The 71768-nt window shown below is 36.7% G+C and overlaps 5 protein-coding genes across 10 annotated transcripts; 3 read left to right on the top strand and 2 right to left on the bottom strand.

Annotated features, from left to right (window-relative positions):
• Positions 1–437: 437 nt before the first annotated feature.
• On the bottom strand, positions 438–5198 carry LOC131010931 (uncharacterized). Its single transcript, XM_057938640.1, has 10 exons — positions 4702–5198; positions 3618–3904; positions 3377–3515; positions 3024–3145; positions 2560–2763; positions 2312–2371; positions 1939–2077; positions 1330–1448; positions 967–1185; positions 438–764 (listed from the first exon to the last, which is right to left on the bottom strand). Exons 1-10 carry the CDS (start codon positions 4868–4870, stop codon positions 570–572), a joined length of 1653 nt encoding a protein of 550 aa, XP_057794623.1. The 5' UTR covers positions 4871–5198; the 3' UTR covers positions 438–569.
• Positions 5199–5217: 19 nt separating this feature from the next.
• LOC131010930 (sulfate transporter 1.3) lies at positions 5218–9962 on the bottom strand. Of its 3 annotated transcripts, none has more exons than XM_057938637.1 (14): positions 9192–9962; positions 8228–8548; positions 8102–8150; positions 7807–8014; positions 7553–7727; positions 7408–7473; positions 7216–7329; positions 7010–7126; positions 6805–6931; positions 6450–6736; positions 6177–6367; positions 6020–6105; positions 5626–5702; positions 5218–5546 (listed from the first exon to the last, which is right to left on the bottom strand). In XM_057938637.1, exons 2-14 carry the CDS (start codon positions 8534–8536, stop codon positions 5403–5405), a joined length of 1950 nt encoding a protein of 649 aa, XP_057794620.1. In that variant the 5' UTR covers positions 8537–8548; positions 9192–9962; the 3' UTR covers positions 5218–5402. The 3 variants fall into 3 exon arrangements, with proteins under 3 accessions (XP_057794620.1, XP_057794621.1, XP_057794622.1); XM_057938638.1 differs by having other exon boundaries at positions 9245–9962; XM_057938639.1 differs by having other exon boundaries at positions 9347–9962.
• A 560-nt stretch (positions 9963–10522) lies between these two features.
• On the top strand, positions 10523–15083 carry LOC131010932 (uncharacterized). Of its 4 annotated transcripts, XM_057938641.1 has the most exons (8): positions 10523–10724; positions 10815–10874; positions 12322–12669; positions 12781–13015; positions 13345–13474; positions 13548–13862; positions 13956–14063; positions 14502–15083. In XM_057938641.1, exons 4-8 carry the CDS (start codon positions 12783–12785, stop codon positions 14871–14873), a joined length of 1158 nt encoding a protein of 385 aa, XP_057794624.1. In that variant the 5' UTR covers positions 10523–10724; positions 10815–10874; positions 12322–12669; positions 12781–12782; the 3' UTR covers positions 14874–15083. The 4 variants fall into 4 exon arrangements, with proteins under 4 accessions (XP_057794624.1, XP_057794627.1, XP_057794626.1 ...); XM_057938644.1 differs by lacking the exon at positions 12322–12669 and having other exon boundaries at positions 10534–10724; positions 12818–13015; XM_057938643.1 differs by lacking the exon at positions 12322–12669 and having other exon boundaries at positions 10534–10724; positions 12796–13015.
• Positions 15084–18921: 3838 nt separating this feature from the next.
• Positions 18922–36698, top strand: LOC131010929 (low affinity sulfate transporter 3). The gene is made up of 11 exons (XM_057938636.1): positions 18922–19378; positions 19485–19533; positions 19620–20002; positions 20457–20522; positions 20619–20870; positions 21515–21641; positions 21716–22002; positions 34182–34375; positions 35071–35153; positions 35827–35903; positions 36343–36698. The coding sequence occupies exons 1-11, from the start codon at positions 19064–19066 to the stop codon at positions 36490–36492; spliced, it is 1983 nt and encodes a 660-aa protein (XP_057794619.1). The 5' UTR covers positions 18922–19063; the 3' UTR covers positions 36493–36698.
• Positions 36699–62954: 26256 nt separating this feature from the next.
• LOC131010925 (uncharacterized) lies at positions 62955–65805 on the top strand. The gene is made up of 3 exons (XM_057938634.1): positions 62955–63292; positions 64537–64672; positions 65460–65805. The coding sequence occupies exons 1-2, from the start codon at positions 63188–63190 to the stop codon at positions 64669–64671; spliced, it is 240 nt and encodes a 79-aa protein (XP_057794617.1). The 5' UTR covers positions 62955–63187; the 3' UTR covers position 64672; positions 65460–65805.
• The last annotated feature ends 5963 nt before the right edge of the window (positions 65806–71768 follow it).

Below are 71768 nucleotides of genomic sequence, written 5' to 3'. Positions count from 1 at the left end.
TGAGTCATCTAACGTTCTGCTATCGGGGAGGTATACCGGGGCACCGGATATTTCGACCTATCTCTTGTACGGCTACTACTTACACTAGCAACGAGTTCGGGCAACAGATATCGGCTCTTAAAACTACGAGTGCAGATGCAGATCAGTTGAAGAAGGCATACCGGAAACTGGCCCTCCGTTATCATCCCGACGTGTGTGATCCGTCCATGAGGGAAGAATCCACACGCATGTTCATTGAGCTGCAGAAGACGTACGTGAACCTACTAGATCAACAATCTCAGGAAACGGTTAGTTCCGACAAGAGAGATAAATGGGAAGGCCAGCTCTCCCAACTGAGGAGACGATCATGTAACAGAGACGGGAGCTGGGGATGTCGGATGAGGGCAAAGCAACACGCCCCGTGAAATCAAACTTCTCCGGTGTCTTGCACACCCAAATTCATTCATTGTTTCAATTCTTTTCTTGCATAATATCGTAAACAAGATTCCATTTTTCTTCGTTTCAGTACTCACAGCAGCGCGTTGTTCTCCGATTCTTTCTTTTTCTAGATTAAGAAACAAAAAACTCGACTATTTACCAATGCAGAATTTGCCGAAAATGTTTGACAAAACCTCTTCCGAGATGTCTTCGCCACTTATCTGTGCAAGAGCCATGGCTGCTTCTCTCAGATCAATCGTCCAAAAATCGAGAGGGATCTCTTCCTCAATCGACGACTGCAACCTCACGAACGCCTCCCTGGCCAGAAGGAGCTGCTCACATTGCCTCTGTACGACCAGAAAAATTCGAGATTAACATAACGACGAGACGAGAACTAGGTCACATCGGCCCTAGTAGTTATTTATCTTCCATCCCCCCCCCCCCCAAGAATCGAGTCCAACTAAATAATCAGGAATACGAAAAATGAGGATGAAACTTCGGTTCAAATAAAAACTAAGAACGTGAAAGAGTTTATCGAAGAAAGCCAACCTGGTTTACCGTCCATTTGCGACCCCCAGCCGGGATTTTATTCAGACCGACTAGCTCTACTATTGCAGATTCCAAATCCGAGATCCCTTTACCAGTCACAGCGCAGGTGAAGACATGCTTGTTGAAAGATCTCGGGAGAGTGTCGACCCACGCACAAGATGAAGCACAGTCGATTTTGTTGACCACAAGAATAACTGGAGAAGTTGATAAAGTTGCAATCTGTGTTTACGAGGGGAAAAGAAACACTAAGCATAGATGAAGTATGAAGGATTATTAGTGTATCTCCGATGCTACTTCAAGAAACACTATCGACACACCAAATCGAGAGAGTTAAGCAGAGCTTATAAAAAAAGTTCACAATACCTTATTGCTATGAATTCTCTCAAGAAGTCTGTCATCGTCCGAAGTCCACCCGTCAGCCGCACTTGCGGTCAAAACAATGACATCAGCACCCATTGCAACTGCTTCGGACCTCTCGACACCTTAAAGAAACAGAGTATGGAACAAGTGAATCTATTGGAATGTCTGAAGATATTAAATAAAATAGCATTGAGAAAGATCGATATAGCAAAATTTGAAATACTTCGATATTCAAGGGATCCTTATGCGGGAAAACAGAACGACATCGTTGAGAATATGACTGATTAACTAAAAGTATAAAAGGTTAATTGCCTTTGCCTATAGATACACGACGTATACCCAAATTTTAGTTTTTAACCAACACTATTTTCTTGGTAAAAAAATACATGAACATTTGATTTTTTGAAATTCAGCCCAGAAATCTAATTCAGGCCAAATTTCAAAAAATTGAAAGTTCACGTATGTTTTGACAAAGAAAATAGTGCAGGTCAAAAACCAAAATTTCAACCTAGTATAAATAATATCACAACTTTTTACCATAATCAAGGTGAAAAGATATTACAAGTGAAATGAAATTTGACAACTTTTATCAAAAGAAATCCGTCGACTTACCGATTTTTTCCACCACATCGTCAGTGTCCCTTATACCAGCTGTATCAAGAAGTGTGACGGGAATCCCGCTAACAGTAACATTGGCTTCCACTACATCACGTGTTGTGCCTGCAATATTGGTAACAATTGCTCGTTCGCTCTGCATGCTAAAATTTATTTACCGTTACACAATCAGTCATAGCACAGAAATGGACATAAAAGGAACGAAGTCTAGTGCATTCATAGTGTTTTATCAATTTCTATCAAGGAAAAGAAGATAAGACTTTGCATTACTCGGATGACATTATCACGATATGGAAATATCAGTAAAGCATAGTACAAACAGATACAGCGACAATGATTCAGTGCTAGTAAATAAGCCTCTGAATCATACCTTGCTCCATGCATTAAGAAGGCTAGATTTTCCAACATTTGGTCGGCCAACAATAGCAATCTGAACAGAGATCAGTGAGGTTACAGCATGTATTCAGCGAAAATAAAAAGCACGAAGCAAATACCATGAATAGATGACATATAATAAGACAAGTACTATACAAGAGAACTATTTTCACGAAAAACTCAGGAACAATTTCCGTTTACGTGAAAATAAAAACTATCCCCATTACTATTTCCAGAAAATACCTGAACTCCTGACTGCAGAAGCTTGTCGTAATTGGCAGTTTCCAAAGCACTATCTACTTCTTGCAGCATCTTATGTATCTTATCCGTAACTAGGTTAATGTCGAGGGGTGGCATCTCATCATCAAAATCTAGACGGGCTTCAATCTCTGTAAGTAACTCAATGCATTGAGCTCTTAATGATTTCACCATGTAAGAGAAGCCTCCCTGTAACAAGAGATGAAAATTCAAGGGAGTTCGCATGATGCCAAACAGTGACGAGCCTTACTTGAACAAAGAAGATCCTAAATCACTAATTCAACCAAATTTAATTCAGCTAAAGAGAAGCCTCCCTGTAACAGGAGATGAAAATTCAAGGTTGTTCGCATAATGCCAAACCGAGACGAGCCTTACTTGAACGAAGAAGATCCCAAATCACTAATTCAACCAAATTTACTAGAGGGATCCAATGAGATATAAAATGTTACCTGTAATCCTGCCAATGCAGCATCTGCTGCAGCCATCGACTTAGATGTTACAAGTTTTCCCACGTTCTCAGCTTGAGAAAGATCGAGACGGCCATTTAGAAAAGCCCGGAGAGTGAATTCACCTGAGATATTGAAGGACAAATATCAACTCCATTCATGATATCAAGAAGCAAATCGTTCAAAAATCTACGAGGGTGATTTCCACAAATTCAAGTCGATTACAAGGAAATTCCAAAGAAGTGACATGACTGACTCGGTCCAATTGCAACCAAACCAATTAATTATGTATCCTATAGTGGTGGATCATAAATTAGTTGAGATTTTTTTAAAGATGAAATGAAGAAGGAATTGACCTGGTTCTGCAAGCCTCGCTCCAGCATCTAGGCAAGCCCTTAACACTCGGCGCAAACACACTTCACTACCATGACACTGAAGCTCAATAACATCCTCGCGAGTGTAAGATTTTGGGGCCAACATGGGAACTACCAAAACCTAGTGGAAGAAAGTCAAACACAATCATATCATTACAATGAAGGGTAATCCACGTGCACACACACCTTCAATATATAGATATATGTGTATATAGAGTTATACCTCATCAATGAGGTTTCCATGTGAATCCAGAACCTCACCATACTCTACAACATGGCTATTAGGCCACCAACGAGCACCTTTTCTCCTCTTTCTCGACATCGGTCTAAAAACTTCCCCAGCTATAGAGACTGCTGAAGGACCAGACAACCGGACAATCCCCACCGCACCAGGTGGCCCACCCAATGAAGTCACGATTGCTGCAATTGTGCTTGAACGTGGAACTGGCTCTGCACAGCTCACTTCTCCATCCCCCAACCTATCATCTTTGCTCAGTACTAATGTATTCTCTGTGATAAAAAAATAAAAATAATAATAATTTGTCAATGACTTTAGAAACAACAAAAACTAGTTGTTCTTCAAGTTCTTATGGCATCTCTGATTTCTGAGAGAAGTTCACAGATAAGGCATATACCAATATATTATTATCAACAAACCAAATATTTTAGTAAGCATAAGTTCTCATTTTTATTGCCTCGCCTACCAAAAAATTTTCAGCAAGAAGTAACATATCCAGAGCTCCCAGAGTGTCGTGTTACTCGAGATCAAACTGGCCTGAGATTGAGATTGAATTAGTTTGAGACTATCGGGATTAATTTTGTCATAGGGGGAGGCCAAGACTTATAAGGCATGACTAATCCTACCTCTATCGAACAACATATAGACTAAGGGATGTTTAATCCCAGACCGAACACCCCCGATTCCCAATTGTAGATCAATGAACTTGTTTCCCAGAAATTAAAGATAAGCTATCAATTAATCTTTTTCTTTTTTTCCTCTTCATCAAGTTCCTTTTAACAAAATTACAATCCCATAAGGTATTGCCAAAACATGAAGCAAAAAAATTCGCTGTGGCATTACAAGATTCAATCTTTTTACTCTATTCAAAATCAAGTATACATACATCATCTAAAAGGTGAAACAGACAATTTTTTCTAACTGGGTTTTTGTCAATAATCAGATATAAAGCAAAAAAACAAACATATTAATCGTCGATAAAACCGAGTTGGCATGTAAAGATTCAATCTTTTTCACTCCCTTCAATCAAGTATGCAGCATGGGACGATTTTAATGAGCTGAGAGTTACCTTTAGCGGCGGCGAGTGGGCGAAGAGTAGCGGATTTGTGAGAGGTGGAGAAGAAAGGAGAGAGATTTCTGTGAAATGGGGGCGAGAATTTGGGCAAGACTGAACGCTGGAGAGAAGTGCAGCGTTGCAATTGAGAGAAAACATGGCGAAATGAAGATTGCAGAGCCATCGTTTCTGCGCCGTTTTTCTCTCTGCCTAATATTTAGTAGATATAATAATTTTTTTTTATTATTTGTAGCTGATAGATATTTTTCTAAGTCGTGAGACATCACTCCCGAAACAATGAATGAGTTTGAATCTTGATTGATTACATACTCCATTTGTTAGTTTATGGTCATTCTTCATTATTTGAGTATTTCTAATTTACACAACTCGTGTTGCAAAGTAACACTATATTTCAGTGTGCTGTTGTGTATTTATTTAAAAATAATAATTTTAGAGACTGATACGCAATTAGTCTAGTACTATTGTACCTCACTTTTCATGCACTACAAATCATTCATTCAAAGTGATAATTAGACACCTCAAATTACTTCATCATAAAATATCAACGGAGTAGAATTTGTCAATCTTTTCGGAAGCGACAAAAACATGTTAATCTTTCAAGTTAAATTAGCGCCGCAAGTAAAAAATGGAAGAAAAAATATCATTAGTTTGTTAGCAAGTAGGTAGGCATATTGGAGGCTTGGATGTGTGCGTGTCTAGACTTCCTCAGTAAACTTGGATGAACATGTCTGAACTGCATCAGCCACTGTCAGAAAAATCCTATCCTCGCCTATCAAATTCGCCACGTTGGATGCATGCAATTTATCCATCACCACTGGACCAGGATTCGCAAGAACAAGCTGCACTCATCACACCACAAATTTATCACTCATTCACAAAAAATCACTCCTGCATTCTTCTTTTTTAAAAACAAATTACCTCAACTGATCTCTTCTGCAGGCTTCTGTGCAGGTCTTCCAGGGCGTGGATCCCGCTCGTGTCCATGTCGGTAACCGCTGCACCACCCGAAATTTAAACATAATACTCCCTTCGTCCCACTTATAATGGCATAATTTCCTTTTCAGTTTACTCATTTATACATTTTAAAAATAGAAATAATTAGTCATTAACTCTCCTTAATTCACATTTTCAACTTACTTTACCTCATAAACTTATTTTACAAATCATCCTTACAACTCATCCACATTTACTTTATATTATACACAAATTTTTCTTCATCGTAAAGAAAAAAAATATATGTCATTATAAGTACGACAGATGAAGTATATATCGATCAACTCCAATGAAGAATTTTTTTTAAGAGTAAACTTACGCGACATTTCTACAATCAAAAATTGGATTTTGGGGAGGCCGGCGGCGTTGAGAAGCTCATCCTCGTCCGTTAGCCACCTAAGTAGCCTGTGGAAGTGGAGAATAAATACGCGACGGAGTATTGAAAACTACTAAATTGAAAGAAGAAAAGTAGTTACCTTTCTCTTATATAGTTAGAATTTGAGAAGTAAATAGCCGAATCAACTCTTATAATGAGAACTCCTGCAACCTTAGTTGCCTCTGGATACTGCTGAATATTCCTATACACATTTGTGCCTGGGATTTTTCCAAGTAGGGCTGTTCTTGGCCTTGTCACCTGCAGCAGCAGCTTCGCAAACGAAATCGACACCTAACAACACCACCACGTCATTAGGATTTTTCAAACCTCAGACTTTTGGCCACAAAAAACGACACGTTTTCCCAATTTTTACCGCGATGAGGAGGCCGATCTCCACGGAGACGAACACGACGCCGAGAAAGGCTCCCATGCAGGCAACAAAGTCGAACCTGTCGATCTTCCAGATCAAGATGGCGGCATCATAGTCGATGAGGCCAATGACCGCGGAGATGATGATGGAGGAGAGGATAGCGTTTGGCGTGTACTCGAAGAGAGGGGTGAGGAAGAGCAGCGTGAGGAGCACGACGATGGACATCACTATGTTCGACACCGCAGTCTGGCATCCCGCCATGAAGTTCACCGCCGACCGGGAAAACGAACCTGCCAAAAACCACAACAAATGTCAAGCAGAGCCAAGGGGTATATATTCGACGTTACTACGTCGTTACCTGTAGCGACGTAGCAAGACGTCATCGAACCGGCTATGTTCATTGCTCCGAGAGCAACCATTTCTTTGTTCCCATCTATCTGATAATCTTTCATGGCAGCAAAAGTTCTTCCAATGGCAACAGCTTCCTAACAAATCAAAAACCTCTAAATTTCTCGTTATTCAAAAACATTTCAAACACAAAAGGAAAAGGAAAAAGAACTTACTGTCAAAGCAACCATGCCAGCAACTATCCCAATCCTAACACCTTTCAAGGCATAATCCTTACTGAAGTATATCTCATCAACAGATGGCCTATTTATGCCTCTCTCTATATGCTTCACCTGTTTTTCCACACAACACCAAACGCGTCTCTCTCTGTCTCTGTCAACACAACAGAATACAGACAAGCAAAGTGAAAAGAGGGCCTTACAATCTGCACACCCTTCTCCTCCGCGTGGCTAACGTAGACAATCAAGGTGGAGAGGATCACGGAGATGAGCGGAGAAATTGCAGCTATCCAGAAGAGCTTCTTGTGCTTCTTTCCCTGCAGAAAACGCCGTGCATCACAAATCACTAGCTCTCGTAGATAAGCAAGAGATCGAGTGTGAATTAAAGATCTTACAATGTACTTGGCTAGTAGAAGAAACACCAGAAAACTTGCTCCAATGAGAATAGTTGGCACATTCCACTGCATACACAATTCACATAAGCAATTCTACTTCACCAAGAGTGAGATAGGAAGAGACAGTGAGAGAGAGAGAGCTCACTCCATGAGGGGCTGAACTCAAGATAGAGTGCACAACAGAAATGATATCTGTACTCTTAGTAAACTTTTTTATGCCTAAAAACCCCTTGAGCTGTTGTAATGCAATAGTTATAGCAGCACCACCCATGAATCCAACTATAGCAGCATGTGAGAGGAAGTCTATCAAGAATCCCAATCTGTACACACACCATTCAACTGCTAGATATATCGATGCATTGATTTTTTTGAGTTGGGAAATCATGGAAAATATGTTACCTAAGAATGCCAAGAGTAGCTTGTGTGATCCCAGCAAAGAAAGTCGCGGTGAAAGCCAGCCTACGGTACACATCAGGGTTGGCAACGGGATCAACCTCGTCCTGCAGCAGAGTCCCCAGCAGCAGGGACACCACAGCAACAGGCCCAATGGCTATATCCCTCGAGCTCCCCATCAACGCGTAGATCAGAGGTGGGACTAAGCTTGAATCTGCATAACCATCAAAGTTAGTGATCATGTAAATCTTGAAGAAAAATGCTACCAGAAAACGCGCAAAATTTTACTAATGCCACTCACATAAGCCATACTGTGGAGCCAGATTTGCAAGCTTGGCATAGCCAATGTCCTGTTGTTGTTGCAATTAGTAACAAAAACAGGACTAAAACGACTGAAAAAACAACGCGTTTATGAGTTGTTGCATACTTGAGGGATGCAGAGGCTGGCAATGGTGAGTCCTGCCACTAAATCCCCTTTGAATTTAGTGAGATTGTAGCTTCTGCCCCACGAGAGGATGGGGAAGACGGCCTCGACTCCTAGGAGAAACTTGCGCGTTCTTGATTGATCCTTGAATGAGCGGAGAGGATCATCTGCGAAGAATGTCTCCTTCAGAGTTGCAGAGAACTCCTTCCATAGCTTCTGCTTTGGAGGAATGCCAACTTTGTATGGCAGCACCGGATGGCGCGAAGATGTCGACTCTGTAGGCTCCATTTCTTCTTCCCTAGGATCTCCCATCAAGATTGCAGACTAACCAATACAGACGAAGCAATTACATCATTCATCAATGTAGAATCCATGGCCTAATATAATGTTTGCAACAGATGAATTACATGAGAATCACACAACAACAAAAGTGCAACAATTTGCCCCATTTTAGATAGCTCAGAAGCCCACTTGTTTCAGTCACTCTTCGATTCTTGCAACACAGCTTCTTTTAACACTTCATATATGTAGTTTGTTGGTCCTTTTGAACTCTAATTAAAACAAATACGAGTAAAATCCATCTTTTATGTGAAAAGGTATAATTAACCTCCTAGGACATAAACCCTCACTGATCTTCCACTGCAAGAATTCTGAATATGAATCTCTAGAAACATCCTAGAATTAGGTTGAATTATTCCTACTAAATCACAAAATGTACAAATTAAGTGTAGAGATAATGAGCAGGATGCTTAAACAGGCAAATTCAACAACTTATTTTACCCATTAAAATCAGCATGTGATCAATGATGGGATACAAAGAATAATCAACAGTGATCGAATTAAGGGAAAACCATAAAACATGCACACACTTTTATCAATATAAAACTTTCAAGAATCAACAAGTAATCCATCTTTTTACTATACGTCACTATCACAATTTATAAATAAATAATCCAAGAATTCTCACCTACAAAATGTTTAAACACCATACAAAGTGAATGAAGGGCATTTAGAACCCACCTACAGCATAAAGGCCAAAGGGCCACTAAATAAATACTCCATTTTCAAAGGGCCATTCTGCAACACAAAATTCTCAATAAACACTTCAAAACTAGTAGCCACCTTGCCTTTTTCTGGCTTTTAGCTCTCACCCAGCAATAGTGCTCTGATAAATCAAGCCCGAAAAAGTAATCAAGATTCAGACATCAACAGCAAAAAATTACGGGCCACAACAATTTGGAGAGATACGTGGAAAATTGTTTCAAAGATCAAATCTTTCTGGTTTATTTGAACAAGAACTTGTCTGGAAAGATGAAAAGTCGACGCAATGCAACAAACCCTCTTGGTTTCTAATCAAATTTCTCTAAAGATTTCAGCTTTTTGCATAACAGTGGAAGGAAAATTCAAGATTTTGGGGATTCAAATAGTGTTGGAAAGCAGCAATGTTTCTGTGTCAAAACGTTGAAAAGGAAGTGAGGAAATTGTTCAACTGCAATTTGTTATGGTATAATCGGAGCCATCCGAGGTTGAAGGAATGCCTGTTGTGGACATCTAACATATTATGGAATCAAATAATAATGTTTTCAATTAATTACAATTTGCATGCATGTAGATGGAAAATGGCATAGAATTATGACTTGAAATGCTCCTGTTCTTCGTTTCGTGTCTGTATTAATTTGTATGAGGACGGAATATTGTATTGAATTCCTGAATTTGAGAAAATCTACGTATTTAATTATGTTTGTACCAACCCCTCAAAAAAAAAAATTATGTTTGTACCAAGTCAATAGTCTTCGTGTGATATATATATTTATACAGGATTTATCGAGGTGAATAATCATAAAATAAATTGATTGACACTCACGACTTCATACCGTATGACTATAAATGAACATAATTACTCGCAAGCTATTCGAGATTCAATTCCAAAAATTAAAGATCGTTCGAAGCTCGATTCGTAAACGAGTTGAACTCGAGCCTGATTTCGAACTTGATAGTTTTATCGAGCCACTACAAAAAAACGCTGAATTTAGCTACGGAATTAGCTACGGATTTATTTCCGTAGCTATTCTGTGACGGAATCGCTACGGATTCGTGACGGATATATTTTATTAAATTTCCCAACGGATTTGACAACGGATTTCCGTAGCAATTCTTTCGCTACGGATATAATCCGTCACTAAAGTTTAAAAAAAATAGTAATTTTATTAAAAATTCTTAGCTACGGAATAACCGTAGCTAAAGCCGTAGCTAAACTGAAATTTTATCCTTAGCTACGGATTCTATCCGTAGCAAAATCAGTGTGACTTACTAGCTACGGAATTTCCGTAGCAAAATTGGATTTTCAAATCTAACGTTCAAGTTTTTTCCCCCAATTAAAACCTAGTTTTTTCTCACTATTCCAGCCGCGACTGGTCTTCCATTTCTCCCACCGCCGTCCTCTCACCGGCGTCGCCACCGTCCTTGCTCGGACGCTCATCGTCGCAGCCGCCGTCGATTGGTAAGTTCTCTTCGATTTGAGGGGGTTCTCTTCTGGTTATGGGATGTTAATAACTAAGCTTTGTTATTTGATATTATACTCCCAATTTAGGGATTGCACTGCCCTCGCCCAGCCCTACCCCGTCGCTCGACTCCATAGCTGCAACAATTGGTAAGCTTCGTTATCAATTGAGAGTAAAGAATCTAATTCTGTCTTTTAGGTTAGATATTCGACCTATAATTTTCCGAATGATGATCTTTGTGTGGGAGCTGAATGCTTGCACCTTACATATTTGGAATACAATTTGGTATGATTTGTGTGGAAGAAAATTTGACTGCTTCTGTCTTACTTGAATCTTTCGTTCTTTAGCTTAATAGAGGAAGTCGGAGACTGTTTGAATTACACCCATTTTTGGTGCCTTAAGTTAATCTGATGATGCAGAATTCATGCTGTAATATTCTTTTTAGAGAATCAAAAAGTTTTGGTGGTTGTCTGTGATTTATTGGTTGCACGAGTAGTTCCCCTTGAAACTATGACTAGTATGCATTTTGATGGTGGAATATTTACCTTCTTCTATAAGTAGCATTTATTCTACGCCTTGTAGCTGTAATAAGCTTTTGTTGGCAGTAGATACAGGTTTCACAACTCTGCTTTTCAACATGTTTCCAAGTTTTTCCCGATGCCCTGTTTCAACTAACAAATGTTGCTTCTTTTATGTGCTTTTAAACTATTATACTCCATTCCAAATAGGTTTACTAAATTTTGCAATATGTGCTTTTAAACTATTAACTCTGTGCACTGCACATAACATATGAAAAGTTTTGCATAAGATTAGTTAGGCGTGTAATGTAATCTAGTGTTTTCCCTTAGCTTGCGTATGCTTGAGTGTATATATCTTAAACTAAATGTCGAAGATGGGTTAGAAATCTTTGCTTACATAATTAGATGCATATTTGCATAGAAATTCTATTATATGAATTACCAGAAATCTCAGTGCAGATCTTGATCTTTAATTAACAAGAAAATTTAAAAATATAATTGTGAAGATAAGATAAGGTAGTTTTAATTGTTGCAGCAGTTGTTGACATATGATCAGATCAAGTGTCCTTGATGTCTTGCTACCCCAATTTTATATGCACTTATATATGCATACATATATATGCACACATTTTGAATTGAGAGGAAGGTGCAGATACAATTATCATTATTTTAAATGTGTCTCAAACATTTTGTTGGCATGATCATTGAAAACTCTGGTTGAAGAGCATGTAGAAACTTCTATACAGATGATTTTAGACAGCTTATTGAATGGGACTATCTATCTGCACTTTTAGGAAAATATTTTAGATATAAATTCAAATTGTTTTCAATAAATCCAGGAATCATAAGTTAAATTATTTATGGGGCCTGGTTAGGCAAATTTTCTGATTGTGAATGTAACATGCATATATATTATTACACCAAAAAGAGGCCACTTGCAGCAGCTGCTGGGGCTTTTCCAGCAATTAAACAGCAGTCATAATGGGCTGTGACACAAGCCACCACAAAGACTTAATCTCCAAAGTTTCTGGATATTTATGGACACCTTCCGTAGAATAATAAACTCTTTTCTTGTAAGGTGAGTTCGGATTTGCCTCTGAATGCGCTTGACTGCATGAGCCAGAACTTCTGCTCTTCTAGCATCTAATTCAGCCATCTGCCCTGCTCTCAGAAACACCTTGCTTTTCCCAATTTGAGGTGCAAGAAATGACAATTTGAAGTCCCATATGGAGCATCTACTTCAACATTGGATCCACCGTTTCAAGAGGATGAATTGGTACTTTCTATAAACACTGCCGTAGATGATGACATGACACCAATTCATCCACTTGGTGGTATGATAGAAATCGATGAGGCCGAAGATGATACCGATGAAGATATAATCTTGTCGGATAAGGAAAATGATGATGATCATGATAATGTCGAGGTTTATTTATACTTTCAAAAAACTCCTACGAGTTTATTTATTCTATTTTCAATATTAATTGGTGATACTTTTATATCATTTTTATTAATTATCTTATTGTTTTGCATTCAGATATGACCATCATAGGACGTTCCATTAGGCGTGGCAGTGCGGGTGCTACGCGTGGTGGTGGTAGCAGTAGTACTAGTGTTGCACGTGGTGGGGCTAGTAGCGCATCCTCAGCACACCCAGCATCATCAGATGTCCATGTGGAGGAGGACTCCGTCGAGGATGTAGAATTTTCCAACTCTCATACGTCAGATATAGTGGTTGATGGGAAGATCGCGATGCCAATATCACGTACTGGGTATGTTGTATTTTTAATTCGTTGTTATATTATGATATAAGTGTTATTTAATGTCAATTATCACGTAGTGGGTATGCCATTTTTGAAGGTTCTTGTACTATTAATCTGCTACAATATGAGTTTTGCATCTGCCTTTAAATCGATATGATTTTTGTAGATGATATATCTTCTTGTTGCCACATTGGTTTTTTCTTTTTATGAATATTCTCTAGGCAGTTTTGATATTTTTGGACGAAGATAGCCAAAATCATGGAAAATGGTGTTGAGCAGTTGTTGATGCTAGTTCTAGGCTTCGATCTCATGAATTAATTAAATTGTTTATTTTGTAGGGTGGTAGGATCACACAAGAAGATGTCTAGTGTGATTACCACATCTTTCAAGAAAGTGAAGAATCCAAATGGCTTTAATTGGAAATTAACTCCCAACAACATCAAAAAATTGTACTTTGATGAATTCAAAGTAAGTGTTATATATTGATTTATGTTATTTTACATTTATCTTTAATAAATATTAATGAGTAATTTTTCTATAGAAAGTGTACACATGGCCTGAAAAGTTTGAGAATCAAGTCTACAAAAAATGGTCTCAAAGGGCAGCCATGAGGTATAGCGACTTCGTGCACAACATGAAGTTAAAGAGGGATGATGCAGTTGAGGGAGGAGGTATGCCTGGATACATTGACGAGGATGCATGGAAGGACCTTTGTGAATATTGGGATACCGAAAGTGTCAAAGCAAAGTCGGAAAAGGCAAGACAATGCAGGTTATCTGAACCTGATGGACCGGGCACCGGGATTGTCAAACATAAGGGTGGGTCAAAATCTGTTGAGGATATCGCTCAAGAGTTGGTGAGTACCTAAAGTTATTATTATTATTATTATTATTATTATTATTATTATTATTATTATTATATAAATGTTTATTTATATCTTCATAAACAGGCTGCAGCGAAGGGAGTCCCAGTGTCGAGTGTGATATATGACTCTTTTCTAGCTTTACACGTGAAGAAGGATGGGACTTACACCGATAAGAAGTCTGAAAGAATCGATGTAAGTTATTTAAAATTCTTTAATATGAAATTAATAGCATTACAAACTTGTTTAATCTCACCATTCATTATCTTAAATTCTAAGACTTCAAGCATTAGTAGATAGGTTGCAAGTCTTTAACATCAATAGATGGAGTTATTCATCTTTCTTGGAGCTTAGTCTTTGCATTTCTATTTTTAAATTATGGATTCTGATAGTTTGTTATAAGAAATATTAGAATAGGGATGAAATTATACTAATAGGAAATAGATCAAGACATGTATTTCTTTAGTTTTTTTTTTCACTTTATTTATACATCTAAAGGAAACTAATGGAAATTAGCAATACTTCAATCATTTGAGTGTAGCTTATGAAATTTGTTGGTTGTAGATTGGTTGAAACAAGTATATGTCTTTAATAGTGTATATTATGTTTTATATAACATTTTTTATCAATTAGGTGGAGGTACAAGAAATTGCTACAGAGATGGGCCAATCTAATCCTGATACGCCCGTGGATATGAACAAGATTTATCTAGATGTCTTGGGAGGCGGTTTAGATAAAAAGCAAAGATTGTTCGGCACAGGTAGTCTCGCATTGACCTTGAAGACCAATATATCGGGAGAGAGTAGTACTTCAGCTATGTCCGACATTGACAAAGAGCAGTATGCCACTCGCCTAGGAGATGTAGAGGAGCAGCTTCAAGAGGAGCGAGAAAGGACATCTCGATTAGAAGAACAGGTTAAAGTTGCGATGGAGATTATCAAGCAGTTGCAAGGGCAATCAAGCAGTGCCACTAGCCATCCAGATCCACCATCACATGTTCCATGATTATACATGTGTTTTGATTTTGATATCGACTATCTCTAGGTGTTTGATTTTAAAATACTTGTTAGATATGTGATTTTTAAACTATTTTGGTTTGTGACTACTATTTCTAGGTGTTTGGTTTTGAAATACTTGTTAGACATGTGATTTCTAAACTATCTTGGTTTATGACTATTTTGGTTTATGACTTTGATATTGACTATTTTGGGATAATGAGTGTGTTGGATGTTGAAATAATATTAATTGTTGTTAGTTCTGCTAGAAATCGAGTATATAATAGGTTGTATTACGGTAAACAAAAATTAAAATAAAAATTACAAAATTTTAGCAACTTAGCTACGGAATTTTCCGTAGCTAAATCCAAATAGCTGGTGAAGAAACTCTTGTCGCCGGATTCGGATTAGCTACGGATATTTCCGTAGCCATTTAGCTACGGATTTTTCCGTAGCTAAGTCCGTTGGTGACCGCTAGACGACGATTATGGCGACACACTCCGGCGAGGGATTTTCCGTAGCTAAATCCGTAGCTAACATTAGCGAGGGATCGGATTTCCGTAGCTAAAAATTTAGCGACGAGCGATATACCTACGGACGATATCCGTTCCCGATCCGTAGGTAAAACTGTTTAGCTACGGAATTAGTGTTTTTAGCTACGGAAATTTCCGTAGCTATTTTGCGCGAATTTTGTAGTGAGCCAAGCTCGAGCCTGATAGCACTCAGCTCGCTAAACTCGCGAACATGTTCGGATTCGATTGTTCGCGAACATGTTTGCGAGCCTGTTCACAAACCTTCAGTCGAGCTAGTACACGAGCTTTAAACGAGACGAACTCGAACTCGAATTTGAGTAACATATTAATCAAGAATTTTTTTTTTAATTTTTGATAAATTAACAATTAAATAAATAAAATTTAATGATCGCATTACGATGGACTCGAACCCAATACTTTTAACTCATTAACTACTCTATCATTAGGCCAACTCTCACACACAAATATTAGATCTTTTACTTTTTTAGGCCTTAGTCTAGTAATTTAATTTTTATTATATCTTTTACTTTTTTAGGCCTTGGTCTAGTAATTTAATTTTTACGAGTTTAGTCTGGTTAGTTAGTTTAGGTAGTTTATATATAGAAGAATTATTTATGTACACGTAAAAGAATTTATACAAGTAGCTAATGAAGCATAGCTCAAATAATAAAATTGAGGCACCAAAAATTTTCATTTATGAAAAATTTTGGATTTAATTTTGTCTGCGTGCAAATATAATAGAAAAAGAATTTATACAAGTAAAATGTAATGTGCACTATCTCCTGAAACGATAAGGTATTGCTAATTACTCTGAACTTTTATTCAAGATTATTCATATATACCCGTTCAATCTAATTGAATTAATGACTGGATTTAGTTCTTGATTAATTCGTATTTAAGGGATTGTTCTCGATAAAATAATATTTGATCATTTTAAAATATAAATGAAGAATTACTTTCAATTTTTAAATTGTGAAGGTATACAATAAATTGATCGAATGAATTTATGGTTTATGACTCGAATCAGAGGAGGGCGAAAATTCTATTTTTTTTAATCGATCATTTTTCATAGTGAAATCATCATGTTTCACATAGAATTCATCACATATTCACAGTTCGCAATTTATATTTTAAAAATAAGTTATATATATATAGGGGTTGGATAAAATAAAATTTTATTTTAAAATATAAAGTAAAAATCATTAATTTTCTTCTTTTTGAACATAAGATATATAGTATCATTCGAATTCCATAAGAGATAAAAAAAAATTAATTTTTAAAATCCATCGCTTTTCATAACAAATTTATTGTATCACGTATAGAATCATCGTAATTTCACAATTTGTAACTTTTATTTAATATGAATTTATATTGTAACTCTAATCTGACTTCAAAATGAATGAAAGTGTACATGAAAAGAAAGAATGAAAGAAAGTGATTATACATATGACATCGCTATTTATGAAGTAAAATTGTTGGATCTCACAATCACAAGAGAGAGATATGTTTGGAAGCCCCATACATAGACTTCCAAGGCTAGTGGATGAAAAAGAGTAGAGCACTAAGTAAAGCAAGAAGCAAAAGCCACAGATATTAATCCCATCAAAATGTCATGTTTCCTTCACAAAATACTGGACCATTAAATAACATGAGCATGCATACGCAGTCCACGCGCGCACTATGTCGACTATGTTAGGTGTGTTCTGCAATAGGATCGGGGCAGCCCCCTCCAATTCTTATATATATATAGAAGAAAAAAAAAAAAAAAAAGATTCGGCGAGTGTACTATATTGTATTGGGTAAAATTCGTCAACTTGACTCAAGCCCAATTAACCTTCCAAGCTGGACTAATGAGCTAAACAGCCCGATCAATCCAGCCCGACAAACTTCGAACCAACTTGGATCAATAACGGGACTGACCCAATTACTTGAGAAAACTTGTTCGCCCAGCCTGATAAGTCAAGTTATACTTATCTCAAGATCAACCTGGACCGACTCAGGATGACTACCCCACTTCAAAATCAACTTGTCTCTACAGTCCGGTTGGATAATTCGCACTTGGCCCAAGCCCATCAAGTTAGTTCGCCAACCTGGCATGACCCTAAAAAGTCCAATTGGTCCAACAGATTGGTCCATCTAGCATGGAAAGCTATAGACCGACTTGAGTCCACAACCAAGTTGAATATATCGCATACGGCCCAATGGTTATTGTTAACCTAGAAGGACAAAGTTACAAGGCCCAGCCGTAAAACCCTAAAACACGTCTCCCACCAAGCTGACGCGGTCAGACGGGTAAATCTTTGTGATCCCGTCCAAATTGCAACAACCTGGGAGATAAGGGCCTTGACGAGGCCAGACTGTAGAAACCCTAGCGGTTGGATGTCCACTATATAAACAGCCCGACTAGGTCATCAAAGGGGGACGAAATTCTACTGGCTCTCTACTCCTTGAATTCTCTCTACTCCGCCGCCAGGCTGAATACTCTTCCAAGTCGGATACGGCCAACTTGGCCTATCTCCGTCTCCCACATTCCATTATCACAACACACCGTCACCGTTTCCACCCTCCGACGCCGCCTCCAGCCTGGAATAACCACGCATTCCAGCCTGTCTTTCTCTCTCATTTAATTTCATTTGTAATTCTGCTTTGCTATTCCGTTACTGACTTGAGCGTCGGAGGTTCTACGGTCGACACCCCCACCCGGTGCTCAACCTAGGGCTCTTACGTGTTCTCGTGTTGACAGGTTGCTAGTGCCCAATCTATCCGGACGTGCAGACGTCAACTTCAATTGTAGATTTTAGCCTCTACATATATTTCGTGAGGGAATAATAATAATTAATATGGATAAGTCAATAATATTCATGAATAGTTTTTTTGTGATGCACAAATAATCATTAAAATTTAAGTTCGAAATTTGGAGGAGACGAATTTTCACAAATTAATTGAATTATGGTTATTTGTGCATTACAACCAGCTTATTCATGGATTTATACTAATTAACTTATTTTATATTTTAAAAGATGTTTTTATTTTAGCTCACCCATGTATATATATAGAGAGTGAAAGGATCCATTGAAAAAATAAATACTTTTACGAAATTGAGAAAGCATGAATAGATCAATAATTGTTATGAATCCTGAATGGCTGAAATTTTCAATATAGTAAATAGATACGTATGTTCATCAATTATATTAATTTATTCGTACAATTTTATTAATTTATTTATTATTCGTATTTCTCACTAAATATAAAATTTTCAATAAATCCAACTTTCTCTCTCTATATATATTATAGAAAAATAAGATGATAGAGATAGAATATAAACGTTATTTTAATAAACGAGCGTGGTCTTCCTGGTGACCAAAAATAAAGTAAAAAATAATTAAACCTCTTTGAGGACTAAAGGGAACGATAGATAACAAGTCTTCCTCCAGTTCTAGCCCAATCCCATTGCCACTTATAATAATCATCAAAATCTAATACCGAATTTACTTTATGCCCACATTAAATGTGAGACTGAATAAATTATAAACAGCGTGGCGCTTTCAAGGCCCCTCACGCATGGAGGATTTGTATTTAAAGTGCCATAACAGAATCTTCTATCTCTAACTCTCCTTCCTTGGCTTGGGTTCCCCCAAACACTTCAAATTAACACTAGGCAGTATCCATGGCGTCCACCACGCCAGCTGCCGAAATGGAGCTACAGCCGGTGAACGCTGTCGCGGCCGCAGCTGCCTCAGAGAGGGCCAAATGGCTGCTCAGCTCTCCCAACCCGCCCTCCCCTTGGAGGCAGGTCTACAACTCCATGAGAGAGTCAGTGCTGCCCGGAATTAAATCCGGGCAGCAGCCACGTCGGAACAAGCTCCTCGTCTTCCTAGAGGGCTTGTTCCCTATACTTAAGTGGGGCAGAAACTACAAGGCCACCAAGTTCAAGAAAGATCTCCTCGCGGGCCTTACGCTCGCCAGCCTCTGCATTCCGCAGGTGTATATTGATGATGTCATTTTTTACATGTAAAATAGAAGGTTTCGTGCATGATATAAGTTTTTGTAAAAAAAAGTACATTAATATTTGGTTATTGTTTTTTCAGAGTATTGGATATGCTAATCTAGCCAAGCTTGACCCTCAATATGGACTATGTAAGCAACGATAATCATTTATTTTTTCATAAAATAACTAATTTATTTATTTTTTATTTTTTATAATTTATGAAAAATGATGTCAGACGCGAGCGTGGTGCCGCCGTTGATCTACGCCCTAATGGGGAGTTCGAGAGAGCTGGCCGTGGGGCCCGTCGCCGTGGTCTCGCTGCTCCTCTCCGCCATGGTGTCGAAACTCGTGGACCCTGCCGCCGACCCGGCATTGTACAGGCGGATCATCTTCACCGTCACCTTCTTCACCGGCGCCTTTCAGGCCATGTTTGGCGTGTTCAGGTTTGGGTTTCTCATCGATTTTCTGTCACATGCTGCGATAGTCGGATTCATGGGCGGCGCCGCCATTGTTATCGGGCTGCAGCAGCTCAAGGGACTGCTCGGAATCAGCCATTTCACCTCCAAAACGGATGTCATCTCCGTTTCCAGCGCTGTAATCGAAGCTCTTCGTCACCAAGTAATCAAGTTTGTTTTTTTTTTTTTCTTTATTTTTGGGTCCGGAAATGGATATTAATTAGTCTGGGTTAATAGTATCGACTTAATTTGACCTTTTTTTATTATGACCTCAACATTAATTATTTTATGTTTTAAATATTACGAATTTTACAAATTTATTTAATTTTGTCCTGCATCAAAAATCTTGGCGACAATATATTTTACTTGGTTCCCCCATAAAATTATATGTTTACCGCAAAACAACGAAATTTTTAGAAGTTGGGCTAGAATTTCTTATAAATTGTAGGGTGTCTAAAACTTTTGATGTCACACCAATTTCGATTTATGAAATTTTAATTTTGAAGAAATTAATTCATAAATTTACACCTAGTTAACCGTGTTGAGGTAATAAGTAGTGTTATGTTAACTCATTTCATTTTATTCAAGAAGTTGAAGTTGAAATATTTTTGCAACAGTGGTATCCATTGAATTTCGTCCTGGGCTGTTCGTTTCTGATCTTCATTCTAGGCTGCCGGTTCATAGTAAGTTAATGACGATTAGTCGAAAAATTAATTAAACAGCCATGTTTGAGCTAATTATAGGTTAGAATTAAGTTAGGAATGAAATTGAAACTGCAGGGAAGAAGATACAAGAAGGTATTCTGGTTACCGGCCATGGTATTCTGGTTACCGGCCATGGCGCCGCTCTTCTCGGTGATGCTATCGACCCTCATCGTCTACTTAACGGAGGCCGACAAACGCGGTGTGAAAATCGTGAAACACCTCAGAGCTGGTCTAAATCCCACCTCACTTCATCAGCTCGATTTTGGAGCTCAACATGTTGGTGGAGCAGCAAAAATTGGATTGATTTGTGCACTTATAGCTCTCACCGTAAGTTTTTCTATTACCACCTCTCTCTCTCTCTCTCTCTCATGCAATGGCGGCAATGGCGGTTTTTTTTTTCTTACTGTTAAATTTGTCAGAAATTATCTTTGGTCCTTATTGACGTGACTAAATTAAAGATCGAATTGTGGAGATGAGAGGATGAGTATGGGCTGAAATTGGAGAAACGGGGAAGGAAAAGTCAAAAAGTACTGCTAAAAAGAGAATATAACAATGTTTCAAACTTTAGGTTATATAGGTTTAGTGCCTTGGACTGATGACTAGTTTCAATGTATCAAATATTTAAGTACTTTTATCATTATATATGTGTATCCATTTAGGAATAGATGAAAATGACTTTTTTACGTGAAAAACAAATAACATATGCATAAACCATATTTATTCATTTATGTATTTACGCATGTGTTGTTAGTTCTCACCAAATAGATTATTCTCATTAGATATAAAAACAATGGAGCCTCACAACATCCTGTGTCCGCCCCAGTTTGGCGAAGTCAAGGGGGGCTAGGGTGAGGTCAAGCACCTCCTCAACTATTTTTTTTTTTAAATCTTAAAAATTAAAAGTTTTCAAAAAAAAAAAAAGTTAGTTTGTTTGTGGTGGATTAAATATGTTAGTATTGGGTGTGGTGCAGGAAGCTATAGCTGTTGGGAGGTCTTTTGCTTCGATTAAAGGGTACCATTTGGATGGGAACAAGGAGATGGTTGGCATAGGATGCATGAACATTGTTGGATCTTTGACTTCTTGCTATGCTACAACTGGTGAGATATATATACAATTAAGTTTTGATAATGAAGTAGGTAGGTAGGATTAATTTGTGATGGATGGGATGCAGGTTCGTTTTCTCGAACAGCGGTGAACTTCAGCGCAGGGTGCGAGAGCGTGGTATCCAACATTGTGATGTCAATCACAGTGTTGATAGCGCTGCTGTTTTTGACGAGATTATTATACTACACACCACTCGCAATATTGGCTTCCATAATCTTGTCAGCCTTGCCTGGCCTTATTGACATAAACGCAGCTTATAACATATGGAAGGTCGACAAGTTGGATTTCATCGTTTCTCTTGCCGCCTTCTTTGGTGTCTTGTTTGGCTCCATCGAAATCGGCCTCCTCGTCGCGGTATTTCTCATTTCCATTTCTTTTTCTACATCTTATATCTAATCAAAATACTACTATTTCATTTCTCCATTAATAATGGAGTCGGAATTTAAAGTACCCACTTTGATTACTCATCTTACAAAATTACCCACCCATATAAGATGTCTTATAAAACTACCCACTTTGCAATTGATGGTGATAGATTTGCATAGTTTTCCGTTAAAGTTCTTACACTTTTCTTACAATTGTGTAAGATAATGTGTAAGAGAGGTAGTTAAATATGACTCTAAATCTGAGGACACGTTAAAATAATAGCAATTGTTGGATAAAAAATTTATAGAATCATATATTATGAATCAAGAAAACATAATAGAGCTTAAAAATTCACTATTATGTATATTATACAATAAAAAAAATATTATGAAACAAATGGCATAATTAGCCGCCGGAATTTCATAGCCGCTACTCAGTAGCCGCGCATATTTGGTACCGGCGGCTACTGTTCACGGCTATGAATTTCTGGCGGCTAATTACGCCATTTGCAACAAAAAAATATTATGAAACAAATGGCGTAATTAGCCGCCGGAATTTCATAGCCGCGTATATTTGGTACCGGCGACTACTGTTCACGGCTATGAATTTCCGGCGGCTAATTACGCCATTTGCAACAAAAAAATATTATGAAACAAATGGCGTAATTAGCCGCCGGAATTTCATAGCCGCTACTCAGTAGCCGCGTATATTTGGTACCGGCGGCTGCTGTTCACGGCTATGAATTTTCAGCGGCTAATTACGCCATTTGTTTCAACATATTTTTTTGTTGCATAATATATATAATAGTGAAGTTTTTAGTCCTCTTACTAATGTTTTTATAACACAAACGTAACCTAATTTTTTTATAACTTTTCAAACATAAAGTATACATACATTGTGAAAATGACGTGAGTTGGGTATTTATTGTCTCTTCATCAGATTTTGAACCAAATCCATTGTGAAAGTGACGTGAGTTGGACGCATTACAAAAAACCAAGCATGTCAGGCTTTGACTTTTTGACTATGGGTTTGGGTGGGTAGTTTTGTAAGACATGTTAGGTAGATTCCCCTATTCACAGTTAATAATGTGCCATCTATAAATTAAATCAACTTCTTATACAAATTGTTTTTCATAAAAATATTAGAAAACTATTAGAAATATATATATATATATATATATATATATATATGTGTGTGTGTGTGTGTGTGTGCGCGCGCGCGCAGTGGCGGATGGGGGGCTCCCAATTTTTGAGTTTTTTTTAATATAGATATATATATATATATTTTATTTTATATATTTTTTTTTTGATCAGTAAAATTAAATTTTTATTGAGATAAAAAGCAAGGCACAAGAGATGCCAATCAAAACAAGAATGAAAGATTGAAACCCTTTGAGCACCACATGGTGAAAGGGATTCTCAACTCCAAAACTTTATAAACCTCATTCCAACTCCAAAGTCTACCCTTGATCTGTAAAACAAGTCTCTCAATATCCCAAATTTTTCCTTGAAAACGACTCTCGTTTCTTTTTTCCCAAAGCGACCAAACCGTTCCCATCCATAACGCATTTAGCAATCTTCTTCCTTTCTTCTTTTTGGCAGCAGAGATGAAGGAAGTGTAGTGATGAAGAGTACCTCTAGGATTTGCCGTTTTGATGTGTAACCATTGGAAGATTTGGTCCCACACCGCCGCAGTTTTCGGGCAATGAAGAAACAGATGTTCCGTCGACTCCTCTCCAGCGACGCAGGCGTTGCATCCTCTCTCTTCCCAGCTAATTTGAATTTGTCGTTTTCTCAAGTTGTCACAGGTAGCCAAACGATTTCTAAGACATCTCCACGCCGTCACCTTGGCTTTGTGTGATGTTGGAGCCTCCCAAACCATAGCCATCTCAGCCGGTTGAGTTTGTTGCGCCTCTCTGGAAGCCGCCACCAAATCATAAGCCGACTTTGTTGAGAATTTACCGTCCGTAGTTGCCCTCCAAATCCATCCATCAGTTAAACCTGCAGAAGGAACAAAAGCAGCAACAAGTCTCAAAAGTTCCCCCACCTGACCAGTCTCCCTTTCCCTCAAATCCCTCCTCCAATTCACCGACCACACCCACTCTTCTCCTTCCCAAAACCCACTCTCTCCGACGAGGCCTTTCTTATTCGAACACAAGTTATACAATCTCGGGAAAGAGAACTTAAGAGGTTTGCTAATAGCCCACACGTCCTCCCAGAACATTGTATTCATCCCATCCCCGAGACGGTGTTGAAGGTGATCAATGAACCATCTATCATCTCTTCCTCCCCCTTTCTCTACAATTTTCGCCCACCACCCCAACTGCCCACTTCTTCCCACCACCGAGCAATCCCCCTCTTCGCCCCAGAGAAGTTCCCCATAAATAGATTTGATCACTCTCGCCCACAAAGCTCCCCCATCCACCAAAAATCTCCAAAGCCATTTAATTAACAGAACATGATTAAACCATTCCACATCCCGAAATCCAAGACCTCCTGTTTTCTTATTGGAACACAAGGAGCTCCATTTAAACCAGGTGATTTTTCCCGACTGAGAGCCTCCACCCCACAGAAATCTGGAGAACAAGGAATTGAGATTCTTGAGCACAGTCTTGGGAATGAAAGCGTAGGCCAGTTGATATACCGGAATCGATTGAAGCACCGCTTTAACAAGAGTGATCCTCCCCGCCAAAGAGAGAGGTCTTTTTCTCCAGCTTGCAATTTTGTTTGAGACTTTATCCACCAAGAACTTCCACTCGCTAACACCATTGCTTCGGCCGCCAATTTTGGTTCCCAAGTAAAGACACGGGAAGGAAGCAATCTTGCAATGGAGAAACGAAGCCCATATCCTCTTGACAGACACATTCACTCCCACCGTCATCAGGCTGCTCTTGGCGAAGTTGACAGCAAGACCAGAGATAAAATGAAAGATAAGCAACAGACTTTTCAGAGATTCCACATTTCGGTCATCAGCCTCTAAAATAAAGATGGTGTCATCCGCGTACTGGAGGTGTGTAATTGGCACTTCATCCTTACCAATCTTAACCGGAAACAATAACTGTCGTTCCACTGCCCTCTCAACGAGCGCATTCAACCCTTCCGCGACAATGAGGAACAAGAAGGGAGACATCGGGTCGCCCTGTCTCAAGCCTCTCTCCATTTTGAAATCTCCCGTTGACGACCCGTTAACTAGGACACTTGCCGTGGCTGACTGTAGACACCCTTGAATCCATTTCCTCCAAATCCCATCGAAGTTCATTCTGTCAAGCAAAGTATCCAAAAAGTCCCATTGAACTGAATCGAAAGCTTTGGCAAAGTCAATCTTAAAGAAGATCCTGCTTCGTCGCTTCTTCTTTGACTCAACAACAGCTTCATTCAAAATGACCGCCCCATCGAGAATGAACCGCCCTTTAACGAAAGCGCTTTGATTATCAGAGATGATCGACCCCATCACCTTCGTCAGTCTCCCCGCCAAGATCTTTGCAATGATTTTATACAAGCTGGTAATGAGCGAGATTGGGCGAAATTCATTCAACGAATCAGCCCCTTCTTTCTTCGGTATTAAAACGATAAAAGAAGCATTACCTCCTTTAGGAATTTTTCCGTTCGCGTGGAAGTCCTTCAAGACCTGGAGGATATCCTCCTTAACAACATCCCAAGCCGATCTCCAGAATGAAAAGTTAAAGCCATCAGGTCCTGGATTCTTATCGCCAGAACAGCTCCAGACCGCTTCTTTAACTTCTTCAGGTTCAAAACCTCTAATCAGCCAATTTCTCTCCTCATCAGAGATTTTCCTTCTCACAAAGTCAATGGGAATAACAGGCATCTGTCTATTTTTCCGCTTGAAAAAGGTTTCAAAATGATTTCTCACCCTAGCTTTTACCTCTTCCGGTTTGGAGATCCATGAGTTATCAAAGATCAGTCCGCCTATGTCGTTCTTCAACCGCCTCCCTTTAATCGCTTTATGGAAGAAGCCAGAATTCACATCTCCCTCCTTAAGCCATTTCAGTTTAGCCTTCTGTTGTAAAGTCATCTGCTTATGCTTCAGCTGAAGGGAAAGGAGAGCTTGGAGCTCATTTCTTCTGATAACATCCACTTCGCCTAAACAACTCTGCTCGTCTAGCTCATCTTTCTGTTGTAACTCCTTCTTTAATTCGTGAATTTTAGAATCAATCTCACCAAAGGATGTGCGATTCCAAATTTTTAAAGCCTCTCGAAGTTTCTTCAATTTCTCCTTAACTACGAAAAAGCTCCATCCCTGACAGTCAGTCCCCGTCCACACTTTCTTTACAACTTCTTCAAAGTCCGGGTGATTTGTCCAAGCATTTAGGAACCTAAAAGGTTTTGGTCCCCAATCCTCCGTTCTAGTAGTGAGAACAATCGGACAGTGATCCGAGATCGAACGCTTAAGACCGCGTGCAGAACTTCCTTCCCAAGTAAGCATCCAAGTTTCGTTAACAAGGAAACGATCGATCTTGCTCTTGCATTTGCCATTGGGCTTGTACCAAGTGTACTTTCGACCTTGTGTATGAATTTCCTTCAGATCATTCCCCCCAATAAATTCCTCGAAAAACCTCGCCTCCGACGCTCGAAACGTCTCCCCGCTGCCCACCCTCTCTTCTCTTCTCCTGACTGCGTTAAAATCTCCCAAAATACACACACTTCGATCCATATTCTGTTCAACAATAGAACCAATTGCATCCCAGAGAATCCTCTTATCCTTTGATTCAGTTGGCGCATAAACATTGATAATGCAACATAAGAGACCGCCCTCCTTAAACCTACCGTTAACAACCACGGCCCCCGGTAAATCCCAAGAACTAGATGCTTCGAATACCTCCCTATTCCATAAACACGCAATTCCCCTAGCTCTCCCCTCAGAGTTCCTGATTGCCTTATCTGTGTTATTAAACCCCCACCAAGAATTACAAAAAACATCACTAAAAGTCTCCATTTTTGTCTCTTGTAAACAACAAATGTCAATCTTATGCCCTCTTACAAGTTCAAAAACATCTCGTTGTTTCGCAATGCTCCCCAAGCCCCTAATGTTGTATGACAGTAAATTCATGGACAATTCATCTGACACCCAGCATTATCGAAGGAAAGGAAGTTACCTTGCATCTCGATTTGGCGGACAATCACCTCTTCTTCAGTCTGACTTGAAAGCCCTAACTTCTTCCCAAAGTCCCAGATTTTCTGACCTGAAATTCCCCCCTCCTTTGTCGAAAGCAACCCTTTTTGAATTTCCCCAGCGTATTCCTCCCCTGCGGCCTCCTCCCCTCTCCCATTTAGTGGTTCTATTTCAGAGATGAAACGCCCCCAATTCTCCTTCTCCCTCGCTTTATTCTTCTTTTTCCCTTTACCTTTTTTTCCATTTGTGCATCGGGGATCAACCCTTTTGTTGTTGGAAGGCATCCTCTCTTCCCCTGCTTGGGAGCCCAAAGAATCATCGTTTTCGGTCCTAGCCACTTCCTCAGCATGTTTGTTTTCTTCTACAATAACATTCACGTCGAGACTCTCACTGTTATCTTCCAGATCGTCAAATCCCCTTTGTACAAGAATGGATTCCTTTTCTCTCACGGCAGGAACCGTGAGCAAGGAAAAAGGTACCTCACAAAAGTTTTCGACATGACGACAAGGGGACTCCAATAAGTTTCCACTTGGGCTTTTGTCTTGGTCCTTTGAGTTTTCGGCCCAAAGGAGGCTATCCTCCTGCTCGGGCCTGCAAGAAGACTGGCCTAAACCTTCGGCAACAACCACATTCAAAAGCATTTTCGAGCCTCCCAACGTTGTCTCCTCATGATTGGTAACCTCGACTGAGGTGTCTGCAACGATTTGTTGCGAAAGAATCGAAGAGTTCAATTCTTGGAAAACCGAAACTTCTTGCGAAGGAATCGAAGAGTTCAATTCTTGGAGAACCGAAACGTCTCCATCTCCCACACCGATGTCGTCCATCATTCCGATGGTAGCAATAGCCGGATCCATGGACTCCGCTCCGTCCGACCATCCTGAATCCGATTCCAATTCAGATTCTGACTCATCTAAATCCGGTTCTTCGATCAAGGACGAGAGAGGGTTATCCTGAATTTCTTCAATGCGAAGTGTGAAACTAGCTCCATCAATGCAGCACTCAAATACTTGCTCAATGGATTTGAGACCTGTAGAGATTTGGATCAAAGCTTCGTCCAATTTCTCTCTTTCCTTCGTCAGTTCGTGAATTTTCAATACCCGGCCAAAGTTTGCCGTCACCGAATCAAAGAAACGAGAGTTCCATGCATGAAGCGGGATTCCAATCCATCTCGTCCAAATAGCTCGCTGCTGGTGCACATCAACGAAGTTCCATTTCCTCTTCCAAAGAAACCAGAAGTCGCTCCATTCATCCAACTCCTTGAGAACTTCTTGTGTTGACAGATCGCAAATACTTCTGATGAGCACCAAACTTCCCCCCATCGTCGAAACTTTCAATTTCCCGGCACATTCACTGTTGATTTCTTCTTTTATTTCATCCCAGGAGAAATCATCTTTGATGAAACCTGTGAATGTTCCTTCAAGCCACTTAGAATCCTCCTCCGAAGTTTTGAATTGTAGCTTTTCTCTTGTGCAGGGTTCTCCTTCAGAGACTCCAGTGAGAACTTCTTTAAAAGAAACTCCCGGCTTCTTCTTTGCAGAATCCAAAAAATTGAAGCAGTCTGTTTTCTTTCCAATATCTCTTTTTGTGTCGAACCTCATTTTTTCTTCATCCTTCACCACCCTCTCAAACCTTGGTTTAAAAACCCTAATTTTGTAGCTTCCAATCCAAAGTTGATTCAATTGTTCAAGCAGACCTTCCGTGTCCTCGACACCTTCGAATCGGACAAAGCCGAAAGGCTTCCCTTTTTTATCTCTCTTTTTGGGACAGAAAATGTCAGTCGGAACGCGAATGGCACCAAACTTCCTTTTCAAGAAATTAAAGCTGCAATCTTCGGGGATGTTGTTAAAGAAGAAGGTGACTATCTGGGATCTCGAAAGAGGTTTAACCCCAGTTCCACTCCTCCAAGTCTTCGGCTGCCTATGAAAGTTATTGCTTCGTTGATACACCACATTGCCTTCTGCTCCGGTCCTCTCGTGCCCCCTTCTCCTCACCACCCTCCAAACCTCCTCACGACTCATGCTCTCCGGTCAATGGACAAGGAAAAAGAACTCTTAACCAAACAACTTCAAGTTACTCCACAATTATTTCAACTCCAACAGCCACTGGTCAGATCGAAAACATTCAAGGTATTCAACTATCTCAAATATCCATTCCAGTAAGCATTCATATCCAATCATGATCAGTTTCATAACAGAAAACCATTGCAACCACCAATTACAGTATGTATGAGAACTCTATTCGTGTTTTGCTAAGACAAATCAGTGCAAACCCAAACTCCAAACTCCAAACCATTCGCCATTTTCATAGTAGAGAAGAGACTACAACTTAGCTTTAAAGAGAAGTGACGACTGCCTGCTCTGAATCGGACCTGCTCTGAATCTGAAAACGGCACGGCGATATACTGGGAGGAATTGACCGAGGGAGGTTTGGGAAGAAGCCAATCAGATCTTGGCCGAGAGAGACTAACGGCGTTGAGATCGGTGGCTGGCTGGGAGACGTTGAGATCGGTGGCTGGCTGGCCGAGAGAGATCGATGGCTGGCCGAGATAGACTCTCGCCAAGTCGCCTCACTCGAACTGTCTTCCGGGAGGTTGGGTCGCTGCGTTTTAAGGTCGGCGGAAGCAGCTGCTACTTCCTTGCAAGGCGTGATCGAACCGGTGCGATGGGGCGGCGGGTTTGAGTGAGACCGAGGCGTCGGTCAGATCTGGGCAGTGGTTGCTGGCTGCTGGCTGCAGGCGCTGAAGCGGTGCCGGCCTGCTGGCTGCTGGCTGCTACCTACTGGTGCTGGGCGTGAGGCGTGTGCGCGGATATATCTATATATATGTGTATATGTCTATATAAATAAGAAATAGAAAAAATATATATAATACAATTATCTATTATATTAAGTGATTGTTAAAAAAATGTATAAAAATTAAGTGTACGGAATGCTAAAAAAAATTATTTCGGGAGCGTCCGTGTAAATGTCTTCAAACGTCGTAGATCAATAAATTCAGCCCCCTCTAACCTCAAATCATGGATCTGCCCTTCAGTGTGTGCGCGCGCATGTGTAATTTTTGAAGGAGATAGCTAGCTTTAATAAGTGGCAATTCACTGTGTGTGCATATATAGTGATCTCATTGACCTTTAAAATAACCGAAAGTGAGAAATGACACGATATAATCATAAACATTATATGAGAGAATTAGCTAGACGACTGTGTACATAAGGATTCTCCCATATTTTGGTCTAACTATACAGTGATACCAAATTTAATTGTATGACTGTATTTCATATTGCACCGGGTCAATGAACATGAATCATATATATATATATATATATATATATATAGGGTTATATAAATCTACAAAATTATGTATAAAAATTATTGAAAAAACTATGATTATATATATCCATATAGGTGTGTACGTAGTGTGATATATATATATATACAACACAAAAATATTATGTATATATACAAGCCTACCAATCATGCACTATGTGGGGGTTAAATCATTGCACCAATAATAGGTTTTAGTTAAGAATATTAATGTCTTAATAAAGTTGAAAAAGAGTTTTGTTTATTGGTGGGGGCCGTCATATATTCTATGATATTGAGCTCGATAATTAGATGTGACAAAAGTTGAAATTGTAAATAAAGTTCCATATATGTCCCATGATAGTTGACTCATGTCAATGTCGTGTTGTGTGTGAGACCAATTTGTTGACTAGTGAAATCCGATTCTTGGATTGTGACACCACCATAAACGAAAATACACACACTAATATCATCCACCAAACTCCAAATATGCATAGTAGTATTTTTTTTAGTGTAATATAATTAATCTTATAAAAATGTCCAGGTTCAATGAACCAAAAAGTTATTTTAGTTTGCGAGATATTTTAATTTCATATCTAAATCATAGAAACAAACACATAGATGTTTCGAGAGAACATACATTTGATCACATTATCGAACCATCATGTAAGTGTTGAATGGGTAAAAACAAGTATATATATATTTTTATAAAAATATGCATTGTGTGTGAATAGATAAAAATACTCTTAGTTGTTGATGACTTTACTTATTTTTTGTGAACAATCTTAACACATTCTTACACAATCGTGAATCAGATCTAATTTTGTGAACAATGATAGTGCTTTATGTTATTTTATACTATTTGAATTTAATTTATCGATTTACTTACTAAAATGTCAAATAAATTAATATAATAATGCACTTTCAAAATTAATTTTTCACAATAAAATTTAATTTCTGACACGAAAATATATTTGCACGACCAAAAAAATATTTACCCGATTGAAAATGGAAATGGGCAAATGAATTTGCCCACCTTTAGACATTTTATAGTCAACGTTTGTTGAATTAACTGATTTGTTGAGAAAGTATAAAATATAAGAAAAAGTAAGATTTTTCTCCAAAATATTATTGTGAAAGTGATAAAGGCAATTGAGGCACAATTTATTATCGGGGTTATTGCCGAAAAGTACTCATAGTTTATCAATTTTCTAATTTATAACATGACCATATAATTTGATCAGAAAATACACCAATTTTTAATTTAGTCGCAATTATAACATGATCTTATATATAATTTGACCAAAAAATACATCAAATTTTAATTTAATTTCAATTATAACGTGACCTTATTTAGATCATTGTTCATCATCAAAGATGTATGTATTGATATTTATTGTAATTTCATATTAAATTGTTATGTGTAAATTATTGTTAATTGATTGATTTATTTTTATAAAGATCGATTAAGTTAGATGATTAATTATTTTTTATTAATTGTTTCATAATATATATATATATATATATATATATATATCAAGATATTATATTGATTGTTTAAATATACATAAATATATGTGTATGTGTGTGCATATATATATATATATATATATATATATATATATATATATATCTACGTTTTCAACACACAAATGTATAGGTATAAATTTGATTTTAATATTCTTTTAATATATTACATACTCCCTCCGTCCACGAAATGAGTACCCATTTGTGGACGGCACGGGTTTTAAGAAATGTATGGAGTGTAGTGTGAATAGTTTAAGGGTCCCACTTTTTTAGTGTATTAATTAAATAGATGTGTGGGGTACACTTGCCAAAAAGGGAAATGGGTACTCATTTCGTGGACGGACGAAAAAGGAAATATGGGTACTCATTTCGTGGACGGAGGGAGTATATAATAAGTATTTATCTATTTAAATTATGAAATTATAAAATATTAGGATCAATAAATAATTAGGTACATATGTAATAGGAACTATGTTAAAAAGTAGATAATATTATATGGAGTATTATTTACATATATGAAATAAGTATGAAAATCGTAATTTTTTAGAACTATTTATATAATCGAATATAGATGTATATACATCAAATATATATGTACATGTATATATATATATATATATATAGTATATTGTGATATGAAAAGAAAATTAAAAATATTTAATGTTAAATTTTGATATTATTATACTAAATAATAAGGTCATGTTATAATTGTGATTACAATTTCAAGTTATAAGATCATGTTATAATTGCGATTAAATTGAAAATTGGCATATTTTCTGGTCAAATTATAAGAATATTATAAATCAAAAAATTAGTAAATTATAAGTATTTTCCAGCAATAACGCTATTTATTATCGTAAAAGTTGGGACGATAACTCATTTCTGTATTTCATCGTCTACTATATATAACGTAATAATTATAGAGTAGGCCTCATTTTGCTATTGTAAATTAAAATATTTATGAATATATTACTCATTTTTCATTCTTATCTTTCCATTCGCTTTTTAGTGGAAGTGAAAATGACATTTCATCTAGAGGCCCCAAACTGTTGTGTCGAGTGATAATGTCAACAAACATCATTTCTGCCCAATGAAACTTCGTTTTCTAGTTTTTGTCTTTTTAATGGTGAAATTAAGTTGCTATATAACTAGAATAGAAAACATCATTATTATATCTAGTTTTTCATGTGTGGTTTGTCGTCATAGTAATATGAATTTATTTAAAGTAGAGACTGTAGATTTTTATAAATTAAAGAAAATAAAAAAGATAATTTATAAACGAAGAATTTATAGTCATCCTAAGAAAATTGTAAAGTGAAATTTGATGAAGTGTTCTAATTGGTAGGTCCCATAAACTTCTATGTAACTCGACATTTGTTCGAATTAGAATTATAAACACCAATCCATAATTCCATATTCATTTGAAATTAGGATGGACCGCGGCCTTTTATAAAGTTCCAAAAATATCACAATTTATTTATTAGTTGAAAGAAAAGTCTCAGCCAACAAACTACGCTTCATTATCATTTAAGGTTTTTTTTTTCTTTTTTTCTTTTTCCTTATATAATTACTAATAAGAAAATAAATCAACAGATACACTTCATCTTCTTCGTCATATTTTTTCATAAGAAAAAGAGATAGGAAACTTGAGGTCTTGTAGCAACTACAAAACTCTTTAATTTTTTATATAATTAATAGATTTAATTGTCTATAAATTCACAATTTTTTATCATTTTTTTTCCAACGACATTTAAAGTTTATAAATTTATCCTCCACTTAAAAATTCATTCTTAAAGTTTTCACGGAGTATAACTATCCTAAAATTAAATTCCACTACAAAAAACATGGGATATTTACCGACGGCAAACGCCGTCGGTAATCCCCTGAATTCCCGTCGGGGTATAACTATCCTAAAATTAAAGTTGAGTTGGACATCAGAATTGCCAACATGGCGCGACCGTCTTACAAGTGAAATGACTCTAGCCTTATACAATCACGCTACGCTAACAATTTCGATGTTCAGCTCAACTTTAATTTTGTGACAATTGTACTACGTGAAAATATTAAGAATGAATTTTTAATTAATGAATTAATTTATTAATTTTAAATATCGTGAGAAAAATTAAAAAATAACAAAAGTTTGTGAATTTACAAGTAATTCTAATTAACAAATCTTTTTTTTGTGATTGGGAGTCCCATTTTATTGGATGCAGGTAGGAATTTCATTTGGGAAGATAATTCTGCTGTCTATCAAACCTAGTACAGAAGTACTCGGTAGATTACCAGGAACAGATATTTTCTGCAGCGTTAATCAATTTCCCGTCGCCACCAAAATTCCAGGCATCATCATTATTCGAATTAATTCTGGAACATTGTGCTTTGCAAATGCTAATTTCATTCGAGAAAGGTCCAATTTTTATTATTATTATTTGGGTTACCATAATTTGTATCCTCAATTTTTGATATTTTTCAAAATGTCTTCAATGTGCACTTTTTACTTCAAAAATCTTCAACTTCGAAAATAACTTATATATATATATATATATATATATATGGCGTCTTACAAAATTCAACGATTTCAGTGGATTTTTAAGCGAGTTCTTTGGATTTAAGATTTTTTCTGCAATTTAAATAACACAAAATCGCCTATGCACCCGGGGTATTAGTGTCATTTTAATATAGTGATAATGTCATTTAATGTTAGTGTCATTTCAATATATAGTGTTATTTATATAACATGATAGTGTCATTTATAAAACAAAATAATGTTAGTGTCATTCCAAGATAGTGTTAGTGTTAGTGTCATTTATACTCGGGTGTATGGTACACCCAAGTGTACAGAAGACCACCTCTTTAAATAATGTAAATTTTGGTGACGCATTTCATTATTACGTCGTCAGATTCTATAAGTCGGGACATAAAATCAAACTGTTTTTTTTAAGTTAAAGAGTATTAAATTAATAAAAAAAAGTTAAAGGACATTTCTTTAAAAATAGTAAAAGTTGAGGATACAAAGTCTAATTAACCTTTATTATTTTTTGTTTCAAACTAATTAATGATCTTATTATCAGAATATGTAAATTTATTTCTAATCATGTTCAGGATTTTGAAGTGGTTGTCCGATGAAAATGAGATCAACGGAAGTAATAAAGCAGGGATTCGTGTCATGATCCTCGACATGACCAGTAAGTTGTGTGTTTATATATCATTTTCAGTTTTTTTGGATGATATTATTTTATAGAGTGAACTAATAAAAAGTCCGATAAAGATAAAAACTGGTTAATAAGATAAAAAAGAATAAAAATACCATTTTCACACAATTTTAATTTTATTAATATAATAATAATAAGTCATAATCACGCGTTCTTTAGTAGTAAATTGACCTTATTTTGTATAATTCACTATCAAAATCCTTCTTAGTTGTCTATTTTGCCTACAATTGATCACAATCACAAAACTTTTTAGTTGTAAATTGATCTTATTTTGCTAATCTTCTTAGTTAAGAATTGATTTTATTTTGCCTATAATTTACCATGACGAATAATTTTAATCATGAATTAAGACTAATTCACTTGAATTAAGGATAAAAATCATTCTTTAAGGGTGTGTTTTGGTCAATTTGCTCAATTCCAAGTTTTGAATTTATAAGAAAAATGCTTAAAGACACATATAACATAGTATTTGTTGGAATCTTAGGTGTAGATATGAAATAACACTTAACGAGATTCACTTGAACTTGAATTTCAAATTGATCACTTGCTAGCCTATGAGAGTTTAGAGCTTGTAGAGTTTATCGCAACAAATTTATTTTCAATTTTAAATTTGAAGTTGATTTGATATTTTTATATTATTACGCAGATGTAATGAACATCGATACCACCGGAATTCATGCTATGGAGGAGCTGCACAGAGAACTGATTTCTCGAGGGATAGAGGTAAGCCAAAAAAAGAAAATAATAATACCCTATTTTTCTCAAAAATACATATATGCATATGTTGTTTCATTCTTGGATATGAATATCAATCTAACTTGAAACTACTGATAAAGCTCAAATAAACCAAAAAAATAAGGATTATGGTTTTAAAAAAATCAAAATTATTTAAGCTCTATCGAGCTGATTCAAAATTGAGTGGTTGCCATAAAGTATTTTCAATGTCAGTCCAACATGAAACGACTGATAAACTGAAATAAATCGAAAAATGAGGAGTATTAATTATCATCGAAAACTTCTAGATCAAAACAAATTCCGCTCTATCCTAAATTAAATGGGGTATACCTGATTAATACTCATATTGCAATTGCATTGACTATTTGAATTGAATAAAATGTGTTGCTAATTTTATTTATTTTTCCTTATATTGAATTATATATAGTTAGCAGTGGCAAATCCAACATGGCAAATGATTACAAAAATGAAAGCAGCAAATTTAGTCGAAAAAATGGGAGCGGAATGGATTTTCCTGTGTGTAGGTGATGCAGTGGAGGCATCTCTCCGTCTCAAAATGAATATGTATAGTTGTTAAATTTATGAATTGAGTGTGAACTAATATTGCAATAAGATAAATACTAAGGTGAACTTAGTTTAGTTGATAATTTTTCCCCCTTTAATTAATAGAACGAAATTAAAGTCTGCATTTGATGTGCGTGGGTGTGGAGTGTGTGAGTTGTAATAATTTAATAATAATAAAACAATATAAATTTGTGAAATATCAACGTTTCGATTTATATATATGTGTTTATTATTATAATTTTATTCATATAATTGCAACAAATTATTTCGTTTTGTATTATTGTGGTATTATTATATTATGATGTCATTGTTTGAAATTTGCTAGTTATTAGTATTATATACTATTGTATAGTTTTGTAACACAGTATTTCTAATTATTTATTGAATATAAGTATAATTTGTGTTCCTAATTCTAGCGACATTTAAAGAATATGTCTCAAATTTACATTTTAAAAAATCCAAAGTTTACTTTGAAAATTGTCTCCAACTTATTATTATATTTATGGGTTATTGGCATATAAATACATCAACTTTGCACAAATTTTGGTTTTTAACATGAACTTTAAAAAGTGTCAAAAAATACACCAATTTATTGATTATAGTAATTTTAACATGAATTCTATTTACTTTCATAAATACAATTCGAGACGAACCAAAATAAATGTCTTATAATTTAATATAATTCGGCAATTCGAATTCGTGTTAAAATTAATTACTATAATCCAATTTGTCCATATCAACATTTCGGCATGCTAAGTAAGCTTTAATTTACCCGAAAATAGAATTCGTGTTAAAATTATTATAATCAATAAGTTGGTGTATTTTTTGACAATTTTTAAAGTTCATATTAAAAATCAAAATCTGTCCAAAATTGGTGTATTTATATGCCAATAATCATATATTTAATTCTCAACTATCCTGATATTTTCAAAAATCTTTGGAAATAATAGAAGATCTAACGATAGAATGATTTTATTATTCTATTGTCAAATTCTAGACTTCACGACATATATAATTAGAACTTTCAATTTTTAAAAAGATAATCGTAAATTAAAAATACTTTTCAAAAAAATGCGAAAGTTTGAAATTTAAACTATAATTATTGCGCTAGCTTTATCAAACAAAAAATTGAGGAAAAACGTATCAAAATCTAAATCTTTCTCTTGCATAAAGTATTTTATCTTGTGAGATATTTCCTTCGTCCCACAAAATTATATAACACTATGACACCCTTGTTTCTAAAGAGAATAAGAAATTGATTATGTGATGAGATTACTAGATTTTGCTTGATAAAAATAGGTGGTGTGTCCTTAGCGTCGGATAAGTACCTTCTAAACAAAGAGACATCTAAATTGAAAGATAAAAAATATGACAAATAAATTAGCACCTAATACTAGACATTTATTATGTGCAAGAAACAATCGCTAGAAAAGCGATAGCAAAAGAAGTTCATATTAGATAAGCTAGAAAATATTAAAATAATTAATCTTAAATAATATATTAGAATATAGTATAGCAACGAAAATTATTATTGACATTCATTTGAAAATACAACAGTAATCTCTCTCAGCCTCGCACGACATCACCTACTGCTCAACCTGTAATAGTTTTTGAAAACAATTACAAGACTGAATACTAATATATTCAGTGGGTAATGTAGTTTTTAAACATTTCACAAACTCGTCAAAAACAGTTTATTCAATATTTGAACATAATTTAAAAGGTTTTAAATTAGAAAACCACTTCCAAACATGCAAAAGTAATTTGTCATATAAGTGGCTTGCCAATGTAATACTATATTGTTACTTACTATGAATCCAGATCTCTAGTTACCATTGAATCGTTTTTCGCCTCATTGATTCAGGACGTACCCGGACATATCATAATTTCACATGTGTTTCGGAGCACATTCAGACAAGCACCTTTATATTTGCTCGTCAGCGTACAATGACGATTAACTCATCGAGCCACTAACTAAGTATACACAGTTATCATTTAACGTGTTAGATCAAAAGAGAATCTCATGCAAACATTAAACATAATATAACGCACAAAAATATTTTTATTAGATAAAAACAAATACATTTCATGAAATATCAGAGAACTTATATAATTCAAAATATAAGTTTATAAAATAATGCCTACCTTGATAAGTTAAGTGTAAAAGATAGATTGTAAAAGCTCGTCACGAGTAAGCAGCTCTTTTTCTCTCTGTCAACGAGACATTTTGTGATAAGTGGTTTCGTTTTTTTTTTAGTTTCATTAACGGGTGGGTGATGTGCTTGTGTTTGGCTACTTCATTGTCATGTCTTAAAAATGAAAAGTTAATATATAAAAAAAGGTTAAGTATCAATTTGGCCCCTAACGTAAAGGCCCATGTAGCTATTAACACCCTATGGGCAGGGGTGTGTCAACTAAGCCCCTGAAGTACCTAATTTCCGCCAATTAATCCCTCCGACTTAACGGACGGTTAACACCGTTAAATATTTTAATTTTTTATTTATTTTTTTTATTTTATTGGTGGTGGGACCCACACCATCTTCTTCACCAAGCTCGCCGAAAACCTAATCCACCCTTTCCCCGAAACTCTGGCGTCGCAGCGGCGACAAGCCGCGGCCGCCTATCTCACCAAAGTGGTTGACACCATTCCAAAGCCAACCAAAAACTGACCCAAATTCCAAAGTAGTTAAATTTAAGGCTGTCATTTCCTTTTTAACCTGCACACAAATTCCATATCCATTATTCTGAACTTGCTTTGTGCTCTAATGGAGTTGGGATTCTAGACCCAAGCGCCCTCCATTTTCTCCTGTTGGGAACCTTGTGGAATATCCTAACCCTTGTTTTGATGATACCAAAATTCATAGGACTTAAATGTAATAGACTAGAATCATTTTTGAACTCAAGTGTTAGAGTTCGTTTCTAGTTTAGTTGCGGTGTCAAAGACTGAAGACTGAAGACTGAAGACTGCAGTTACCAACTGAAGTATCAGTTGAAGACTGATTATTTAATGCGCGCCATGGACTGATACTAAAGTCAAGTATCAGTTGAACATTCCTCCTAGGACTGATCTTCCAACGTTCAGAGGAAGCCACGTACGCTCAAGTACAACCGCATTAAATGCAGAGATATCTCAATATCTTATCTCTGCAGAGGTCATTCCTATCTGGTGGTTACTTTTCAGAGATGTCACATCTCCTGTCCATCAAAGAGAGCCGTTTCCACACAGACAAGGAACCTCGAAGATTGAAGCCTCAGCCCAAATTCGAATTGCTCTCCAACGGAAGAAATCTTGAGGACGATTTACGCCAACGGATCTATTCAAGAGTTCTCCTACAAATAGCGCTCGAGGATCACTTCAATCTTCACCGATTCAACGACATAAGCTGAAGCTCTGCCGAAATAGCTACTCAGCCTAAAGCTTAAACCGCCCAAAGCTTGAATCGAAGAAGAGAATTCCAAAGCCAAAATCAGTCACTGCTGATTACATACATTCTCTTAGACCCTAGGCATATATTCTGTGTACCCAGAAGCCAAAGGTCAAACTTGCTTCAAAAAACTCGTTCTTTGTAAGTATAGTTGGCACTCGTTTAAACCTCTCCCCCATAAGAGTGTTTGAGTGACTCGGAGTTTCAGAAGGTGTTCTGAACTCTGATAGGGAAGTCTGAGCACGAGGTGTGCTTAGCAAGGAAATCCTGCGCGAGTTGTGTAGGTGCTGAAATCCTGCGCGAGGTGTGTAGGTAGGGAAACCCTACGCGAGGTGTGTAGGTGCTGAAGAGAGAGTTTATCTTCAGTTCACGGTTTGCAGTGTACCAGGGAAGCACTTACGGAGTGGATTGTTGGTCTGATCAACCAGCCGTGGATGTAGGAAAGAGTTTTTCCGAACCACGTAAAAGTCTCTGTGTTATTTACAGCTTTCAGTTTTACATTCATAACTGTGTTATTTCAATTGATAAAACTGAATGCTGACTAACTGAAAAGAGAAACCTTAATCCAACTATCTGCTCCACCGAGGCTATTCGAAACTAAGTTTAATTTCCGCTGCGTATGATATCAATCTGACTCACTATCCTCTGATAGTAAGGAAGAGAGATATCATCTTCATCTTTGCAAACACGACTGAAGCCCTTACGTGGATCAGTTAAGTTCTAGTGACTTAACTGATAACTCTTTACTGAAGAGCTTTCAGTATCAGTCGTCAACCCTGTTGGTCAACACTTATTTCGGTTAAACAGGTGTCTTGTTTGCGTGTAAAGTTTCGCTTCTATCTCTGACTGATATCCCTCTGATTGAGGTTTGTAGATAGTCATAAAAATAGCCTATAGGTGTATCCCCCCCCCCATACACCTATTCGAGACCCCCCGGACCTAACATCTCCGTTAATAAATTATCCTTTTCGCCACACTATCAATCTTCTCCACACTCTTCTATTATACTATAGTTAATTCATTTCCAGTACCTAGTCACTCCACCTTGCTAAACCAAAGCCAGCTGTAGAGAGAGAGAGAGAGAGAGGAGGAGAGAGAGAGAGAGAGAGATGACTGAGAACTGAGAAATGGACCTCCTTACGCTGCTCCACATCCTGGATCCGAGATTTGTTGTTTTTCGAGGGTGCTAACTGGCTTGCAAAGGAATTAGTGGGGGGAGGGAAAGATATGAGGGTTTTGGGGGAGTCGTGGTGTTTCTGCAACGGTGGGGGCAAGTCGGAGAGAATGAAGGGCGCCATTTTCTCCGGCAAGGCTCCGGCCATGGCAAGAATCAACGGCGGCGGCACGGGATTCCTGATCCACCGCAATCTGCTGCTCACAACCCACGCCAATCTCTGTAGCCGCCGAGATCCGACTCCACAATGGCCTCTCCGCGGCTTGTCGCCGCTGCGACGCCGGAGTTTCAGGGAAGGGGTGGATTAGGTTTTCGGCGTGTTTCCGGCGAGCTTGGTGAAGAAGATGGTGTGGGTCCCACCACCAATAAAATAAAATAAAATAAAATATTTAACGGTGTTAACCGTCCGTTAAGTCGAAGGGGCTAATTTGGGGCTTAGTTGACACACCCCTGCCCATAGGGTGTTAATAGCTACAGGGGCCTCTACGTTAGGGGCCAAATTGATACTTAACCCTATAAAAAATATCTTTATATAATTCATTATTTATCTCAAATGTTATTGTGTCTTATATATAATTTTTTTTTCTCTCCTACTTTTTAGATAAATATATCATAAAAAAATTACTTTTTTTCTTCTATTTTATTATATACTATTCATTTCTTAATATTAGTGTCCAAGTTTTATGGCTTATTGAATTGGAACGGAAGAAATAGATAAATATATGATGTGATTTATGAGTGCAATGGGAGGTTATGAGTGATTCTTTTTAAATAAATTGAGAAATTAGAGATAAAAATCTAGGAATTTGTTGTAAATAAATTTTAAAAGTAAAATGTAGTATATTTTTATGTACATATTATTAAATTAAATATATTTTTGTGGTATAGAGGGGAGATAGTCCTACATATATAATAACAAAATAAATCTTATCTTACGTGGCATCGTATAATCACTTCATTCTAATTTTTCTCAATTCTCATTCATTCTTATTTATTTATACATTTCTAATCAATTTTTACATTTAAAAACTATTAAATAATCATATAAATTTATAGATAAATTCTATACTATTAAATAATCGCATAAAACTATTAGATAAAGTCTGTACTATTAAATAATTGTATAAAACTATTAGATAAATCCAACATATCCATTTAATTATAAATCCTACATATCCAATTGATTATCGGAACCCAGCCAAATTAAAACACATTAGCACTTCGAGGGTCCATTCGTCTGTTTTCAAACGCCTGAAATCCCTCCCAACCTCATACCAACTTTTCTTATATATATGAACTCAATGGCCAACAAGAACTCATCATGCCTCACAATCCACATTTTTTTCACTTGAAAATTTTAATTTAATAAAATGATGGCATCCAGAATAGGAATCTTTATACCCACTTAATTGAGATTGTTCCAAGTGTGACTAAAACTTAAATAAAGTATACCAATAAATTAATCCACGAAAAACAATCAATTCAAATGTCAATTCATTTTTTAGAAAATATATTCTTCAACTAAATGTTTTTTTTTTTTTTTGATCGGACAAAGTCATGTTAGATGTTAGTAATTAGTTCCCCATCCACTCCAAGAACCACCTTATCTCTTCAACTAAATGTTATAAATAAATAAAATACATGCCTATGCCTAGGGCTGAGCAAAACCGGATCAAAACCGACGGATCGGACCGAACCGATCGGTTTTTTCGGTCCGGGTCGGTTTTGGTCCATGTATTGGTCCGGTCCGGTCCTATTTTCTTGGACCGAAAATATTTCGGTTCGGTCCCGGTCCCGGGGAGGCTAAAATCGACGAAAACCGGACCGAACCGAATATATATATATTTTAAATATATAATTAATATTTTTATTAATATTATTAATATTTATATTAATTTCTAATATTTTTATTAATATTTTTATTAATATATTAATATTTTTATTAATTTCTAATATTTTTATTAATATTTTTATTAATTTATAATGTTTTTATTAATATTTTTATTAATATTATTAATATTTTTATTAATTTTTAATATTTTAAAAACGGTCGGTTTTGGACCGAACCGGACCGAGGACCGATGGCGGTTTCGGTCCGGTTTCGGTTCGGTCCTAAGGTTTCAGTTGGTCCGGTTCGGTCCAAATTTTTTTGAAAATTCGATCCTCGGTTTCGTCGGTCCGGTCCGGACCGACTGCTCACCCCTACCTATGCCCAATCTATCTATGTATATATATATAATAGAAAAATAAATCATATCCTACGTGGCGCCGTATAATCACTCTATTTTAATTTTCTTCAATTTTCATTCATTCTTATTTTTTTCTAAATTTTTAATCAATTTTCATATCTAAAAAAGATTTATATTTGCATTTTATTTTATTATATAATATTAATTTAAGTTTATCACATCATACTCACAAATTAATATGTATATATATAGGGTTAATTGCCGAAAAATACACGAACTTTCACGAAATTTGCATATTGCACATGACCTTCAAAAATAACCCCAGAATACACCACCTTTTAATTTAGTCGTAAATTGCACACGGTGAAAGTTCCGGCAGCTCTTAAGTTTAACTGGCGATGACGTGGACAATATTTAACATTACATGGCATTATTCGTGGCTTTTTTTACACGCTGGCAAGCCACGTGGGCAAAACGACGTCGTTTTGATATTTTGAAGAATTTACTAAAAAAAAAAAAAAACATCATCCCTGCCGCCTCCCTCCTCCATCCTTCCAGATCTGGAGCCGCCCCCTCCTTCTCCGGCGAGGCCTCTCCGACATCAACCGCGACGGGAGCAGCGCCGTTCAACCCCCCACCTCCACTCAACCGCCACCTCCACCTTCCAGATCTGAAGCCGCCCCCTGCTTCTCAGGCGAGCAACGCCTATCCGACATCAACCGCGATGGGAGGAACGCCTCTTCCAGATCTGGAGCCGCCACCTCCACCCTTCCAGATCTAGGTTTCGCCGTCTCCCCCTCCACCCACGACTACACAGCACTGCGCCTCTGGAGAGATAAGAATAGGGCACCAGTGGCTGCGGTGCTTGGGAATGACAAAACGAGGGCACCACCACCTCCGCCGCCAATACCCTAGATCCCCAAACCGCAGCCTCCTGCTCGTCGATTCCCGGCGACCGCATAGCAGGAAGGCCGCCGGCGCCGAGCCCAACCCGAAGCCCCCCCTTCTCTCCACACTCCGGCTACAACAACGACTTCTTGCCCCAAATCACTCAACAATCAACAATCACCTTCAACAACAATTTTTTCCTTTTTCAGCCCCAAATCACTCATCAATCAACAATAATCTTCAGCCCCAAGTTCGAGTAGGACCACCCGGCGGAGGCGGCGGCGGGGGCTGCGGGGTGAAGAAGAAGGTGAGCGGTGAAGGAGACTTGGCAGAACAACGTCAACGTGAAGCTTTTTCTTTTTTCTTCTTCTTTTATTTAAAATATTTGACAAAACGACGTCGTTTTAGGTGTTGTAATGTAACAACAAAACGACATCGTATTCCTACATCGGAAAACCGTCCACGTCAACAAAATCCAACAGCCATGTCACCACCGATCAAGGTGGTAGTTAACGTGTCACGACCGCACTTGCTAAGGATAGCAAATTCGGGGAAACCGCGACTAAGGGAGGGGATTTAGGAGCGGGAGTAAGAAAGGGGCATATTCGGTTTCTTGATGACTCGACTTGTATAAGGAAATCAATCGAAATATCTAGATATCAACGAAGGCCACAAGGGGACCGTACATAATATTATCCCAAAACGGGATACTCAATGGTTTTAGTACATTATTAAATAATACATATTGTTTGACAAATGACATAATATCTTAACATAATCAGTGTTCGCAGCGGAATAACAATTTGAATATATGTATGAAGACATATACTCTACTCTGAGGTACTCATTCTAGATCGACAAAAGCTCCGCTTGCACACTACATCCTCGATCACAGCTCAACCTGCACATTTATAAATACATGCAGGGCTAAGTACAGGAGTACTTAGTGGACACTTGCCGAAATTTACATACATGCATAATATTTTATTGTCAAGCCTTTCAACAGTAGTAAGATACGAGGGTTTTCCTTTAAAGACTCGTATTTACCAAACATAATATCATTTCTTTCATCAATAACCCGCGCAGGCATTTTATATCATTAATCACCATATCAGTAACTCGTGCCGAGAGGGAGGCCTCCCTCTACGGACACTATGATCGGCCAACCCGCTAGATGACTCACGATCACAAGGTGTACACTAATTCCGAAGGGATTTGCGGTCCCATCCAGAATCCGAATTCGATTAACATCAGATAGGCAATTAATAATAAAACATAAAGCATTTAGGCATTGACAATATCATTTAAATTCATAAGCATAAAGTCTTAACAATTCTAATATATAATTTTAGTTTATACGTAGAAAGCCCACCTGAATAGCAGACTCACGATTTAGCTCTAACTCTGGTGCTTGACCTTTAATCCGAGAAAATAAAATAAGATTCTAATTCTCGAAAAATCTCAATAAATGAGGATGCGTGAAATGATTATGCATGACTCATATTCCTTTAATTAAATTATGAGATGTTAATCCTACTTAAGGAATTAAAGCTCGTCTTATGAGGTCGGATTATTAATCTTTAATAATCTACTCATCTTAAAATAATCTAATTCACTTACTAATTAATAATTAGTAAGTCTTAAAATTTTCTATAATTAAACTTAATAGAATAATTATGAAGACCCAATTAAAATAAAATAATCAAGGCCCAAAAGGAATTTAATTCGAGCCCAAAAGAACAAATTCGAAGCCCAGTGCATTAATAAAATTAGGCCCAACATCAATTAAATTCTAGAGCCCAACAAATGAGGCCCAAGATAATAAAATCATGAAGCCCAATAAGTGAGCCCATCATCACCCTTAAAATAATTAGTAAATTTTAATATTAATCTTATCTCGTCAAAACCTTAGACATCAAAACATTATCACATAACTATCATTTAGTTTCGAAACTATTTATTCGAACATCAACATGCGCATTAATCATAACTCGTTCTATTTATGTCATCAAGTCAAATATTCCGTCATTTAAAAACAAAACCTATAATATTACATAGATAAATTATATCATCATAGATCATGCTTTCTCATACCTAAAACAATTTAACCCTTTTCAAATAATCCATATTAATAAGTCATTTGAAAAGAAATAAGAATTTAACTCAAAATATTTTTATTTTAAAAGTTCATTTATAAATAATCAAATGGAAGACTCCATTTAAATAATTAATTTAAGAGGTTAATATATAATTAAATTAATCAAGCTCAATTTAAATTAATAATTAAGAGCTCAAATAATTTAAATAGATATAAGCCCAAATTAATTAGATAAATTAAGTCTATCATGTTTTTCTTTGAATAAGGCCCAAACAATTAAATTAAAATAGGTCCAAATCCTTTAATTAAATCGGCCCAAACAATTTAATTAAATCGGCCCAAGAATTTAATTAAATCGGCCCAACCCGGCCCAATTCCTAACCTAAATATACACACACACTAAATACACTCAAACACACACATAACACACCAACACACACAAGCTTCTCTCTCTCTCTAACTCTCGGACCTCTCTCTCTCTCGACTCTCTCTGCTCTCTATCGTTCTGCCGCCGCCGCTGCCGTTCAACGGCGCCGTCGCCGCCGGCGAGCGGCGCGGCCTCTCTTTCTCTCTCCCTGAACTCTTCCCCCCCTCTTCTCCTCTATCTCTCTCGCTCAATCTCGGCCGCTGGAAAGGCACAGCAAGCGCAACCACGCCGCCGCTGTCATCTCCTCCGCCTCTCCTCCATGGCAGATCCGCCGCCGCCGTTCAACGCCACGGATGTTCACGGCCATCGCCTGGCCGTGGAAGAGCACGGCCGCCGCCTGCCCGCCCTGATTCTCTCTCTCGGTTTCTAGATCTCTAGATCGGAACAGGGCATGCGCCCTCTCTGCCGGAGTCCAAGCCAGGCCGCCGTCTCTTCGTCCTCCATCGCTGCCGTTCGTCGTCGGATTCGCTGTGAGGAGCCGAGCACCGTCTCACAAAGGTAAGCCCCGGATCTCCCTATTCTCATTTCATTTTAAATTTCCTCATCTTTTTTTTTCCCTTTTTTTTTAAATTAAAAACTGAAACTCCTCTTTCCCTTTCTTGGCAGATCGGAGACAACGGCAGGTTCACCGCCGCCGCTCCGTCGCCGGCGACGAGCCACCGCGGCTGCCGCCTCCCTCTGATTTCGACTCACACATACAAAACAGGGTTCAAGCCTCATTTTCAGTTCACAAAATAGCATAGGATTTTGAGCAAAAATCAAATACTGTAAATGCTTATTGAAATCTAAAATTCTTTTCTTGAAACTGAACTAGTCTATAAATTTCAGTTCATATGTGCATATGTAAACATGTTGTGAAATATCAGAACAGCCGTATGAATTGGTATGAATTGGTGGTTCCCTGAGGGTGATGATACCTTGAGTAGGTGGATAATAGTCTCTGCAGATATTGTATATCACAAAAATTAGGAATCAATTTGGGAAGAGAATGGAAAGATGCAGAAATTTCTTTGTTGCATTACCTTAAAATTGGCTGTGAAATTGGACTGCAGTAGTTGAAAATGGTGGTGTGAGAATGGTGAAAGTGGCTGTGGTTTTAAAGAAAAATGGGGTGGTTTGGATGGATGAGGATTGTGGAATTTTTTTCAACTTACAGGTATGAACACTTTCAGCCAGTATGTATGACTGAAGAATTTCTTCAGCATGCGCTCAAAATTCTTCAGCATGCTTAGGATTCAGCATGCTTAGGATTATATATGTAATAAAATATCTAAGAGATTAATGTATTAATTATATGGTTCCAAACTCATTTAAATACATTAAGACATATAAGCCTAATTCTTATTGAAGCATAAAATCCATTTGAGCTTGCTTCTAACATAAATTAAATTACTCATGGGCTTAAGTAAACAATCGATAAAAGATTCATATTTAACACTTCAGTGTTAAATTCTCCACAATAAATTAATGGACTCAAAATATATTTTGAGTGCATCATCTATTGAAAACAAAAAAAAATAAATCATCACATATATAAATTATCAAATTCATATAAGTTCGTATTTTATAAATGGATGCTGAACTCTAATTACCATAATCAATCCTTAAATCAGTAATTAAAAGTATATAATCCTTAATAAAAAGTCGGGTCATTACATACTATCCCCCTTAAAAGAAATTTCGTCCCGAAATTTGCATACCTATGTGAAAAGTTCTGGGTATTTTTCTTTCATCTGGTCCTCAAGTTCCCACGTTGCTTCTTCTGGTCCATGGTGTCTCCACAGTATTTTGACTGACGCGATCGATTTATTCCTTAACTCTTGCACCTTTCGGTCCAAAATGGCTTCAGGTTTTTTCCTCGTACGTCAAGTCTGGGTTAAGAATCATTTCATCTTGGTGAATCACGTGTTTGGGGTCAAACACGTACCGTCTCAGCTGTGACACGTGGAACACATTGTGAACGTTTCCAAAGCTAGGTGGCAGTGCCAACCTATACGCTACGGGACCTATTCTTTCAAGGATCTCATAAGGTCCTACAAAACGGGGTCTCAACTTACCCTTAACACCGAATCTAACGATCCCTTTCGAAGGTGATATTTTAAGGAAAACCTTGTCTCCAATCTTAAATTGTAGTTCAGTTCGTCGGGTATCAGCATAAGACTTCTGTCTGTCCTGGGCCTCTTTAATTCTTGCTCTAATCTGGCGGATGGTGTCGATCATCTCGCTTACTGCATCTGGCCCAAGGATTTTTCTTTCACCCACTTCATCCCAGTAAAGTGGTGATCTACACTTCCTTCCATACAGCGCCTCATAAGGTGCCATATCAATGGTTGCCTGGTAACTATTGTTGTAGGCGAATTCGATCAATGGCAGCACTGATTCCCAATTTCCTCCTCGGTCTAGCACCACTGTCCTCAACATATCTTCAAGGGTCTGAATTGTCCTTTCTGATTGTCCATCTGTTTGAGGGTGAAAGGCGGTGCTAAAGTTTAATCTCGTTCCCAACTCTTTCTGCAAACTGATCCAAAATCTAGAAGTAAATTTTGAATCTCTATCTGAAGTAATGGATATTGGTATTCCATGTAGCCGTACAATCTCACGAATGTACAGTTGGGCTAGTTTCTCCGATCCATGGGTAATTGGAATCGGTATAAAATGAGCGCTTTTTGTGAGACGGTCTACTATTACCCAAATAGATGTGTTGCCCCTATTTGTCTTGGGTAGACCCGTCACGAAATCCATCGCTATGTGCTCCCACTTCCATTCTGGAATTTCCAATGGCTGTAATTTCCCATATGGTCGTTGATGTAAAGCTTTCACTTGCTGGCATGCAAGGCAACGCTCTACAAACGAGGCTATATCTCGTTTCATCCCGTCCCACCAAAATTTCTGTTTTAGATCTTGGTACATTTTGGTACTTCCGGGATGAGCGGTATAGGGCGTGTCATGAGCTTCGCTCATGATCTCGTTTCTCAGTTCCTCGTTATGGGGAACACACAATCTTCCTTCAAAAAGAACTGCGTTATCCGTTGCCTCTTGGTAGCCTCCTGGCGTGCCTGTTCGGATCTTGAGACGAACTTTTTCCAAGCTCTCATCCGCTCTCTGGGCACTGACGATCCTTTCTCTGAGGTCTGGGACGGCTACTAGAGTCGCAATAATTGCTCTTGTCGTTGCCGGTGGCTGAACCACTTCTATCTTCAATTTGTCAAAATCCCTTACAAGCGTGTCTTCTTGAGTGAGAAGAAGTCCTAACTCGGATTGAGTTTTACGACTTAAAGCATCAGCTACTACATTAGCTTTTCCCGGGTGGTAGTTGATACCGCAGTCGTAATCCTTCACGAGCTCGAGCCATCTCATCTGTCTCATATTCAAGTCTTTCTGCTCGAAAAAATACTTAAGGCTTTTGTGATCAGTGAAGATTTCACATCTAACTCCGTATAGATGGTGTCTCCAAATTTTCAAAGCATGCACAATTGCTGCCAGTTCCAGATCATGAGTGGGGTAGTTCAATTCATGTGGCCTTAGTTGTCGCGAGGCGTAGGCAATGACCTTTCCTTCTTGCATCAACACACAACCTAGCCCATTTTTGGACGCGTCTGTGAAGATCACGTATTCTTTATCGGCTGCTGGAACTGCTAGCACTGGTGCAGTTGTCAATTTCTTCTTCAGCTCTTGGAAGCTGGCTTCACACTCTTCGTTCCACTTATACTTGATTTCTTTGCGAAGTAATTGCGTCATTGGTCTCGCTATTTTAGAGAATCCTTCGATGAATCTCCGGTAGTATCCTGCCAAACCTAAGAAACTTCGGATTTCATTAGGTGTGGTTGGTGATTTCCACTCGCGCACTGCTTGCACCTTGGCGGGGTCCACCTTGATTCCATCTGCTGATACGATGTGCCCTAGAAACATTACTTCTTTCAACCAAAATTCGCACTTGCTGAATTTGGCGAACAACTTCTCCGTCTTTAATGTCTCCAGGATGATTCTTAAATGATTTTCATGCTCTTGGTCATTCTTAGAATAGATGAGGATATCATCTATAAACACTAAGACAAATTTGTCTAAGTATGGATGGAAAACTCGATTCATGAGGTCCATGAATACTGCCGGTGCATTGGTTAGACCAAATGGCATGACAATGAATTCATAGTGACCATATCTTGTGCGGAAAGCGGTCTTAGATATATCCTCTGGTCTGATCTTCAGTTGATGATAACCAGACCTTAAATCTATTTTTGAGAATACACTGGCTCCTTTGAGTTGATCGAACAAATCATCTATCCTTGGAAAAGGGTATTTGTTTTTAAGCGTCAGTTTGTTCAACTCTCGATAATCAATGCACATTCTCATGGTTCCATCTTTCTTCTTGACAAAGAGTACAGGCGCTCCCCAAGGCGAGACACTGGGTCTGATGAAACCCAAGTCCAAGAGTTCCTGTAGTTGCACCTTTAATTCTTGTAGTTCCTTTGGGGCCATCCTGTACGGTGCCTTTGATACTGGGGCAGATCCAGGTTCTAGATCAATGGTGAAATCTAGTTGTCTGTCTGGAGGTAGTCCTGGCAATATTTCAGGAAAAACTTCTGGAAAGTCTCGTACTATTGCCACATCTTCTACCTTCTTGTCTTTACTAGCTTCCCCGTTTAGGTAGACGAGATAAGCTGTGCTTCCTTCCTTCATCATCTCTTTTCTGGCTTGTAATGCGGATATCACTGGTACTCTTTTCTTCATACCTATGCCGTGAAATTCCGTCGGTTCCTTTCCAGGTGGTCGAATAGAAATTTTTCGTTCACTACAAAGGATGGTGGCGTGATTCTCAGCTAGCCAGTCCATTCCTAAGATCATATCTACGTCCCACATGAGCAGAATATTAAGATTGTTCGCTACCATCTTAAGTTCTCCTATTTCAAATTCTACGTTCGAGCAAACATGTGTGGTGGTAGATCTTTCTCCTGAGGGTGTAGTGATTCTTAAGGCACACTTAGCTCGTTCTGATTCGATTTCTATGGTATCTACGCAAGGGGCAGATATAAAAGAATGCGAGGCACCAGTATCGAACAGAATCATTATGGAAAAACCTTTAAGCTTGCCCATACCTGCCAGGTTTCCTTGGTTTTTCTCGGGCTGGTTTTGGGTGAGAGCAAAGGCTCTCGCCTGCTGCGGCAATGGTTGTTGCCGCCTCTGTTGCTGTTGGCGCTGTTGGTTCTTGTGTTGGTATTGCTGCTGGTATGGCTGTTGTTGGCGGGGCTGGTGTTGCCCTTGAACTGCTTGCAGGGGCTGGGCATAAGTGGCCCTGATTGCCGCGCCCTGCTGTCTGTTGGGGCATTGTGAGGAGTAGTGGCCCTTCTGGCCACACGTGTAGCAACTGTCAGTTCCAGCCTTACAGACACCACGATGTGGTTTGTGGCATTTTGGACAAAGGGGAACTTCATTTTGTCTTTGGCTGCCTCCAGCCGGGGCAGGACCCTGTTGCTTCCCTTGTCCTTGTTGCTGATATTGTCCCAACGGCGCATTTCCTTGCCATGGCCTCTTGTTAGTCTGGTTTTCATTTCCTCTATGGTCGTTCCAGTTGCGCTTCCCTTTAAAGTTCTGAGGGCGTGCAGGTGGGTTGGCTGGCGCTGAGGTCTGTGGCGGAGCCAACCTTTCTACTGGCATCGCAGCTTCGATGTCCAGTGCCCTGTTCAAAGACTCAGTGTATGAGAGTCCACCATGACTAGCTAGAGTCATCCGAATCTCGTGCCTCAGACCGGCACAAAATTTCTCCGCCATTTTCTCATCAGTATCCACCTGTTGCGGAGCATAACGCGATAGATCGCAGAACTCTCTGTCATACTCTGTCACCGTCTTCTTCCCTTGTTTCAGGCTATAGAACTCAGCCTCCTTCTTCTTTTTGTAGCTCTTGGGAATATACTTATCATATAATCCCGTCTTAAAGTCTTCCCAAGTGTATGCTGCCCATTGTTCGGGAGTCAGAGTCTTTCGGCGGGCTTCCCACCAAAAGTCAGCCGATCCGGCTAGTTGGAAAGACATACACGAGAGTCGCTCTTCTTCTGTGCAGTGTAGGAAGGTGAAGATACGCTCCAAGGCGCGTATCCAAGCTTCGGCCTCGGCTGGGTCGCCTGTCCCAGTGAATGTGGGCGGATTCTGTCGAAGAAACAGTTCTTCAGTCCTTCTAGCAGGGGGTGGAGGGGGTGGGGTAGGTTCCCTGTCGTTTCGCCGCCCTTCAGGTATTTCATCGCGATTTCCATCATTGTTAACGTTTCTCCTAGGGGGGCGACCTCGTTTAGGCGGCATTCTGCAAATTACAAACACCCTTTTTAATACATTCTATACAGGAATCTCTAAGGCAATTAATAAAGAACTGTTTGTTAAATTTAACTTATCATAACTCCAAAACTAAGATATTAACAGGAACCGTTGTATACACAAGTCACATTATTCAAAGTTACTTCATTCTTAACTGACTCGTAAAGAATAAAACCCGTAGAGAAACATAAAACATACACGAGATCGTCGTAGAAAACCCATGCTAGGGTCTTTTATATCTCATGGAAAATTGTCTCATCGAGGGCTTTTACATCGTCAACCAAAACGTAAGTAAAGTCGATCCGAGTACTCCCTATGGTGTACCGGTTTACTAGCTAAGCAACCTCGCAAGGGTACTTAATCATGGAACGTCCTAGAGACCAACATTTCCGTACTAAAGCTAGCTAGAAACAACATAAATAAAAACATAGTCATTGGAACGAATTATCGTTTCCGGAGTACATCCACAAGCTAAAAAAAAACTATCAAATCTGTGAACTCTGAGTCGCGGTACGACTGCTCCTCGGTGACGCCAGGGGGTCCTCTTCTGGATCCTCCTCGGGGTCCTCCTCCTCATCCTCCTCGGCTCCCAGCTGGGCAACGGAGTCTCTCCCTGGCCCTCGTCTGTCTCCCGCATGATCTGGGCTGAGCGGAAGATGTCGTTCACCATCTCACGGATCGGATCGTCTCTGGTGCTGATCCTGGCCGTGGCACGAGGCTTGATCGGAGCTGGAGTTGGCACGGGCTCGGGATGAGAAATTCTCATCGTACCATACTGTGCTGTATCGTCATCCTCCTGCATAGGGTATTTGCCCCTATCTAGAAACTCCCTCATGTTGGCCATGACTCTGTCGACATCTGCCATGGCAGCCTCAAACCTTGCGTCTATCGTAGGTATCAGTGGTGGTGGAGTAGCAGTAGCTCGGATCGCTGAGTCAGGAGGTGATGGGAAATCCCTACGAGCCCGTGGACGAGAAGGGCCTGTCTCGTCATCGTGCCTACCACGGCGCCCTAGAACTGAGGCACGTGATGTAGAATCTCGTGGCAAGGCCATCGGAGACTCAGGAGCAGTAGCGGGTGTCTCCGCTGGCAAAGGCGTCCCCACTTGTACGTAGTCTCCCGGAAGGATGTAGGGCCCTAGAGGGGCGCGGCCCCACAAAGTGAAACAGATCTGAAGCTCCGCAATAAAGCTAGGGAAGTCTCCCATGAGGTCGTGGTAATCTTCTCGGCGAAAGATATAGTGGGCAGAGATCTGCCTAGCCCATCCCTGCCACTCGGAAGGTAACAGTAAGATCAACCTCTGGATACCGTCATAACCTGATACTCCATGTGCACTCGCCTCGACCCAGTGTTTGTGAAAACCTGCGAGGAACTGTCCGAGGTTATCCCCGTGACATGGAGCATAGGTGCGGTAGGACCGCTCGACCTCCTCTGGACTAGTCCATGGGGGCAGTGGTCGTCGTCGGGTGAAAACAGTCCTCGCCATCTAACAAAGGAAATTCTATCGTCAAAAGTAGCACACGACAAGTAACTTAAGGCGATACGGTTCTAAATATCTAAAATCGGAAAACAAGTTCGGTTCAATAACCATAACGTGCAAAAATACCTCATCATCTAAATCTAGCATTTACACAAGCCATACAGGTTCTTAATACTTAATTACAGATTACCAATTCGACTATCATATAGTTCTAGTGTCGTAGTTTACCGAACTTAGGGCTTGTTATGTGATGATGATATTTTCTTAAATCTAACAACGAGCACTAAAAGTTTCAACAAAATAAGTTCGAAAGGCCAAGTTAATTCGAGATCTTATCGTAGAAAAACACTCGAATATTTAAGCTATGCCCATGCCATCAACGTACTATTGGCGTTCGTTACGCTGCTCAATCTTCATGCTCGTGGTTTCATCATGCGACCCTTCGTGTGATTCTTCTTTCTCTATTTCGACCGTCATTGTCGATGTCATCGTAACATGAAGAAAAAGTTAAGGCATCTCCCTAAGTTCTCTTCTATGTTCCGTCGTGAGAGTGAGCATATATAACTTAACAGTTCTAAGTTCTTGTGATTCATACCATAGTCATACTTATTCATGCTTCATACATTTCAAGAAATTAACTTAATTAAAACTTGAAAGTACTTACCATAACCTCCGTTGAGCGTGACGAGATGTAGTGCCAAGCTTTTGTCAACTAGTTCAAAGTGTATTTACTTACTTAATCTAAACTCAACTTAGAAGGAATGAGTAGTACTCAGAGCAAAAGAAATGCTCTGATACCATTCTGTCACGACCGCACTTGCTAAGGATAGCAAATTCGGGGAAACCGCGACTAAGGGAGGGGATTTAGGAGCGGGAGTAAGAAAGGGGCATATTCGGTTTCTTGATGACTCGACTTGTATAAGGAAATCAATCGAAATATCTAGATATCAACGAAGGCCACAAGGGGACCGTACATAATATTATCCCAAAACGGGATACTCAATGGTTTTAGTACATTATTAAATAATACATATTGTTTGACAAATGACATAATATCTTAACATAATCAGTGTTCGCAGCGGAATAACAATTTGAATATATGTATGAAGACATATACTCTACTCTGAGGTACTCATTCTAGATCGACAAAAGCTCCGCTTGCACACTACATCCTCGATCACAGCTCAACCTGCACATTTATAAATACATGCAGGGCTAAGTACAGGAGTACTTAGTGGACACTTGCCGAAATTTACATACATGCATAATATTTTATTGTCAAGCCTTTCAACAGTAGTAAGATACGAGGGTTTTCCTTTAAAGACTCGTATTTACCAAACATAATATCATTTCTTTCATCAATAACCCGCGCAGGCATTTTATATCATTAATCACCATATCAGTAACTCGTGCCGAGAGGGAGGCCTCCCTCTACGGACACTATGATCGGCCAACCCGCTAGATGACTCACGATCACAAGGTGTACACTAATTCCGAAGGGATTTGCGGTCCCATCCAGAATCCGAATTCGATTAACATCAGATAGGCAATTAATAATAAAACATAAAGCATTTAGGCATTGACAATATCATTTAAATTCATAAGCATAAAGTCTTAACAATTCTAATATATAATTTTAGTTTATACGTAGAAAGCCCACCTGAATAGCAGACTCACGATTTAGCTCTAACTCTGGTGCTTGACCTTTAATCCGAGAAAATAAAATAAGATTCTAATTCTCGAAAAATCTCAATAAATGAGGATGCGTGAAATGATTATGCATGACTCATAAAAGATGAGGAAATTTAAAATGAAATGAGAATAGGGAGATCCGGGGCTTACCTTTGTGAGACGGTGCTCGGCTCCTCACAGCGAATCCGACGACGAACGGCAGCGATGGAGGACGAAGAGACGGCGGCCTGGCTTGGACTCCGGCAGAGAGGGCGCATGCCCTGTTCCGATCTAGAGATCTAGAAACCGAGAGAGAGAATCAGGGCGGGCAGGCGGCGGCCGTGCTCTTCCACGGCCAGGCGATGGCCGTGAACATCCGTGGCGTTGAACGGCGGCGGCGGATCTGCCATGGAGGAGAGGCGGAGGAGATGACAGCGGCGGCGTGGTTGCGCTTGCTGTGCCTTTCCAGCGGCCGAGATTGAGCGAGAGAGATAGAGGAGAAGAGGGGGGGAAGAGTTCAGGGAGAGAGAAAGAGAGGTCGCGCCGCTCGCCGGCGGCGACGGCGCCGTTGAACGGCAGCGGCGGCGGCAGAACGATAGAGAGCAGAGAGAGTCGAGAGAGAGAGAGGTCCGAGAGTTAGAGAGAGAGAGAAGCTTGTGTGTGTTGGTGTGTTATGTGTGTGTTTGAGTGTATTTAGTGTGTGTGTATATTTAGGTTAGGAATTGGGCCGGGTTGGGCCGATTTAATTAAATTCTTGGGCCGATTTAATTAAATTGTTTGGGCCGATTTAATTAAAGGATTTGGACCTATTTTAATTTAATTGTTTGGGCCTTATTCAAAGAAAAACATGATAGACTTAATTTATCTAATTAATTTGGGCTTATATCTATTTAAATTATTTGAGCTCTTAATTATTAATTTAAATTGAGCTTGATTAATTTAATTATATATTAACCTCTTAAATTAATTATTTAAATGGAGTCTTCCATTTGATTATTTATAAATGAACTTTTAAAATAAAAATATTTTGAGTTAAATTCTTATTTCTTTTCAAATGACTTATTAATATGGATTATTTGAAAAGGGTTAAATTGTTTTAGGTATGAGAAAGCATGATCTATGATGATATAATTTATCTATGTAATATTATAGGTTTTGTTTTTAAATGACGGAATATTTGACTTGATGACATAAATAGAACGAGTTATGATTAATGCGCATGTTGATGTTCGAATAAATAGTTTCGAAACTAAATGATAGTTATGTGATAATGTTTTAACCAGGGGGCTTAGCCCACTGGCCACCGGGTCCTCACTTAAGTGAAGTGACCCGGGTTCGATCCCTCTTGGGAACGAATTGGTGATTGGAGATATAAGGTTGGAGTTTGGTGAATGGAGAGATAAGGTGGTTCTTGGAGTGGATGGGGAACTAACTACTAACATCTAACATGACTTTGACCGACCAAAAAAAAAAAAAAAAAAAGTTATGTGATAATGTTTTGATGTCTAAGGTTTTGACGAGATAAGATTAATATTAAAATTTACTAATTATTTTAAGGGTGATGATGGGCTCACTTATTGGGCTTCATGATTTTATTATCTTGGGCCTCATTTGTTGGGCTCTAGAATTTAATTGATGTTGGGCCTAATTTTATTAATGCACTGGGCTTCGAATTTGTTCTTTTGGGCTCGAATTAAATTCCTTTTGGGCCTTGATTATTTTATTTTAATTGGGTCTTCATAATTATTCTATTAAGTTTAATTATAGAAAATTTTAAGACTTACTAATTATTAATTAGTAAGTGAATTAGATTATTTTAAGATGAGTAGATTATTAAAGATTAATAATCCGACCTCATAAGACGAGCTTTAATTCCTTAAGTAGGATTAACATCTCATAATTTAATTAAAGGAATATGAGTCATGCATAATCATTTCACGCATCCTCATTTATTGAGATTTTTCGAGAATTAGAATCTTATTTTATTTTCTCGGATTAAAGGTCAAGCACCAGAGTTAGAGCTAAATCGTGAGTCTGCTATTCAGGTGGGCTTTCTACGTATAAACTAAAATTATATATTAGAATTGTTAAGACTTTATGCTTATGAATTTAAATGATATTGTCAATGCCTAAATGCTTTATGTTTTATTATTAATTGCCTATCTGATGTTAATCGAATTCGGATTCTGGATGGGACCGCAAATCCCTTCGGAATTAGTGTACACCTTGTGATCGTGAGTCATCTAGCGGGTTGGCCGATCATAGTGTCCGTAGAGGGAGGCCTCCCTCTCGGCACGAGTTACTGATATGGTGATTAATGATATAAAATGCCTGCGCGGGTTATTGATGAAAGAAATGATATTATGTTTGGTAAATACGAGTCTTTAAAGGAAAACCCTCGTATCTTACTACTGTTGAAAGGCTTGACAATAAAATATTATGCATGTATGTAAATTTCGGCAAGTGTCCACTAAGTACTCCTGTACTTAGCCCTGCATGTATTTATAAATGTGCAGGTTGAGCTGTGATCGAGGATGTAGTGTGCAAGCGGAGCTTTTGTCGATCTAGAATGAGTACCTCAGAGTAGAGTATATGTCTTCATACATATATTCAAATTGTTATTCCGCTGCGAACACTGATTATGTTAAGATATTATGTCATTTGTCAAACAATATGTATTATTTAATAATGTACTAAAACCATTGAGTATCCCGTTTTGGGATAATATTATGTACGGTCCCCTTGTGGCCTTCGTTGATATCTAGATATTTCGATTGATTTCCTTATACAAGTCGAGTCATCAAGAAACCGAATATGCCCCTTTCTTACTCCCGCTCCTAAATCCCCTCCCTTAGTCGCGGTTTCCCCGAATTTGCTATCCTTAGCAAGTGCGGTCGTGACATAACGCGGGTGCAATTTGCAACTAAATTAAAAGGTGGTGTATTCTGGGGCTATTTTTGAAGGTCATGTGCAATATGCAAATTTCGCGAAAGTTCGTGTATTTTTCGGCTATTAACCCATATATATAATACATTTAGATATAGATGTATTTACTTAAACAATTAACTATATAATTGAATATGATTTCAAATTTGACGATGTTGTTTAAAAATTGAGACGAGATTATTCTCATAACTTAATTATAGTTTCACAAATTCTAGACAAAATGATACTCACAAGTAAGTTATAATCTTCAAGCTCCATACAAGATGATGCTCAAAATTCAGATGTGGTATTTCAAACTCCAAAGAATATGGTTTTCAAAATTTTGACGTTCAAATGTCATATGTGATCTTTAGAGCTTCATATGATTATCTGGTCTTATTAGGTCCATACTAGTGCGCAACCCGTCGAAATTCGACGGGAAATTATTTTAACTTATTATATAAATTATTTTTAAAATTTATTTAATTTAAGGTAATATAGTTGAAATTATATTAATTTGAATCATATTCTTCAATTAAATGTTAACCTTTTGTTAGAATAATAAATATTCTTTTTATGTAAATTTTTATTTAATAATATTTTGAAAAATGTATCGATATTGGAAATTTTATTTCATTTGAGCATCATCTCGTCTGAACCTTGTAGGATCATATCATAATCTAAATTTCGGAAGACGATAACTAACGTTTGAACATCAGACTTTTGAGTATCATCTCGTCTAGACCTTAAAATACAAAAAATGAATTTTTATGCGTCAAGTTTTTTTAACATCACTATCTGGAACTTTAAAAATCAAAGTTGACTTGTGAGATTGTATGATTTGGAGCTTCTAACATCATAACTAACCTGTAACATCATTTTGTATGGAACTTGAAAAAATCTTGACAAACTTTTATGCATTATTAGTTCTAAATATTATAATTGGGTTCCAAGAATCATCTCGTTTGGAGTTTAAAAAAATAAATTTAACTTGTGAGTATCATCTCATTTGAACTTTGAATGACCACAATTAAGTTACAAGAATTATCTTGTGTGTAGTTTTAAAGATCATTATCATCTTTAGCTTGTAAGATCATAACTAACTTCTAAACATCATCTTGTATGCAGCTTGAAAAATCTTGACAATTTTTTGTGCATTATTTCATGTGGAGCTTGAAATATCATAATTGAGTTTCGAGCATCATTTTGTTTGAAATTTGAAAAAATAAAATGGACTCGTGAACATTAATTATCTTCAAATCTTGAGTTTCGAGCATCATTCCGTCTGAAAATTGAAAGAATAAAATTGACTCGTGAACATTATCTCGTTTGAAGTTTGAAAGACCATAACTAAGTTTTGAAAATCATCTCGTGTGTAGCTTAAGAAAGTTGACACGAGATTCAAATTGTATTAATTTATTTAGTATTTTAATTGATAGATTTTCATAAAAAATCTATGTTGAATCCAAATTTTATTTTTAAAATTTTATACAAAATATATTATTTTATAATCAAATTAAATTGAAGAAATAATTTACTTAATCAAACCAATTTATATTTTCAAATTAAATTAATTAGACCATGTATTTAATTAAATAAATTTGGTCAAATTAAATTGACAAAACAATTCAAATTGTATTAGTCTCAATCATTCCGCCAATTAAATGTAGATTTTTAATTTGGAGAGCAAGAGCTTATTCTTGTATAAGTTTTATTTTGGTGAAATTTTATAAAAATACTCAATGTGAAATGAGGTGATTTATATGAATTCTTCACTCGATTGAGATTATTATAAATTTGATACATGATTAAAGATTTCTAATATATTTTAACATCATATCCTTTATTGTTCTTTATCTAAATTCTTCATTTATGCATTACTAATTTCATATTATTATTGTTGTTGTTGTTGTAAACAAATAAAGTTTGCAGAAATGAAAATTATATGTTGTTGTTGTTGTTGTTGTAATGGACGAACAAAAACAAATAAAGTTTGCAGAAATGAAAATTCTATTTTTCTTCCCTATATAAATAAAATGTATGGATTTATTTTATAAAAAATAAAAATAAAATTTTAATTATTTTGATAGACATAAAATAAGATTTTGTTTTAAAGTAATCAGTTTATAGAATTTGTGCCTTATTATGCAAACATGTAAATCAATGACCGGACCCGTTTATAATTTACATATACGTGCATGTCTCAATTCAAACTTAATTTAAAATTAATTTTATTGAAAATTAAGAATATAAATATTATATATATATATATATATATATATATTCATACAATATAATATATTGCAACATATACATATAATATGCACGTTATTGAGAAATATAAAATTAATAACAAATATACATCTAATCACTAATATTCAATTAAAATAATTTATCGTATATAGATTATAATATTTTTCTTATCAGACATGTAAATCTAATTTTTATCTAGAAAAAATAAATAATAAAATTTATTAATTTAGATTATATGTAATGTTAATATTATTATATATATACATTTATTATTAATTATATTTATTATGATTAATGAATCTTTATATGGAATGTAATAGTTAATTAATTAATAAATGATGAAGATTATATATGGTAAATTTTGAAATGGTGAGATTTTAGATATGCCACATAGGTTAAGGCTTAATCCTATTATATAATAGATGAGATGATACTCAGATGACATATGTTTAGTTAAATTATTTCTTATCCGTCAAATTTAAAGAATTTGAACAAACTTAATACTTCATCCGTCCCCCAAACATCTTCCTAAGGGAGGATGGCACGAGTTTTAATAAAAGTTAGTTATTTATTTGATAAGTGGAGAATATGTCCCACAAAAAGTGAAATTATAAGAGTGATAGTTAGTGAAAGTGGAGAACGAGTCCCACAAAAAATGAAATTGTAAGAATAATAATTAGTGAAATTGTTTCCAAAAATAGGTTAGGAAGATATTTTGGGGACGAACCAAAATAGAAAAAAAAATGTTTGAGGGATGAAGAGAGTAAATATTATCGATATACGATTAACAGCAGATGCGACACATCAATCGTACATCATATCATACTTTAAATTTACATATTTTTTTCTTGTAAAATCTTTAATCCCACATCAATTTTTTATAAACTTCATCAAATGAATATTTATATAAAAATGTATTTCTATTATCACAACCTACATTTAATTGGCGAAAGTGATTAAGATTAATATTATTTTAAATATTGTATTACTAATTTAATTTGATATGATTATTTCATATGCTATAGTAATAAAAATAACATAAAATAATTATAAATGATGACATAAAATAATTCTCGTCGAATTTCGACGGGTTAGACGCTAGTATTTTATAGGGTTAATAGCCGAAAAATACATGAACTTTCACGAAATTTGCAAATTGCACATGATCTTCAAAAATAGCTTCAGAATACATCACCTTTTAATTTTGTTGCAAATTGCACACGCGTTGACCACCACCTTGATCGGTGTTGACGTGGCACCGGAGTTTTCAGACGTGGACTCACCGACATTCAAAACGACATCGTTTTGAATGAGTACAATTTTTTTTAAAAAAAAGGAAAAATTGTGAAAACCAAAATTAAGCCCTAATTCCTCTTCACTGGCAGCATCTCCCTCATCCCTTGCACCAGCCGCCTGCCTCAGTTCACCACAAGATGTGCCCGTGTGCAATTTGCAACAAAATCAAAAGGTGATGTATTTTGAGACTATTTTTGAAGATCGTGTGTAATTTGCAAATTTCGTGAAAATTAGTGTATTTTTCGGCTATTAACCCTATTTTATAATAACAAAATACTGAAAACACAGGTGATGATGTACCGTTCGTCCCAGCTTTTAATTCGTTTTTTTTTTTTTTTGATGAACCCAGCTTTTAATTCATATTAAAATAGAAATATTGAAAACACTGGAGAGAGTATTTCATAAGGTGTTGGAATTTAACAAAAAAGCGTAATCCATATTAAAATATTTACAAAAAATATACAGTAGTAAATTATTTACAATCCGTATCGATTCTCCACTTAACCGACAATACGACCGCCGCCTCCTCCAACCAGAACTGCCGCTAATTCAGCCATCGGAACCGCCGTTAGAGAAAAAATGGGGGCGGAGGCCGAGAAAATTCAGCAATCAGCGATACCTGCTATGAATCCGAACCCTAATTCCATAACAGAAGCTCAATTCGCCGCCTGGAAACGTCGAAAGGTCCTATCTCTAATTTCTCCTATTCATGGTTTCTCTTTCGCTTTTTTTTTTTTTTGTGTGTGGTAATTTTTTCTTTTATCTCAGATGTTTTGTAGCGTTTGTTAATTTTATTTTTGTGAGTACTGCACTGGCATGGCGGAGGACTTTGTATGATGCAATGGAAATATAGAATTTTAGGGTTTTGTATTGGGAATTTGGGATTTGATCTCATAGACCATGGGAGATTGGAAATTATCTCTTCGTTCTATTAGTTGAGAAAAATTTCATGTTGCTTTGGATAATTGTTGTCGGCTTGAAAAAATGAGGTATTAATTGTTAGTCATAGTTTGTTCTTTCCCAAGAGGTGCATTGTCACCTATATGCAGAGAAACTTGTGTTAACTGATTGTATATTCTCTTTTATTCTGCAAACCTACTGTTTCAAGTTTATGTTGAGTCTCTTATCGTCAAAATCAATAAAAAGGCCGTATGAAATGAAGAGAAACAGTAATCAAAGAAATTGAAAAAGTTGACATTCAATTTTTCATGAAACTTTTCCCAATGCACTAGACCATATTATTTCCTTTTAGTCTTTAGTGATGTTCTGCTTGCTGAAGTAAGGATGATCTCTATGACCGAATCATGTTGTTGTTTGGGCGAAACTGGTGAAAGACTCAAGTGTAACGTGATGTAGCGCAGAAAGGATCCTATGGAATGTGTTGAAATGTAAAAATAAATTTCTGAAGAGAATATAGTGGTTAATACGACTCATTTTAGAATGCTGAATAGGTTACAAAGTGTCTGTTTCAATAGACATCCGATTAAATTTATGTGTTCTACCAACTGACGTAGCTGTTAGTGGCTTTGAATAGTAACAAAGAACTTATTCGGGCCCAAAACCGGCCGAAATGCTGTGACTTGGTATTTTGGTCATTATAATTGTTGGTGTTGTCTGAATTTCTTCAGAACATGGATGGAGCTACTGATTAATTTTGCTTCCTCTTTGTGATCCTAAAGCAGGAATTATGAAAAACTATTGGGTTGTGGTGGCTGTTGTCTAGTATATTCGAACTTCTGGTTATAGGTACTGGAAAGAGAAATAAGTACTGAAAATAAATAAGACTCGGATTAATCTAGCAAAGTATAAGTAGTTCGGTTATGGTGAAGCATCTCTCCCTTGTGGAGTGCTAGTTATCAAGCCTTGCATGATCTACAAGTATGTTACTCGTGTGAGTCTTTTTCTCTTTTGATTTATATCTTGTACAGGATGCTGATGCTTCTGCCAGAAAAGAGGCAGCTGCGAGGAAGCGTGTGGAGGATATAGCTGCAGGAGTGGTTCAGATGAATGGCCGTGAACTCTTTGAGCACGAGCCTTGGGTTTTCGATGACACAAGTTACTAGGGTTAGTTTTATGGCTTCACACATCTTGTCAATGCAGTCTGATTTTTACTAGCTTTGAATAGTGGAAGTTTCCAGACTGTTGTATTATATGTTTCTTGATTTGCATTCATTTTAACATAAAATTTAAAACTTTGAACACAGTCACATTTGCTTTTGTTTGGCTCTTTTTCCTCCCCTTTCCATTGTAGGAAAAATATCCATCGCGAAATCGAAGCAATCGATGTGCTTTTATGTATGGGAGAAAATCTATCTATTATACTAAAGGAAAGTTGTATCATATATGCATGAAATTTCCATCCAAAACCTTACTTTTCCCATCCCCGTTCAAATATTCTCATGCAAAAAATATTTTTTTATTGCTACACCAACCCATTATATTTTTACTGATGTGTTTATTCTTTAAACGAGCAATCTAAACTCACCACTTCCCATGCATCTATTCAGTTTCCCCATAAAAGCTCTATTTTTTGAAAATCTAAATTAATTTTACATTTTTAGGGCTGCTGCCTTTTCATTTTCCCAAATGCAGATTTCGAAATTCGAATTACGCTATTTCAATTCTAGGCCATTCTTCTATTGAGAGTATATATACTTCTTTTAAGATGCTTTTGCGACGCCTTCTACTTTTGAATTTTTGCACTTTTTTTCATTATGCTTCCTAAATTTTACACTTCATTCGTCAATTCAAATTTGGTTAATCAATTTTTGATCTTTTTTTATTGATTACATTATAATAGAAGATTATTAAAAATAATTCTAAAACTGGAATCTTTGTTTAACGTTTGCAGATTTGACATGGAGTACCAATAGCAACAACTCATGGAATGCTTTGAAGTATTTAAGTAGTGGAGAGGAAAAGTGGAATGCATGAAGGTAGGAGAACAATGTGGAACTATTATGTAGGATTTTAAAGGGATAAATAGGAAAATTTGTTACTTCGATAGGAAATTAAAGGAGAGATCTTATCTTATGGATTTGAAGATATCAAATGAAGAGAACTCCACAAAAGGTAGACGTGCAGATTTTTTGATTCATAGACTTATAATGAATCCCTAAACCTGAGTGTGAATAATTATCTGAGACCTTGACTTTTTATGTTTTGCCTAACCACTTTATCATAGTTTGGACTTCAAATTTATTGCAGCTAATGTAGTATGTTAAATATCATAATATGATGCATCATAAAAAAAATAAAAATTAAATATATACTTGGTATATTATCTCATACTTATAATGCATGTTTCCTTTCAATTGAACTTTTTTTAACGTGCTTAACATTTGACCACATATGTCTACATATGCTAAATATTTAGCATCAAAATAGTGTTTATAAAATGAGCTTCCTCTTTTTTTTTTGGTTTTTTGTTTGTAACCATATGCTAAAGCAAGACTGTTCTATGCTTCTGTTATTATTTGAGTAAGTAGTTTTCAGTTTTTGTTTTTCTCCAAAAAAATATTAACGTATGCATTGCTATATGAGTAAATTTATTTAGTATTTGTTATCATACAAATAAAATTATAACTTATAAATATTAAGTAACAGTTATAAATTATGGATTAATATGTAGTTGTGTACTATTGTTCGTATGATCCTAAAAGGATAATTATATGCATAAGTAGATTTGATTTATACTATTATTTATTAGGAAAATAAATGTTGTATTGTGTAAATTGTTTCTATTTCCGCTTTTCAACATATTTCTGACTATGAACCTCTAATTAATCTCTGTATAACTCAACAATGAAGTTACAAATTTTAAAGCATGCAATTTTAATACAATTTTCGTCCATCAATTCATGTTCTAGGGAAAGAGGCACGGATTTTAAGACATAGTGTACTTATTTATTTGTTGAGTGGAGAAGGGGCACATCTTTTAAGAAAAAATGATTTATTTTAAAAAAAATAGTTACTAAAAATAAGTAGGACACGAATTGTTAGAATATTTTATATTGTAACCTACATATTTGATAAGAATAATTTCTCAATTTAAAAAGTATATGACTACAAAATGTTGATATTTATTAACATTACTACTTAATGCATATTTAATTGTATAAATTAATACAATATTCTAAAAAAATCTATACATGTATAAAACCAGAACACTAAGAGAAGGGTCGTAAGAGAACCCAACCACTAATCAATCCGTCCTTTTCAATTAATGGCCCAGATTTGGATCTATATACTACCTAAGAGAAGGATTGTCTGGGAACCCAACCATATATATATATATATATATATAGGGAGAGGTTCAAGAAAGAACCATAAATAAAAGAAGACCGGAGAACCATTTTCAGCCATTCGATCATCAAGATCTACGGTGGATGCATCATCTTGTTGGATGAATGCAGATCCTGGGTTCGAATCCTGAATGGAGCATTTTTTTTTTTAATTTTTTTAGTGCATTAATTTTAACAGCGAATGCATTAATTTTTACAGTGGATGCATTAGATTTGATGGTTCTCCTGTTCTCACAAATAATGTAGTTCTCTCTAGAACCACACCTTATATATATATATATATATATATATATATATATATATATATATATATATATATATAGGGGTGGGCTAGGGTGAAAATACCCCTTAGTGTATAAAATAGGAATAAATACTAACCATAGATCTACTTAATTGGACGGTTCAGATTAGATTTTTATTAATTAGTCGGTTCAAATTCAATACACTAATGAATCATGCAGAGTTTTCGATTGAGGCTATTTTGGGGAAATAAAAAATCGCCTAGTTATCTGCATTCTGCACCAAACTTCCTCCGAAAATAGTGTTCAATTTATTAGGAAACTAAATTCTGATATGATTGCCTGCGAATTGAAAGGATTATAGGGTTTAGTTTCAATTATCTCACTTTACAACTTCCGGCGGCATGAACTACTGGATTCTTTGCAGGCACACGGCGATTCCATTTTTTTATAAAAAAATTCATACTGGGCTAGAGGTTTATAGATCAAACATGTCGATTACGAAATCAAAACAAGCGGGTGAGTGCGATTGAGACCCGTCTATGTAAATAACTATTTTTTGATGTGTTTATTTTTTTTTCTCTTGGTTATAAAATTGGCGATTTTGATTTCAACAATCGAAAAATCGGTGGTTTTCGATTATGATTTCAATTTCGTGATATATGAATTAGTAGTGAGAATTGAATAATATGCGATTATTGATTTATACTTTTATGATTTAGGCATCGCTCTATGTGTTCAAAAGGAGAAATCAATGGTTTTCGATTATGATTCCAACTTCGTATCATATGTTGTTTGCATATGTTGTAATGTTTATATTTATGAATTTGCGTCGACCTTTGGATTAATGGAATGAGCATAATAATTAGGTGTTACCGTGTAGGTGGATTCTACTGTGGTGTAATTGTTATAGAAAACAATGTATCTTTGGGGTTTAGAAACCTGATGAGGATGTATGTATGAATCGTTTTCATTTTTCGCTTGAATCCAAGTGGAATAACCCAAAATATAATAATAGTATTAACTGTGATATATGATTATTACTACCTTTACGTATGGTAAATATATTCGTAAGGAAATGATTTTTAATCCTTTATTATTTCGAAATATGAATAGGGACATGTAGCTCGGAGGACAAAGGGAAAGAGATTGCTACAAACGACCATGAAGATGATGTTTTGCAAGGTTATGGCTTTAGTTTTCTTGTTTATATTTTGGAAGTGCATGCGTGGATCTGATAATGTTTACAGTGAATCACACTTAAATGTTGTATGAATTATTTTGTTTGAGAGGTTATAACATGAGGTTTTTTTGTTTCTTTTTTTAACCTTTGGATATGGATGTATGCGTGCATACGTGCATCTGATAATGTATGCAGTGAATCACACTTAAATGTTGTATGAATTCTTTTGTTCGATAGGTTATAACAGGAGGTTTTTTGTTTATTTTTTTTAGTTGTGCATATGGGTGTATGCATCTAGTAATGTTGTACCTGAATCAACATTAAATGTTACATGAATTCGCAATTATGACATTTCTTATACGAACTTTATAACAAGAGGTTTAGGTGGTACTTTTTACTCTATTTAGGTTGCACTTGCATTTTGGCATTATTTGGTTATATGTCTTTTGCTTATGTTTGTGTAGTTTCTGAATTATTTGGTTGTTTGGATGAATTAGGAGTTTTGAAAAAGATGAAAGAATTGGAGGTTGCAAAGAAATATGGTGAAGATGCATCATACAAGTCGGTGGTTGTTGGAGGGTCTCCAGTCGCTGCTGTCAAGAAGACAAGATATGAGAAGCGCAAGGAGGGTATGGTGAATTACAAGGAGTGGGATGTCAGACAATTACAATGCTCGTAAGTCGGAGATTGTTCTTTCTTCTGAAAAGACAATTCCAGTTACCGAGGATGATGTTTACCGAGTACTAGTAGTTGGAGGGGACGCTTCCCATGAAGAAATTCAAAGAAAATTAAGAGTTAGGTACCTTCATGGGTGATGGTACCTCTGCATGGAGCTGTGGTGTAACTGCCAAAATGAAGAAGCAATTGAATATGTTGAGAGTTAGGTATTGAACTATGCTCGTGTAAAAGTTGGAATGGATAATGAACTTTTTGTTGTTGCTGTTGTCAGTGCAAATGCCTACTATGATGAAGTTTTTGGTGATCCAACCATCAATATCGACACCACTCTGCTTGGATAACGACCTGTGGACACCAGAATTGATTTTTTCCCAGTAGTTGGAATGGATAATGAACTTTTAGTATGAATAAAGCTTTAAATTGTTGAACAATTATTCTGTTTTGGAACGATTTATAAGTTGGTTTTATTTGTCATCTGGAATCTTTACGGAATAAAGTAGTAACTTTACGGAATAAAGTAGTAACTTGGACTTGTAGAAGATTTACCCAATAGTTCTTCGACTCATAATCACTAATTTATGTTATGAAAAACTGATATGTTAGACATTGTTACTAATAAAAAGAACTGATATGTTGCTACTGAGTTACAACGGTTGAAAAATCACATACAAACATCATGAATATTTTTGGATTCGTGCTTTAACAATGGTTGATTCATGTAAATTTAATTTTCGATTTGATTTGAATCAACGCGTAGTTCATACTGGAAACAAAATCTGGAGGTATTTTTGTTTTTGTTTTTTTAAGGCTGTGAAGAGAGATACATACTAAATTATAATGATTCATTGTTAGTAATTCGTGCGTTATAAAAAAACTAATATGTTGCTAGTGAGGTACAACAGTTGAAAAATCACATACAATCACCATGAATATTTTTATTCATGTTGTAACAACGGTTGATTTGTGTAATTTAATTTTCGATTTGATCTATATGAACACGTAATTCATGCAAATTGTATTACGGAATACCTCTGGAAAAAAAAATATGGCGATTTTTTTTCTAAGTCTGTGAAGATAGATACATATAACTTATAAAGATTCATTGCTTGCTAAATAGCAATTTAAATACAACCACGTATCTAATGGTGACACAATATAAAAGATTAATTCAAACTAAACAATAAACAAACAGATTTGTAATGAAGGGAAGCTTTGCCCTATGAAACGACTCAAACATCTTTTCTTTCCCACTTCTCGTGGTCGAACATTGTACGTCAGATGAATGACTATTTGCCCAACGTTTCAATTCTACCAATAGTGATTCGGACAGATCATCGTTACCTTCCATGTTTACCTTTTTTAATAGTGCCCCTACGAACCCCGAATCCAACAACAAATCCATAAACTGAATAAAAATCATACTCTTCATCGAGTGTTTTGAAAACTTGAACTATGTAAGGTTTCTTACTTGCCTCACAAGTTGAAAAGTATGATTGAGAAACATGGCCCGATGAATTTCATCTCCTGTAAATGAAACAAATTACAGATCCTAAAACATGAGATGTTAAATGGAAATGAAGCAAGGTATTTCTTGTGTTTTGATGAGATGAAACATGGTATATTAAAAATATAAAGAAGCTATCTACATATATTCATGGCTAATATTATAATATATTCAGTCGTGCTTTATTAGAGTACAATCCAGAATTTAGAAACGATTGATATGAATGAAATCAAATAACTACAAACATATTACTAGTTATTTAAAATATATATGAATTACTAATTTGTACTTAGTATGAATCACTGGATAATCTTATTAAATAATTATAGGTATTCTGAATCCGTGATAGGCTATCGGGAAAAGCATGAGACATAATTTAAATCGTGGGTGCAGAACTAAGCAAGGCCAAAAAAATCACAACGCTAATGAAATTACATAATTATATGCATTAATTATTCAAGCAATTCCAGTTCGTGCTATTCTGAAGAAAAGTCCATACCTTAGATACAATTAATATGTATACCGGTCATGAATCACATAGTTGATTGCATGAATTAATTAATATAGAATTGAATCGGATTAAAAATAATTTTCGATTCGTGCTGTATCAACGGATGATTCATGCAATTTAATTTTTGATTTTTTCTGTATCAGCACGTAATTCATGCAATTCGTATAGAAGTAATAAGTATGTGTTGTTTGGCATACATCTGGAAAATAAATAATTAGACCTGGATGATTCGAAGAGAGAAGTGAGAAGAAAAACGTACCAGACAACTCTATATGCAACAATTAAATTACTATATGATTTTTGGATTGACCCATATTCTGTATTTTGCGGCAGAGAGTAGAGAGAAATATGTACTTGGTTAGGATTTAATGTGTAAAGATATGTTTTGATATGGGAATTATTAGATACGATTATGGTAACTGAATCTGCTAAATTAAAATGACAAAAAAATCCCTAAAGCTTATTAGCGTATATTTAGTGGCTGATCTTTAGGATGAAATCAAGCCATAGGATCTATAAAAATAAAGGGGTGAGATCCGTTCCTATTTTATACAAAAAAAGCTGTTTTTATTTTAGCCCACCTCTATATATATATATATATATATATATTGTGTATATTGTAGTGGATTATTTGTGTAAGTTATTTTAATATAATACGTATATATTATATTAGTTTTAATTTTGCCATCTTTGTTTTGATTTTGGCCAAAATTGAAATTCGGGATAAATTTAGAATTGATT

This window comes from Salvia miltiorrhiza, chromosome 2, assembly GCF_028751815.1.
Source record: "Salvia miltiorrhiza cultivar Shanhuang (shh) chromosome 2, IMPLAD_Smil_shh, whole genome shotgun sequence".
NCBI lineage: Eukaryota > Viridiplantae > Streptophyta > Magnoliopsida > Lamiales > Lamiaceae > Salvia > Salvia miltiorrhiza.
The sequence above is the reverse complement of the archived record's forward strand: the minus strand, read 5'-3'. Positions and strand labels throughout refer to the sequence as shown.

Bases quoted from the DNA above. Each gene is read 5' to 3' on its own strand.
- LOC131010931 (XM_057938640.1), bottom strand. From the start codon at position 4,870: ATGGCTCTGCAATCTTCATTTCGCCATGTTTTCTCTCAATTGCAACGC. The intron at 3,146-3,376 runs GTCAATTCCTTC...TCAATATCTCAG, and splicing joins AGCGAGGCTTGCAGAACCAG to GTGAATTCACTCTCCGGGCT. The intron at 1,186-1,329 runs GTATTGTGAACT...TCGTAAACACAG, and splicing joins AGAGAATTCATAGCAATAAG to ATTGCAACTTTATCAACTTC.
- LOC131010930 (XM_057938637.1), bottom strand. From the start codon at position 8,536: ATGGGAGATCCTAGGGAAGAAGAAATGGAGCCTACAGAGTCGACATCT. The intron at 7,330-7,407 runs GTAAGATCTTTA...CGTTTTCTGCAG, and splicing joins TTCTACTAGCCAAGTACATT to GGAAAGAAGCACAAGAAGCT. The intron at 5,703-6,019 runs GTAAGTTTACTC...CGGGTGGTGCAG, and splicing joins TTTGATTGTAGAAATGTCGC to CGGTTACCGACATGGACACG.
- LOC131010932 (XM_057938641.1), top strand. From the start codon at position 12,783: ATGACCATCATAGGACGTTCCATTAGGCGTGGCAGTGCGGGTGCTACG. The intron at 13,863-13,955 runs GTGAGTACCTAA...CTTCATAAACAG, and splicing joins AGGATATCGCTCAAGAGTTG to GCTGCAGCGAAGGGAGTCCC. The intron at 14,064-14,501 runs GTAAGTTATTTA...TTTATCAATTAG, and splicing joins AGAAGTCTGAAAGAATCGAT to GTGGAGGTACAAGAAATTGC.
- LOC131010929 (XM_057938636.1), top strand. From the start codon at position 19,064: ATGGCGTCCACCACGCCAGCTGCCGAAATGGAGCTACAGCCGGTGAAC. The intron at 34,376-35,070 runs GTCCAATTTTTA...AATCATGTTCAG, and splicing joins GCTAATTTCATTCGAGAAAG to GATTTTGAAGTGGTTGTCCG. The intron at 35,154-35,826 runs GTAAGTTGTGTG...ATTATTACGCAG, and splicing joins CATGATCCTCGACATGACCA to ATGTAATGAACATCGATACC.
- LOC131010925 (XM_057938634.1), top strand. From the start codon at position 63,188: ATGGGGGCGGAGGCCGAGAAAATTCAGCAATCAGCGATACCTGCTATG. The intron at 63,293-64,536 runs GTCCTATCTCTA...TATCTTGTACAG, and splicing joins CCGCCTGGAAACGTCGAAAG to GATGCTGATGCTTCTGCCAG.